The following is a 71,695-nucleotide window of genomic DNA, read 5'->3' on the forward strand; positions in this document are numbered from 1 at the left end:
TTCTACACTATCAGAATCAACGAGATGACCAAGGTACAGAATAAACCCCAGACRCTCTGATGCAGCCAGATTTGTTTTTATACCAACCATGACATGACTGGGAAGGGAACAATTGCTCTGGCAGTGACCACTCCGGAATAAAAACTATCAGATTGCTAAATATGCAAGTTAACTGCACATTTTAATGCTATAAAAGATTGTCATGTGTGGTAGTTGGGATTTTTAATGTGCTTTGATTTTGCTATTTTCAAAATATTTTGCCCCTGTCTCCTGTCTCTGCCTGCACTGAGCTGTCCTACTGAAGTCATCACCATTTGCAAATCTAGTTTTATATACTTCAGATGTTCCAATGATAAAAAGCAGGACTGAATAATGGCACCAGTGTCCACTTTGGATGATTCCCTCTACAATCTCATTGATGTGTGGTCTATTGCTTCCTTCCTTTTTCGTCCATTTTCTTTTTAACACTTTGTCTTAACTCCTTACAACTGGACTTACCTTTGCAAATTATTTCTCTCTTTGACATAGAGTATTGCCAGTGATATTTGAAAAATCAAATTAATGTGTCAGACTTGTCCTAAATCTCATCATTCAAGTCATGTCAAATGTACTCCCTAAGTAATTATGACCATCCTCCCCTACAATTATTGCTATAGAAATGGTCACCCTTAGGAAACCTATAATTTTTTCACTTGACTACAATATTTACACAGCAAAGATTAATAATGAAACCACAGCTGATACTGGCAATAGGACATCAACTCCCACACTGCATTTGCACAAATCTTGTTCTCGGAAAATTCAGTTTGACAATCTCAACAAACATAAAGCTGCATGCCAGATTGGTTTATCAAACCAGGAAAAAACGCCCTTCAACTTATGTTTGGAAGAAGTACTTGACTAGCAGTTTATTAGTGGAAGATATTTTAGGTTGCTGAAGAGGTGAGAGAACTCAAACCTACAAAATATATCCTTGGAATCCCTTATAAATTTGGATTTCGTTCATATAATGACAATACATCAATTATACAGCAATGGAGTAAATATAAAGAAATTTTTAACAGACATGACTTTTGCAAGAAGATAGTGATGGAAGGCTGATATTCAGTTGAGTTATGAAAAGGAACTTTTTAATCCTGAATTCTCAATGGTGAAAAATACTTTCTATCTGCCCATAAACACATAGAATATAATCTTTCACTGACTTTCCTGATATAAGCATGGAGCAATTCCTGTGTATAATAGTGCCTGCTGAAGAAATTAGTATTTCATGTAGCAACTGGCATGAGTCCCTTAGTTCAAAACCTTGAAATAAAAAAAAAGATACAGAGCTAAACATATTTCCTGAGTCTGCAGCTGGCATGTATTTCCTTTCCCTTTCTTGACCTCAGAATGAAGTATGAGGCAATAAAATTCTAAGGGAAAGGGAAGTCAAATAAGAAAACAGAGAATGTGAAAGTATAACACACACAAAGCAAAAGAGAAAAGTCCAAACAAGAGAGAGAATTGAAAGAGAGATTGAAATGACAGCAGGAATGCACTGCAGAGAGAGAAGTAAAAAGCTGTCAGAAATGATTAGGAGGAGCATAAAAAGGAATAGGAAAATTCATTAAAAAGCCAAGTGAAGGGTCATTTTATAGCTAGTTAACTTCTGAAAGAAATTATAATGTTTCTCCTCTTCAAAAATAGTTGTAAAATTCTCTTCTGTTCTATTTTCTTTAATTAAGAAAATCCTTAAGTTCACATTCAAAGTGTGTGTAATTTATCCAACAGCCACTGCTAAGAGACATAATTGAAAACTGCATAATTTAAAGTTTGTTTCAGTTCTGAAATTTATGAGTCTCCTGCTAATAGTTTTGAAACTTTTGCAGTTCTCTTTTTATTTTCTACATTTGACAGATTCATTCCCACTGAATTGTTGGAAAATACCTATTAAAAGTTCTGACAAGTTATTTTATTATTAACTAAATGAATAAGCAAAATAAAWACATTAATAAGTCCTCCTCTCTGAAACGCTGAAAAAAAACGATAATGAGCTCTTCATAAGTTAGACAGGATCCAGAGATTTGAAAAAAAGGTATTAAAACCTCATGCTCCAGTATACAAGACAACTTCTAACAGAGGAAGCCATAGAGTGAAGTCCATTAGACAGCAACTGGATAATAACTGTCTTGTACCTTTCTYTGAAGAACATGGCAAAATACTGTCAAGGAACAGAAACCTGAGCTGAAACTGAGGTTACTTGATGAGACAAAGATGTTACCATTTTTGCAAGACAAGATTTTGAAACCGGAAAAAAAATCCCATAGGAAGTTTAATATGCTGTTAAGCCCTAATTGCTGGTGTTGAAAGCAAATCTAACTACTAGCTAGAGTAGTTTCTGTCTCCTGTCAGTCAGACACAATCCTTATAACCAACAGATTAATCATTTTGCAGAAGTCAAAGGATGCCATGGCACTGAAAATTACAAACTACTTGAGCAAGTAGCATAGAGGCAATAGGGACCAAGTTTGTATATAATTGTTCAGCTATAATTAGCTGTGTGAGTTTTCCTGCCTTTTGTAGAATAAAGAAGTCAACTCCACCTATTTCTAAAGACTGTTTTTGTTCATGTGGTCAGCTACAACTCAGAAATGGTACTGACCACCTCTCAGCTGTTAATCTTTGTCTCAACATTTACTTATTTCTCTGTGAATGACTTATTCCAAGTGCAGAAATGTGTAGAAATAAGTTCGTTTGTCCAGAAGGACCAGCACTTCTCCCATAATCTAAGTCAAAGGAAGGTATTTTTTAAAAAGTTGATGAAATATAAATTGATTTTATAATTTAACAAACTAGAACAAGAACAGTAAAACTCCTTTTGCCCTGAAATTGTTTACCATGGAAAAAGCTCAAGGAGTTCCTGCTTCATTGCCTATGTCGGTACTGGCAGACCCAAGGCAAGGAAAGGCATGTGTTAAGYCTTCATGTTTATTGATAAACAAATTAGCTGAAATTCTCTAGGTTTTTTTTTTTAAATTGCTTCATTTGTCAGGTTCCTCACCTGTTCACCCTAGGATAAAGATCTAATTTGAAGCCATTTTAGAGGTCTGGGGTTTTATATGTACTAATGAAAATGTAACTTGATATAAGTTTTAAAAGGCTTGAATTTTAACAAGCTTTTATTATTATGCAATTAAGAAATCACTGCAGTTGAGCTGGATAAAAATGATCTAAGTAAAAAAGTCAGTCATTTGTCAGTATATCATCATGAATTGGTATAAATTGGAATATATCAAAATACTGTGGTTTGTTTTAAGGAAAAAAACAAGAATATATGTTTGGAAACACCTAAATATTTAGTTCCAAAATTCTCAGTCTAAATAAACACTTTTGACATTTGACATATTATTCTGGCTGAACAAAATCAAAACACTTAAAATGCATGAACTACACCTTCTCTACTATTTCAGCCAATTTATTTATTTTTAAACAAAATTTCAATTTAACATATAGCAGAAATATTCACAAGCCTGTTTGTAGTCAGGAATTTTGAGAGATATTCTTTTAAAGACTCAGAGAACCTATTCATACTTGCTTTTACCTGGCCTAATTTTTTCAGGGATTATTAGTTTACTCTCAAAGTAAGTATTCCTAGTGTTCCTATTTTGTACAATTCTAGTGTCCTTATTCATAGTACAAAGAACAGCACACATAAAAACCAAAGAATGATGATGTGCACATCACATGGTTTTGCTTTGTCTGCTTTGACACTTAAGTGAGGGTTGCCAAAAGAGGTAATACTTAGCATAGGTAAGCAAACCTATTTCCTACCTGGTCACCATGTGCTCCCAAGCTAACTTGAAGACAGATGCCCAAATCCAAAGCTTTGTGAAGTGTGAGAGGTGACCTACACCTGGCAACCTCCTGGGAACTGAAAGGCCAACTCAAGTTGCTCCAGATGGCAGACTGGATTTTAGGAGAAGTTTCTTCACCAAAAGAGTTACCAAGAATTGGAACGGGCTGCCCAGGGAGGAGCCACCATCCCTTCAGGTATTTAAAAGATTTGTAGCTGTGGCGTTTAAGGACTTGGCATAGTGGTGAACTTGGCAGTGTTGGATGAATGGCTGGACTCTGTGATCTCACAGGTCTTTTCCAACCTAAATGATTGCATGAGTCTATGAAAATGAGACAGTTCTTGGCTTCAGCTCCCTCTGGTGGGTAATGCACACTCCAGAGACCAGCAACTACTACTAAAAGTAACCACCAAAACCCAAAAGAACCTGCAGGTTGCTCTATTTTTCTTAAAATGCATAAAAATACACTTGCTGAGCAATGACAGCAACTGAGATCAGAGTTAAAGCTTTAACTTCACACATTTGTGGTGAGAAGTGGAAGATGCAAAGTTCCTGTCAGAACAGAACTCGCTTCAAAATCAAAGGGGGGGGGTTTCAGTCCAGGCAGAAACTGATTTTCAGCACCTAACATTGATTAAAATGAGGAACTAATTAAACACTATTCATTTTTATGAGAACATTCACTTGGATTTCTGTTCTTGACTGATACTTTGGGCTGTCCTGGTTTCAGGTGGGATGGAGTCATTTTGTTTCCTAGTAGCTGGTGTGGTRCTGTGTTTTRGGTTCAGTATGGGAATGATGTTGATAACACACTRGTGTTTGGTTGTTGCTAAGCAGTGCTTACCCCAAGTCAAGGACTTTTCAGTGTCCCAGGCTCTGCCAGGGGAGGAAGCACACAAAAATCTGTGAGGGAACATGGCCAGGACAGCTGACCTGAACTGGCCAAGGGGTATTCAACACAACAGAATGTCAKGCTCAGGACATAAACTGTGGGCAAATTGGCTGCGAACTTTTGATGGCTGGTCAGCGACAGGTTGGGCATTGGGCAGTGGGCAGTGGGCAATTGTACTCTGCACCTCTTGTCTTTCTTGGGATTTGTTACTCTCCTTTTCATTACAATTATTTTTATTATTAGTATTATTATTATTAGTAGTAGTATATTTAATTMTTTTTCAATTCATCAGCTGTTCTTATCTCAACCCATGAGTTTTGGGTTTTTTTGTGATTCTTGTCCCCACCATGGGGAATAGGTGCAGTGATCCAGCTGTGATAATTAATTGCTGGCTGGGATGAAACCAAGGCAGTGGCCTAAAGTTTGATGCCCTTCCTAAAAAGCATTTTGTTGTCAAGATTTAGAGAATATCCATTATTTCACAAATCTCACACCCCAGAGATGCTTTAATTGTTAAAAAGAATTCTGTTTCAGTGAAAAATATACTTTTAAATCTGTGATATCTTACCTACAAAATATGTACACCCACACATCAGCTGAACTAATTGAAAATTAAAGCATATTTTATAATTTATATTCTTGGGCACAAATCTAAGTCTTTCCACAAGAACAATATGCACACTGTATGGCAGTCTCCCAAATACATGGGTTATGATAATGGCAACTTGTGATAATTCTTACGTTAAAATAAAATCAGTAATCTCTTCTCTACAAAATAGTACTTAAATTTTCATTGCCTCATAAAAATACATGGAAATGTTGCAAACATCAGCAATCTAATAGAAGAGGCTTAGAATGGATGGTACTTTTCTGCTCTCACAAGTGGCACCAATAAATCCAACTTTAATTCTTGCATCACCGTGTTTTGTTGTTTTTTTTTTTTTTATTCAGAGGCTTTCTTGTTGGTCTGAATCACATGCTGACAGTTGTTTTGGAAAAAAAAACCCAATGTTTCCATCAGAAAACTAATTGAGTGAGAGAATAATTAGGATAAGAATGGTCACATAAGTTCATATTCTTCAGTGGACTCTCCCTGACCATACTTGCTCAGCCTTAGGACCAATTTAAAAAACTGTGTAGTCTCCTCATTAAATTGCTTATGGAATTACATCACATTTAAAGACAGCTCTGTGGCTGGACATGACCTGGCAATGTGCACTTGCAGCCCAGAAAGCCAAATGTGTCCTGGGCTGCATCCAAAGGAGTGTGGCCAGAAGGGCATGGGAGGGGGATTCTACCCCTCTGCCCTGGTGAGACCCCACCTGGGGTGCTGCATCAGCTCTGGGGTCCCCAGCAAAAGAAAGACATGGACCTATTGGAGTGACTCTAGGGGAGGGCCACAAAAATGCTCAGAGCGCTTTCACCTGTCCTATGAAGAAAGACTGCGACTGATCAGCCTAGAGAAGAGGAAGTTCTGTTRAGACCAGATTTTGGCCTGTCACTATTAAAGGGGACTTTTCATAAAGAGTGGGACACATTTTTTAGCAGGGCCTATTGTCCTAGCACAAGGGGTAATGGTTTTCAGCTTAAAAAAGCATCGATTCACACTAAATATAAGGAAGAAGATTTTATGATGGAGGTCGTGAAATACAGGAATGGACTGCCCAGAGAGATGGTAGATGCCCAAACCCTGGAAACATTCAAGGTAAGACTGGAAGGGGCTCTGTTGAAGATGCCACTTTTCGTTGCAGGCGGGTTGGATTAGATTACCTTTAAAGGTCCATTTCCAAACATTTTGATTCCTTGATAACTAAGCTGTAGGCATGTGTTTTACATCACAACTTTTATTCTGAAAGAAACTGTAGAACTTATAAAGGACATTTCTTTCTAGATAATATTTTTTTCCATTTAAAAAAGGAAATGATCCAACTTTTAGGTACAAATAAGAACTTGATATAAGAAGCTCTTCACTAGATATGTAATTCTAATTGGAATTCTAAGCAATGGATAAAATACCCTAGAAACCTCTCCCAGAATTATTTTAATTAGCTCCTCTCCCCTTATGCTGCCTCATATGTTTGCACTTATATTAAGTAACATAAGGTTTTTATGAGGTGAGGGGCTTACATGCAAGTCATGTATAGTACAGACTGACTTGTTTGTAGACATATAGGACCAAATCCTCCATGTGTTCTCTGCTGGCTAATTAATCTGGAAATTTCTGAATCCTCCTGCTCATGTATCATGAACTGGGGACAGATCACATTTGTATGAATCTGCTTACAACACTCATAGTTCTGTGTTAAGAAGTACTAAGTGACTTTGTTAGCTCTGATACACAACCACTTCAAACCTCAGAAAAACATCTGATTTTCCCTTGTTCTTCATATAAAACCCAGGGAAGATCTATTTGTAAAACCTCATAGAATATGTGGCTTTGCAGTTGAATTATTATTAAGACGGCTCTGAAGTAGTAATTTTATTCTCTGCAGTTAAACAGAATTTCATGGCATGTGTTTTATTTTGTTTGGCCAAACTCTTTCTGGTTCTCTAGTAAAGCCTAAGAGTTGCCTGCAGACAGCAAAAAGATTTACATATGTTTAAGTGGATTACACAGTACACTGAACAGGAAAAGGCATTTAGGGTTATCGAGAAGTAATGTCTGTTTTGCATATTTATTACAGTGGTAACACATTCACTAAAGTATTGCTTGTCCTACTACAAGATTCTAAGGTGTGCCAAAAACAAAGATGTCTTTTAACTTATTTTATTACTGAATCTAATCTATCCCCCCATTTAGGAAATAATGTATTGGTGATCATTCTGACTGAATGCCCTTCTCCTAATTTTGGGTTTCTAGTCTCACCTGACTCAAGAAGCTCAGTGGATACTTCTTCTCTTAAAGCAAGTGGAGCATATTCTTGAAATATGTTACGTAATTTCTGGAATGTGCTCAGCCATTTGCTCTTAGCTTGCTGCCTGTGCTCAGATCTCTGCTGAAAATATCCCTGAAAAATGTGTTACGAACATGACTAAAAGATGGGCCATGAGAACATACTGGAAAATTAAAAGCTGCTCKAATTATAAAATGTGATTAAAGAACACCATTACTTCAGGCAGGTGCAGCTCTAGCCTACCAAACTGCTGCAGTTTGACAGATGGATACATACAGGTTTGAGACTTATTACCTCTGTTTTAACAACTGGGCCCCTGTTACACCATCTCTAAAATGGGGATAAAATCTCATATGCCTATTTGTTGACCRTGTTAACAGCATCAATAATAAAGACCCAGGGAATATTTTCCTTCAGATAATATCTTCCAGTGCTGTCCTTCATATTATAATGACAAAAGCACTGCTGCTCATTTAAATAAAGATACGATTCATTTGCATGATAAAATGTTGAAGGAAACTCTTCAGACTTAGTATTTCTTTCATGAAGTGCTTAGCAATTAGATTTGCATTGTTTAAAGAAGTGAACCACTTTCAAATTAATGAAAAATAATCTCCTTAACAGATTGGAAAGAAATGCATATTTATTCTTTTAATAAACAATTTCTGAACAGAAGGAATTCAGCACTGACCTGGTAGGCTGCAATTTGTAAGTACTTGAAACAAAAGGGACATGAGGAGAGCGGATTTCAGGTTACTCAGGGAACTAGTAAGTAACGTCTCCCAGGAAAATGTTTTTGCAGGTGTTGGGGTCCATCAGTGCTGGTCACTTTTTAAACATCACCTCCTTAAGAAGCAACAATTCCCAAGTGTCAGAAATCAAGCAGACAAGGCAGAAGGCCATTCTGTCTGAACAGGGAACTTCTCTTGGAAATAAGGCAAAAAGGGAAGATCTATGCCCAGTGGAACCAAGATCAGGTGACATGGGAAGAACAAGAGATGCCACTTGCCACTGTAGGGAGAAAATTTGAGTGGCCAAAGTTCAATAGGAGATAAAATTGGATAGAACTGTGGGGGACAATAAAAAGTTTTTGTCAAATATATTAACRGTATTAGGCAGTGTAAAATTAACATTGTGCTGTTACAAGATGAGGATGGTCACCTCACAAACAGGGACAGGGAACAAGGCAGAGATGTTTAACACATTCTTTGCCTCTATCTTCAACAAGCATGACAGACCAAGAGGGTTTCAGTGTCCTGAGCTGGAGGTCCAGGGCTGTGAAAATGTTCAACTCCCATTTGACCCTGAAACTGTGCGGGATCTGCTGCTTCAGCTAGATCCTTACAAATCTATGGGAGGGCTGAAGGGATTAATCTGAGAATCCTCAAGGAGCTGGCTGATATGATTGCAAACCTCTCTCAAAGATTTCTGAGGGTCTTGGGAATCCAGAGAGATCACAGCTGACTGGAAGCTGATGAATTTTGTTCTGATTTTCAAGAAGGGCAAGAAAGTGGACCCCAGAAGCTACAGGCCGGTCAGTCTCACTTCAGTGCCCAGTAAACTCATGGAAAAGATTATTCTGGGAGATACTGACAATCAGCTGGAGGACAATGCAGTCATTAGTCCCAGCCAGCATGGCTTCATGAGAGGGAAGTCCTGCTAGTCGAACCTGATTTGCTTCTATTTCAGCTTCCTTCATTACCTTTTATTGAAGGAGGAAGATGACACATTAAAGAGATCCTGCTCACCTGAAATGTTTGAGTCCAATTCTCTGTTAGAATGAATACCATTTACACTTTCTTTTGATGACTTGCCAGTTTCCAAAAAGTGTTGAGTAACATTTGCCTGATTACCATCTGTCTGCACTGCTTTTTTGGTCAGACCTGTCTCTTTTGATACCCCATGAGATGCAACACATGACAGTTTCTGCTTTTACATTATTTATGTTAGCTTAATTATTCCAATTATATCTTTAAGTAATTATAAGATTATTTTTATAATATTCCTGAGATGATGGGATTGTCAGGCTTTTGCCCTACAAAACCTGAAAACAATGAAAAAGGAACGCATATACAAGGAGACAAATACAAAACTAATCTACATACAGCACAAAGCTAATGGGTTTCTTAGAGTTTGCATCAGTCAAGACTTTTACTATCCCTTCCTCTTTTGCATTCTAGATTTACAATGCGCCCTTTCTTTACATATTAAAACCAGTAATGCATTACTGTACCCTAAAAATATAAACTCAATAGAATTCCAAAATTAAAAACAAATATCTGGAAAACCTTACAACAAATCTTCGACGTCTCATCTCTGGATACTTCTTCAAAATTTCCAGATGCAGTGAAACACAGTGGTGATAATTTCTGACACCACCTGGAAGTCCCCACATCAGGTCCATAAGCTGTAGTTAGTAGTTGTATAACTGAGGATAGTATTCTTCCATTAAGGCATTTCTTTCTGCCTCTGATTCTAGCCCAAATAAGCATAGTGAGAGCAGGTTGTTGTAATTTAAAAAAAAAAAAAAATCATTGCAGTTTTGATAATTTTACTGCATTTGATAGCAGAAACTTTGAATGAGTCAGAGGATACATATTTCCCAAGTAAGACAGATATTCTTACAGAGGATATTCTTTGTACATTCGTACCTGAAGTGGTATATTGTGATGTACCTCATAAAGATTGTGTTTATATGCATATGCACGCAAACCACATTGTGTGCTCACAAGACACACACTTTAACTGGAGATTTGAATACTAATGTGCTGGATTTACACTTGCAAATGTACATTTAAATCCAAATTTTGGGCACTCCCCTTCTTACCAGCAGATAAAATTCTCAACTTGCAGCACTCAAAATATTAAGCTACCCAGAATCTTGCAGAAAAGATGAAGCAACGGTTTAAAGTTGTCTCCACTYCTTCACATAATGGAAATTGCATTTGCTTGATATACAAGAATCTCACAGCTTCAAATCAGAATTTCTACATTTTTCCCTGTGTAGAACCTTTTTCTGGTCAAGGGTTTATCATTAACACTTTAAAAATATTTTATCATCTTTTAAAATACTTTAAGAGATATTTCAACATAGAGAAATAACATATGTTTCTCAGTGATCTTTTTTAGAAGACTAACCAACCATATTCTTAAGGCTCCAGACTCAAGCTGTTCCTTCCTCCTTCGTTCACTCTTCACTTCTACTGTCATTTTTTTTCCCTAAACAGATATCCAAAGAAGTTGAGTGTTTGCTTTTCATATTTAGCATCTTTCCCATTTCCTGATCCTGCAAGACAGTGACCAGCCCTGCTTCCTTTATGTTCATCAGTACAGCACCTTAGAGTAGAGCTTGTGTCTGTGAAACAAAGAGTACTGTGATAAACAAAGAGAGTCWGCCAAATTTTTACCAGAAATTGTAGTAGAGGTCTCAAGTACGTACATTTGAAACGGGAGAAAATAAAGCAGGAGKGACACATTGTAGCTTGTGCATTATATGCAACATAACACACATTATGCCTCACATCTGTAATAAGTTAAGGTAAATACCAGTCAGTAGTTTCTATTTTTTCRCTCCTCCAACCAATAGACCCTTCTGTATAAAAGCTATGAAGAAAAGAGTGATGCCAAATACCTTTTTTGCCCATACTAGGAAGAAAACAAGGGAAGGATATTACCTGTAGGAATGCACCCTGGAAAGAGTTAGAGAATTGTCATCATGCCACGAAATTAGGAAACACAAAGTAACTGTTATCACTCATCTGAACAATTAGTTACTTTATACATATTCACACTAGATAATAAGCTAATGTATCTATTTGCACTTTGAGCATTTTAAACATCGTAAGCAAGTTATAAGCATTTATAACTCACAAATCCACTGCATGGAGATAGACTGAAGCAGGCTAAAGCCACTCAGACCCAGCCACTTTTATTAAAGCAAATTAATTTGCCTTGATATCTGACCATCCTGTTTCAAAGGCCCACTTTGTTCCAGGGACAGTTCTGTTACTTTAGTTGCTTTCACTCAGTGAAAACTTTTTTCTCTTTTCAGCCTTAGGAATATACTAAAACTCAGTTTTCTTAGCGCTTTCCCACTAACAGGACCCTAGGAAGAAAAGCACTAACCATCTGCTTGGAGACTACTAGGAGAAAAAAAAACAACCCACAAACAAAACCAAAAAAATGTAGCCAAGAAAGAAAATCTTCCTGTGAGTTTTCATATAAACATCACATAGGCAGCTTTAATTTTGGCACATCCTTACTTCTGTGTAAGATTATTTCCTTTCCTTTAGCGCTATTTTAATTTTGGAAGTAAATTTCTATACCACATCCTGTACTTTCATAATCTAAAGACATATGGCATGAAGGGGGAAAAGGAAAATCATAATCATGCAATATGCCAGTTAACATGGTAATGGTAATACTCTAGTGCTGATCTTCACAGAAGAATATAAAACTAATAATGCTGGGCAACATTTGTTAACTATCTACAGAAGCCGTGTACTTTTTATCGATGGGGCTGCTACCTTTTCCCTGAGCTATTACAAAATCTCTGTCTTCAAGGTCAATTGAAGCATCATTTTCATTATAAGTAGACATCAAATGGTTCTTTACAGTGGAACAGCAGCTGTTTACATAATAATACTTCCTTCACATTTGTTATACCTGCAGGAAATCACAAGATGCATTACTGACCGAGCCACCTGATTTAAAGTAAGATCCTGCTCTGAAGAGCAAATCCAGGCAAAGCTATGTTTATTGTCTCTCAATGACATTATAACAGATAATTGAGAAAAAGATTCCTTTCTTCCTTCTATATTGTTTCTYGAATGCTATCTTCCAACCTCAGCCTAGGTGAACTTTTCCCTTTCTGATCATTAGCAGTAATACAGATATTGCAGAACAAACTATGCCCTCAGATACACCAACACAACCTCACTCCTCTCCAGTAAGGCTCTGCAGTTACAGCTTGGCTTTCTCTCTCATTGAGAGACCTTATCCAATCTCACAATATAAACAACTTGAACTCTAACCACAGTAAGTTTTCAAATTTCTGCCTTATTTTTAACGTGAATACTTTAAACACAACGTCTGTAGGAACTACAGACATGAATGCTCAGGCACAGTAGCGAGGGATAGCTAYGTAAAACTTCCAGTCTGACACAGGATGCCAGTGCCTGGATATAATGTGGATGCCTGTGTAATTCAACCACTTGGAGTCACTCCTCACTCTGTTCTAAATGAAGGAGAGAGGAGAAATGGTTGATTTTCCAGTGCCTAATCAACATGTTTTGTCCTAAGTTATTTTTGAGAGTACACTAGGCTATCAGAGACTGCTTACATGGGCTCAGAAAGAGAATAAGAGGAAGAGTTAACAGTCAGGCAGACAGAAATTCTTCTCACAATCACAAAGTAGACCCATTCTGAGAGGAAGCCAAATCCATGTTGGTGAAAGAAACCAGAGTGACAGAAACAAAATCTACAAACCCCTCTCCTTCACCGTAGCCCAAACTCATGCCAGATTTTAGCTTGTGTTTTGTTGTATTGTCCTGCAGCAATGAAAATTTATCCCTTATGCTCTTCTAGTTTGTATGATGATGCTTTTCCCCATCCACTTCCTCCTCCAATCCATCTAGAACTTCTACACTTCTGCTAGTTTCCGTTGAATTAACATCTCCTCCCCACTTCATTCTGCTGCTACCTGCAAGAGCTTAGGGTGCCATACTGTTGAAGGAAACAATTTCCAAAGGGAAAGTATTTCTAGCTCAGTTCAGTTCAAGGATTTTCACAGCACAAATTTCACAGTATAACCCAGAATCAATTGTATTGCCTCAGATGAAAGGAGGAGAGTCTCCCTACATTTGCACTTCTACCTTTGGTCCTCTATGAAGAAATGCTGGCTTTTTTCCTACTGGTCTTCTACTCACCAAAGTGTAATTGCTCATCATTTGGGCACACTTTATCCATCCACTCCACATACAACCAGCCAGAGTGGAACTGCAGAAATTTTTAGCCTTGATTTCAGTGTATCCATGCCAGGCTGACCAAGGAGGTGAGCAGGATATGGGAGACACACATTGCTGACAAATCACAGCTGTCACCTTTCTATTCAACATACTTAAAGGCAGTTTGCCTTATTCCCTGGAATTTGACACATTAGAGTGCAATGGAGCATGTTTGGTCACAGTACTGACAGCAYTGGACATCTGTTACCTTTAATTTACTGTCACTAGTATTGACACTTGTCTTCTCAGGTCAAACCAAACTCTACTGCAAAACTCGTGAATTTAAATGGGAAATGTAGCCCTACAGTCAAGAGACTCATCCTACTGAGTAATCGCTCTTTTTCCACTACCAGGAGGTTTTTACCTAAAAAAAAAAGGCAGCAGTGGATTTTGCAAGTCTTTAGAATTCCTTGAGGAGTCATGATCTTTCATTTACAATTGTACAATGGTGCCTTGCTTGATAAGAATCATTAAGTTTTTCCCTCCCCTCAATTATCAGTGCTCAGGCATCTCCATAATATAAAGTACCCAGATTCTTTAAATGATCCTGTTCCAACCATCACATCATATCAGAAAATGGTTAAACAATTTAAACAAATTACCTTTCACAATTTACACAGAAGCAAGAATCTGGTATAAAAATTTCCAATGCAAAATATTTCCTGTGAAAGTAGGCTTCAAAGTAAACACATTTACTAACAGAACCAGAGGAAACTCTCAGATATCTTCATGAGAACATGTGTGACTAGAAGCTGAAAAATCATGCCTTTCACAAGGTTAACAAGTTCCACACAGTAACACTATAAAAAGCATGAGATGTGGTTCTTATTTGTCCTTCCTCCACCCTCCRTAACTAATCTATTCAGATAAATTGTCATAGCAACTTGATTTACASGCCAAGGATACCAGCAAAGACATGTCAATTACCCTTGGAGAACCCGTGAATAGTCCTGCCTGTTCTGATGCTGGCAGAGACTAAAGCTAAATGCCCTTCCCTGCTACAGGTTCACTGTGTACTGCCAGAGCAACTTCTCCCTGCACTGGTTGGATGTCTTGCTCAGACTGCAGCCATGTACCATGAGTTTATGTCAAAGGCAAGACCTCTTTTTACTGCATGAGAGTTGAGTTCAGAAAGAAATCAGACTTTCTGAAATGAACGGTTCTGCAGACTGTGGAGCACACTCTTCCAAAGGGACACTGGACTTGCTGTGTGTATGGAATGCAATGGATACTGTCCTATGCTCCTGGTAAAGTGACTGATCCTCCTATCAATAACAAACACAAATCATGTAAACATACAGCACAAGAGGGAAGACAGAATTCTTCCAGCAATTTTTGAGAAAGCGTTCTTTGTAACAGAGAGTCCTTTGCAATTTCAAACTTGCAAAGTGCAGTAGGCAACACACAATTTAAAACAATGAACACATAAAACAGCAGATAAATAGGCATTTATTAAAGTTCCTCTCAAAACAAACAAAAATAATAAAGGACATTAAGGCATCTTGTATTCAATAACAGTTCATACAGTAAAGATGACTTCTCCTTCTTATACAAGAGAGCAAATAAGGAAAAAAAAGGAAAGAGCTCTCACAAAAAAGTTCTCCCAATACATTTGATGGATTACTGACTTCCACTGTCCCACCACTTAGTCAGCAAATCCCTCCACAGAATGCCTCTTTCTCCAGTGAAACAGCTACAAAATCCCAACACTCATTGAGACATGAGTGCAAGAAAGCACTTTTCCCTCCTCAGACATCCTGCTGCCTGTAAAGATGCACACTGGAGAATGACCAACAGATGGGATATAATGGAGAGTAAAGAAGCTGCGCTCCTGCTGTAACCATTAATTTTGGAGTAGACTAGAATATTCGGCCTTGCTTACCCTAGTATTTACTATTTCAGCCAATCACTAGTGAAAATGAGACCACAAGTTCTAGTCTGTTTTGCAATGCAACAATTTGTATGTTCTCCTTCTAGTTCATACTAGATAAACAAATGACAAAGGTCTATTTCCATGGAATAATTTATTTTGATGAATTAAGCTGTCAAGTGACCAATCACTGTTATAGTGCTTTTTTCTTCAATTGGAGTAAGAACATAAGGAAGTGTTTACAGCATCATTGSATTCATTATAACAGGATTTTACTACAGACTAAATATAAATTAATAGACACTGCAGCACTATTCACTTCACTGGCGCTCTATAACCTTTGTCACATTCTAACCGTCATTTAAGGCAAGTTTGTTGGTTGATTTTTCTGAAGAAGACCACATGGTCTCTAGATAAACTGGTGTGACTAGATTTACAAGTTAGGAAAACAAGCTTTATAAAATGTTTACTTCAACGAATATGAAAGTTATTAAGAGAGAGATGGTGACCCAGAACAGCACTGTATTAAAAGGTGGAGTTTCCTTGTACCAAAGTCCTTTATTCATCATCTTTAGAACCAGTTTTGCTTAACTATAAAAGAGACACAAAAAGAAAGTATTCAAAGTTTAGACTGCCATTCCATTTATTAGGAAACAAGAATATTATTTCCATCTCACATTGAACATTTGTATACTTAATTAACAATACAGACTGATCATGCTACTGTACCAAGAGACTGAAAAGCATCAAAAATTAATTCTTAAGATTCAACACTTACTTCCTGATCATGAAAGTTGAATTTAAAAAAAAGCAAACAACAAATCCCAAAAAAACCTCAGGGCACTGTTTCTATTTAATTTGAAGCCTCTGTCACTAGCTCTTCAAAAAAAAAGATGAAGTATGGAACTTCACTTTATCTTCACACATCTCTGAGAGAATTCCCATATAGAAATTCAGACAATATAAAAATAGACATTAACTTAGTATTTCTCACCTTTTAAAGCTAGGCTTATAATTATTAGAAGTAGCATGCCTATTGTGAAATCTATCTGAAAAGCAGGACACCCACTATAAATAGCCACTTTTAACTCAAAAGGACTCTGCGTAAAACAACCTGTGTCATTTACTTGCTCTTATTTAACAACTGGAACTGGTGTTAGGTCTTACACTGAAAATTACTTACAGTTGTGTAAAATAAAATAGTTTGCTTTCAAAACTGTCAAGCAGTGATTTTATTGAATCAGCAAAGACAAGAAGGTGGAAGACATCAATACCAAGGGAACAAGTAGAAAAGAATTATTCACTGGAGGAGTTGCAGCAGAAAATGAGGCTTGTAGGAGACAGCAAGATGCTCCCACTTGGGACAGCTCCCTTTTTTTCTTACTAATCCACTGCCCTCCAGAACCTGGTAGCACCACTAACTTTATTTTAAATCTTCTTGTCATATGAAGACAGACTATTTGCAGTGCATTTGGTCAGCAAAGCCCTCTACCATAAAATAAAAAATTAATTGCTCAATAAATAAAACAAGAAATACTAAACCAATGAAGTTCAAAAAGCAAAGTCCTTCTAACATCCAGAAGAACTAGCATTTAAAGCTTTTTAGAAATTTGTAAACCAGAATCCAAAATAAGCAACAGTTTTTACTCTTTCTTACAAATCTTTCTAACAGTAAAAAAATGTAACTTGAAAATACTTACATGCTGGACACATACAGAAATTAATCAGACACCATAGTCAAATCCAAACATAGGAAGGAAAGCAGGAAAAAAAATTATCAGATCAGTTTTCTTCAGATTAAAGTATAAATAATTTTTAATTTTCATACACAGCATTTTCATAATACTGTATATAATACAGTCATGTTACCTTAATTACATCCACCCAGTTCCATCCTCGTGGAAGCTCCCCTTTGTTATCTGCAGAAAAAAGTTTTAATTTCAACACACAAKCTAAGAGAAATATTTATCTTCCTTCAAAATCAATGCACAAAATTCTAAATAACCAAACCCCTTAATTTCTCCACTGTAAAGCCATGAGGACAGAAACAGATTTTAATTAATTAAACACAGAGTGTTCCTCAATCAACCTCAAAGTGAAAGGAGAAGACAAAATGGCCTTATAATGTGCCAGGGAAGGTTCACTTTAGATTTCAAAAAACCATTTTTCACTGAAAGAGTAGTTAGGTACTAGAGTAAGTTGCCCAGGGAGGTGATGGAATCATTGCCTCTGGAAGTGTGCAAGAGGTGTCTGGATGTAGCTCTTGGGGATATGGTTTAGGGGTGATTATGGTAGTGCTGGGCAGACGGTTGGATAGATGAACCTGAAGGTCTCTTCCAACCTTGATGATTCTCTGATTATGTGATTCAAAGTACTCTAGTTTAAATAAAAACACCTGATATTTAGTTTAGAAGGTAACTCCAATACGAACTGGGCTGACCAGCAAATTCTGTCATTCTGAATTCTGTCAAAGAACTAATTTTTATGCAGCTTTTCCTTTATAGAGTTAACAATAAGCTTGTCAATTACACATTAGATAAGGCAGATTACATGCAAGAATGCTATCACAGGGTACAACTTATTGCTACAATAGGATAGTATTACCCAGATCGTCACTGAAAACTGAAGTTGAACACAAAAGTCATCAGCAAAATTAACTGAAATAATCAACAACTTTCTATCAAAATCCTATTATTTCATTGAAAGCATTAAACATCTGCAGAACATTTATATTTCTAGAATACAAACTAAATTAGATGTTTTACTTTGGGTTCCCAAAGAAATACCTTCATTTAGAAGTTACATTTTTAATAATAACAATTATATATGAGGGCCCATCAACAAACTGTGTTTTTTGCTGAAAGTGAATTTTTTGAGGTCCCAAATAATTTCCTTCCACAAGTATTTTTTGAAAATTTCACTTTTGTCACAAACTGAATTAAAAAAAGTTAAAGAAAACAGTGACATCATTAAATCTCTACTCTATAGAAAGTTGCTGTGACTAGAACTAACATCTCTGTCAAGAATAATTACTCCAAAACAGATAAAACAGATACTACAGACCTAAAGTAGCTAATCTTATAAACAATTACTAGTGACCCTTACTATAGCAAGATGTCCTTGCTATAAAACATGGATTTTTATACTGCTCAAAGTAAAAATCATTATAGCAAACAAACCTGTTTTATCGGCTAGTTTTCGTTTCTGGGTTTTGGATAACTGCTCCTTTTTCTCTTTTTTCTTACTTGGTGGCACATCAGGAGTTCCAATTGAAATACTATTGCTTACTGAAGTCTGAGAAGGATAAAAGTGATTGTAAATATTTTGCTTATTAGTTCCATCCTCTGTGTGATGTGATTACTGAACCTGACATACTGGAATATTTAACTGTCAGAAAGAAGCAATGCTGTCAGCAGCCTGCAACTTTTCATCAACATACAATCAGGGCTGTAGTTTTAAAAAACATGTGTTAGGGACTGCAATTATATTCTTTTAGAGTTGCAAAGGGCATCTTTTACACTTTTAAAATTAAAAAAAAAATTAAAATCATGGAGTGTGATTGAGTCTGAATGGATTCAGACTTCTCAAACATRGACATCATTGCTTCCTCCTCATAGCAGATCTGCAGCACCGTGATGGCAAATAATGCTCTTACACAACACAAAAGCCACAAATTGACCCAGCCCGACTACGTTGACACTCTGGAGGTGCAYTTATGCAATCCCTGGAAGGCTGCAGTAGACTGCCACCCCTCCAATCCTCAGCAGACATATCTCTGTTTCAGCTTCCTTTAGTTTTGTTTATGCTCAAAGTMTCCCTTTTAATGTTATCCTGTGGGACAGAACAGTAGACTACAAACATTTTGGAATAACAGCAAAATAAAAATCAAATATCATGATTACGACCACTGAGCATTGTAGCACCATACTCTGTGTTCACTTTTAGTCACTAACATGTATACCCAATGAACTGATTTACAACTTTGAGAGAGAGAGAGCTAAGAAGTATTTATAATACAGGGGCTTTTTCTGTTTTAATAGTAAAAAAATGAAAATCTGAATTTATCTACTTACCACAGTGTTAACAGGTTGATTTTCCATGAACACCTCTTTATTGTCTTTGGCATATTCAAAAAGTGTGTATGTCATAGCAGTTCCAAGATTTGCTTCAACTTCTACCATTAACTTATCCAATATACTTTGCTTAATAGCTGAAGATCTAAAGGAAATCATTAAACTCAACTGTAAACTAGACAGATGATAAAAAGCTTATCAAAGAGCCCCTCCTCCACAAGGCCAGGGAGTGAAGTTGTCATAAATACTTACATTGTGTTGTTGAAGAAAGCATCCATCGATATGACTGGTGCTGTTTGTGGATATGTTTCTGGCCAAGAAACTTCTATTAGAAAGGCTTTGGGATCTCCACTTTCACCAATCTAAAGTGAAAAGAAAAACTATAAATCAACAGCTTCCAGCCACTTTCGGAGGATTACAATGTCAATATGGAAGTCTATTACTTCTTTTAGACCATGAAAACTTCTTGAGACAACAAGATAACATTATCAGTTAGAAAATAAAGCTATTATCTAGAAAAAGCATTAACTATTGGATACCAATATTAACATTCAGCCTGCAGTTCTCATTCTAGGAGAAGCAGCAGAAACTGTCAAATCTCTTTTTACGGTTGGGGTTTTTTTAAACTTCATTGTTTAACAAATTACTTTGTAACATCTGCAAGCCAAATATTACACAATCACACATGAGAACAGATAATATTAAGCCTTTTTTTCCCCCATGCATCTAAACAGAGAGCAATATGAAAACAAGCCACAAGACAGGGTTGAAATACAGATGATAATAAACTAGTAACCTAAGACAGCAAAAATTATGGGTAAGAATGTAAATATTTACATCTCAGACCTACAGGTATTTTATTTCCCTGTAAGAACGAACGAACAAGTAGTTAAAGATTTAAGTGGTCTGTAGAATGAGTCCAGATAAAAAAAAATTAGAGCATCAAAAAGGTACACATTAATACAAATAATGAGGCATATAAAACCAATTTAGCAACCTAAAGTACATATGTAATCCCTCCAAGTATGCTACATTTAATAAAAAATACACAATTTTGTTTTTACATTTAAAACTAGTCCAGGTGCTACCAAAGGCATACTACAGACATAAAATCAGAACCAACTGCTCCACACAAGAATGTGGAAGAGTATCACAACAAGGTTTCTAAAACCACCCAAAAAGTCTCCCTTATTTGCCTCATTATAAAAATCATCGAATTATGTAGAATGAAGTGTGTCCACAAAAGAAGTCCTAATGAAGGTAAGGTTATGGTACTCCAAAATAAAATAAAAAAAAGAAAAAAATTGCTTTGTTATTTATAATGTCTGTTTCAGCAGAGTGGAAACAGTTTGAACTGACATTCAAAAACACTTGTTTAGGGGTGAAATAAATAAGACTTTAACTCAAGAATCTGCAACATTTTTCAAGGCAGCATCTACAGTTCACTTCCCACTGCTACCAAGAGCAGAAGTGGCAGCAAGATTCACAGGATACCCTCAGGAAAGCACTGTCTTGTGGGCAGAACAAATCCTGCAAAGCTGTATGACTATGCTCCTGCTTGTCAGGGAGAACTAGAAGTTGGGCAGCCCTACTTTAAATTATGCTGCTACATTTTAGCAATATTTGAGGGGAAAAAACTTTAATACAAATTTTAAAGCACACTGATTACAAAACAGCCATTGCTTTATATGTGAGACAAGTGCAAGATATGAGGGTCAGAAAATGCAATGCAAATTCCTTCTATTTTCTCATGCACTTACTTGCATTAAGACTTGTCATAATACAAACTTTTCTTCAAGGGAAATATGTATTACTGTCTTTGTACGACACTAAGTTTTACTGTATTTAAACTGAGTTATCTTTRTTTTTGACAATTAATTTTTTCCATTAAAAATTAGCAATGACTCAAACTAGTGAAATGTAAAATGAGATACTTTAGGCTCGTAGACAAACCATATTTCCCCTTTTAAGGAAATTAGATTTATTAAGAATGATCCTACCAGTGAAGAAAGGCTGCTCTTATATGCCTGGGGCTCCAAGTGCTATTAACTAAATTGACCTGTATCTCATTACAGTCAGTGACACTATTTTTAACTTATTTGAGAAGTCACAAAAAGGAGATTTTAGATGCTTCCTCCCTGTAACAGGCATATGATATTTTCAGAAGTCTCCTTTCTGTCCCATGGCCTAAGCCCTAAGCCCTAAGCTTTTGATAGTAACATTCTCTGGCCACCAAAATATCGGCTTCAGTCTGTGCACAGAACTTTCAGGCCCTTAAATATGAGAGAGCTGGTGAGAATTGAATGCCAGAATCTCAAGGTACAAGTTGTGTACCTTGAGCTCAGCACTCCCTGTATGTTTCTCCTGACCAGTCTGCATCAGTGCACACATCCAAAGCATGTTGTGGATTTTCTCTTCAGCAGATAAACAAGACGTATCAAGCAGTCTTTGGACAAGAGACTGGAGTCTTGTAACTGAGCAGTAAAGGTTTCAAGTTTTACATAGAAACCTCTCTATAAATCTCTCCATTTCTGACCAGCTAGGGTAAGTATTACATAGCAGGCTGGCTTCTTCAGAAGTTTGACAGATGTGCAAGCAGGATGCCTGGCTGAGGGATAACTGGCCTGTGGTGCCAAGCAATAGTACAAGAGGCAATGGGCAGAAACTGACGGACAGGAAGCTTCTCCTAAATATGAGTAGGACTTCCTTACTGTGCAGTTATCAAGCACTGGAACAGATTGTCCAGAGGGGCTTTGGACTCTCCCCCACCAGAACCGACTGGACACAACCCTGTGCCATGTGCTCTAGGATGACTCTGCTTGAGCAGAGAGACTGAACCCCCTGCAGTCCTTCCAACCTCATCCATTCTGTGATTCTGTACTAAACGCACGCGGGAAGCAGGTTCGTACACATGACACACWGTCCTATAAAGCGTCGTTGCACCAAAAATCCTGAAACAACGCCCTATGGATCTATCCTTTACTGCACATCGGCCTACCCTTTTAGAAACCCCTAGTATGGCAACTACAAGGCAGCAAAGTAACTTCAAGGGGCAACTTCGCCTTACCCTGTACTGGAAGGACACCGGGCTGAGTTCCCTGAAGCACAGGTCTCCCTCGTAGATGGAGCGCAGCGCTTCCAGCTCCATCTGCAGCCAGGGCGAGAGCAGGGGTTATCGACCGTAGCCACAGCACGACGCTCGCACCTGCCGCGGTCCCTTCGCGAAGCCATGCCTGGCCCCGCCACCGCCCAGCTCCCTCCTCCCGCCCCTCGCCCGATCCAGCGGCCTCTGCTTCCCTCCCGCCCCGCACCACACGGGCTGCCTCCTCTCACCACACGACTCTATCCCGCCCTCCCAGCCCCGATCCCGCTCTCCCTCAGGCGGTGGGGCCGGTAACTCACCTCCTGGTCTTCGTTGGCCGCCATGGCCGGACCTCCCCGCTCCCACCCCAGCTTCCAGGCCCGCTCCCTCCGGCCCGGCCGGGCCTGCCTGGCGCGGCCCCGCCGGACTCGTAGGGACGCGCCTTCCCGAGGGCAGCGCGGGGCAGCCGTGGTCACCGCCCCCTCCCCCGCCATTGGCCAGCTGCGCGTCGCCCCGCCCTTCCTCCTGTCGCTCACTGGCTCCTTCGCGGTGACGTCTCCGCGCGGGCTCTTCTGACTGGTCCGAGGGTGCAGCGGAGGCGCCGATTGGCCGCTTCCGCCGCCCTTCCGACGCTGCCCGGCGCTCGCTTCCGCCGCGCCGCCTCCCGTGACCCGTGGCCGTTCCCAGCTGGCGCTTCCCAGCTCTGTCCCGCCGCAGTGAGCGGCGCTGCGGGGAGCACGGGGCCGGGACAGCGGGGCTCTTCTGTGGCCGGCCTGGACCGCCCTCCCGCCGCCGTCCTGCCGCATCGCTGGCCGCCGTCCTGGGCGCAGGATGACCCCTCCGACTCACTGGGACTTCCCGGTGGAGCTATGCTGCCGGCCCATGGCGTTCGTGACGCTCACCGGCCTGGACGTGGTGTACAACGCCGTTCACCGCGCCGTGTGGGACGCCTTCTGCGCCAACCGCAGAGCCGACCGGGTCCCCATCTCCTTCAAAGTGCTGCCTGGCGACCACGAGTACCCCAAATGCAGGACGAAGGTAGCGAGCGGCGCCGGCCCCGGCTGCGCCCCGTCCTGGCGGGGTCCCAGGCTGCTGCCCCAGCAGCCCCAGCCGGGCCCGGGAGCGGGGATGCGGGAGTTGGCGGCTCCCTGCGGGGAAGGGCCGTGCGCCAGTTTGCCTGGTGTGCAGCCGGCTGAACGCCGTGATATGCCGAACCTGAGCTGCCTCTTCTCCTGCCGCTGGAGGGGACGTGCGGGAGCTTCAGGGAAATTGTGAGGGCGAAGGGGAAGCCGAGGGCTGTGGGTGCGTAGGAAACCGGGGTGCCTTAGGTGGTGCACCAGAAGCAGAGAAAACCTGTATGGTTTCCTTTTTAAAATACTTGCTAAACTTCTGCGTAGCATTAAGGTACTTTATAAAATTTGAGCTTTAATTAAACCCAAAGTTTAACTTTGGAGAAACGAGATAMTTGGAATTACTGTATTCTGAAAAAAGAACCTAATCTATGGAGGTTCTATTTTCCAAATGTTTCACTCAGAGTGAAACACAGTGCAAGGAATATCTCCGCTATTCTCTCTGCTTTGCAACGGCATGTTAAAAAGCAACGTCAATGAGTTTAACTGTCGGAAAAGTACATATTTCCAGAGGTCAAGAATCTAAACTGGTGTGTCCTTGCTCTGAGAGCCCTGTTTTAAATTGAACCTGATATTTCATGGCAGCGTATAAGACATGCTCCTGAATTTCACCCTCTTCTCCAGTCTTCCTGAAATCTGTTGTTCTTTGCTGCTGATACCTCAGACATCAGGCCCTGATGCTACCTATTGAGGGATATGTCTTACTAGGAAGCAAAGGCTTGAGAGGGAGAATGTTAAAAGATGACAGACATATTCTCAAGTGACAAGAATGTAGAAGCAATTCCCTTTTTCMTGTTACAAATGTTTGTAAATAGATTTTGTAGCTTGCCTCAACATCTTCAATATTTTCAGAGGACATCCTATGAGTGGTATATTCCAAAAGGAATTCTGAAGACTGGTTGGATGAACAAACACCTGAATTTGGTTCCAGCACTTGTGGTGGTATTCTATGAACTAGACTGGGATGAGCCACAGTGGAAGGAAAAACAGTTGGAGTGCGCTACTCGAGTTGAAATTGTCAGGTAGATTTTTTTCACTTGGTTCACAATGTACTGCAAGCTAATTTTACTGTGAATTGCAGAATCTGTTTGCATTCTAGAACATGTAATTTTTTCTCTTAAGCACAGCTTAGTTCTAGTTAAGGGGAACTTGGACTTTGCTTTTTAATACACAACTCACAGCAAAAGCTTTAAAAATTTATTTAGTTTATTTGTAGAAGTTATTTAAGTAAAAACAGTCCCTGAAATTTTACTTGCTAAACTCAGCACAATTATTCTGTCCCAAAAGAGGGAAGACAGCATTTCTGAATAATGGAGTGTGTTGTTGTGTTTGGCTTTTTCTCCTATGTCACATTCTTCCAGTGCCTCTATCTAGAAATCTTATTTTGTTCTGAGTAGTCAGAAATAAGAAGTGAAACCTTGACACTGTGCCATGTKGTCTTTATTTTAGGCAGAGTTTGCAGGGAAGAAATACCAAAGTTGCTGTGGTTTTGATTCAGAAAAAAACACCGTTGCCTCCAGGTACTTGAAAACTCTGTGCACAGTTGTGGAGTTCTTATTTTTCAGAAGGCCAAGTGGGCTGACTTTGGTTTGTCACGTTATGTGTGGTTCTTCATCTAATGTCATCTACATTCATTACATGCACTGTGACTGCAGGAAGGTGTAAGGGTGAAAAGAGCACTTGGGACAGTTGACCCTAAACATTTGAAACTTTTATCCCTGACTTCTCTCTCTTAAGTCCAAGTGCAATTTTTGATACGCAGTATCAAAGATGGTTTATAGACTAATACATCTGACCTGCCTTCTTGTAATCAAGTTGCATTTTAAACATTGCTTGAGATTAGGAAAAGCATTGAGAATTAGAGGAAGGGTATTTGGTACCTACACAGGTCTTTCATCTTGACTTGGCTTTCATCAGTAAAATTTTGGAGCCCTGTGGAACGGTGAAATATGATACACTTTAATGTTACATTTCTGTAGAGCTGCATTCTTTCTAGTGTCTGCAAAACCATTCTTTGTTTTTTTGTCTACCTGCCATAGGTGTTTGTCTTTTCTGGATGCTATTGTATTTCTCAAGACACAGGATATTTAATTCTGTGAGAGATTAAAAACTTACATCATACTTGTAATTTTTTGCTGAAAATTTCTATAAAGTTTCTGCAATGTATTCTGTTGAATGAAGCATGTAGTACTCTGAAAGAAGTAAGAAAGAATGTGCTCTTGGTTTTATCTTTATTAGATTTTTCAATACAGTTTAGACCTTTAGGTCTACCTAAGGTTTATAACCCAACCTTTAAGCTTTTAGAGTTCATATGACATTGCAGCACCACATACCACTTACTTGTGCTTTCCTTGACTTCACTAGGGGAAGATGTTATTGCATCAGAGAGGGCAGCAGCTTTATGTAATGCTTGTGACCTTTCTGGAAAATCACTTTTTGTACTCCCACACACTGATCATCTTGTTGGTTATATTATAAGGTAAGTGACTGTAAATCCCTGGTTTGCTCTCTTTGCTGACTGTGGATTGGCTTACATGACACTAGGCCTGCTGGCAGCAGATGGTATACACTTGTCTCAAAGGGGAAAAAGTATCTGCACACAAGAGTTAGCAGAGCTCTCTGAAGGACCTTTAAACTAGACTTTAAGTGGGATAGAACCAGTTTCAGTAAGCCTGGGRTGAGCATGCTGGTGTTGGAGTATTGGTGGTCTAGTGAGGGCCTTCATTTTGGCTCAGCGGAGGTAGTGGATGGAAATCCATGCTGTGCTGTGTCCAGTTCTGGGTGCCTCGGTGCAAGAAAGACACTGAGGTGCTGGACTGTGCCCCGAGAAGGGTAACAGAGCTGGTGAAGGGTCTCGAATAAAAGCCTWGTGAGGAGCAGCTGGGGGAGCTGGGGGTCTTTAGCCTGGAGAAAAGGAGGCTCAGGGAAGACCTTATTGCTCTTTCCAGCACCTGAAAGAAGGCTGTAGTAGAGTACAGGTTGGTCTTTTCTCCCAAGTAACAAGCCATAGGGCAATAAGAAATGGCTTAATTTGCATCAGGGGAGATTTRGATTGGATATTAGGAAAAATTTCTTCACCAGAGAGGTTATCAAACATTTGTACAGGCTGCCTAGGGAAGTAGTTGAGTCACCATTCCTGAATGTGTATTTATAAGACTTGTAGATGCTGTGCTCAGGGATATGGGTTAGTGGTGGACTTGGCAACAGGCTGATAATTCCTTTTGATGATCTTAATGGTCTTTTCCAATCTAAATGATTCCACAAGTCTAATGAAGATGTTGAGAGAAGCCATAGGTTGAGATGATTGCCATGTGGCACAATCATTGTAGACCAGTGAATGTTTTACTGCTTCAGGTTATTCTGATGAATTCCACACAATTTAATTTCTCTGTGAGGTTGAGTAATGACAGTGATGTTGCTTTTGTAGAAGTATTATTAGATATCCCAAGGTGTTCCCTTTCTCATGTCAGGTAGAGGTAAAGTGGCTTTTCTACTTCTACAGTGGTGCTGGCCCTGCTGGTTCTAAACCCTACAAATSTGTTGTTAGGTTTAACTTTAGCAGGCTTTTGGTTCCACAACCGCTTCCCACCCCTTCCTGGCTGTGTAGATCTGTAGTTCTCTCTATTTATGCTAAGTGGCATCTATCTGATGGCAAATATTATGTCTTCGTCATTTTATATGGTTCTTGTGCTTTCTGTTTTAATATTTACACGGACTACAATTTCAAATAAATTAGGAAGGCCTTTCAAAAACAGGCTAAGTAACAGTCTTGTGTAGATCTAAAAAGAAGGGTTCAAACTAAATCATGGTTTACTATAATTTTAAGTTACAATTTTTCCATGTATTCTCAGGGAGAGAAGGGCTCACTTCTCTCTCACAATTTTTCTCTCATCCTCATGTTTGTATATAAACAGTATAATTCTAAACATAAATTAATGCTGTTATTGTATCCATGCTGCTCAGAAACTGTCACTGGAATTGATCAAAATAAAGTAACCATTATAACAAGCATTCTAGCTTGTCATATTTTTTCCAGTGCTAAATTGGGAATATAATAACAGAACCAGTACTTCAGCCTTTATTTCCTCCATGTGTTAGTGCTGTTGCATATATTCCACTCATGGATTCTGATCTTGTTCTAGTTGATTTTACTCCTTACAGTTTGATCATACAGCGTATGGTTCTTGGATCCTCCTCAGTCTCATATTGCATTTGGTGTTCTTGTCCTCTTTGTCTTCTCCCCATGTGAGTTGCCTTGGGCTATTTATCTTGCAGACACAAATTCCACTGTTAACCTCTGCAGCCCAGGTAGCTGTTAATGTTTGGACAGAATGATGAAACCTACTCTCATAATTCTGTTTATACACTCATAATTCTATTTACTGCTATTTTTCCTTTCCTACTCCTGCCCTCACAGTCAGCAAATAAGATGCTTTTCAGGCATATTCTGTGAGCCTCAGCRAAGTTCGTTTACTTAGGGGCATCTCTCCATTTTTCTATTGCCTTGCAAAATCAGAGTAGCTTATCCTCAGACTTTGTGAAATTAAATACTAGACTTTGTTGTATGAGAAGTTAGTATATAAAGCTCTCAAACTTACTTGTTCTACTTCTTACTACCCTTTTGTGAAGTTTTTCTTCTGTAGACTCTTACCCTCTGCGCTAACTTTAGAGTTTAGCAATACCACAAGGTTCTTTGCCAGCACTAAAATAAACATGATTAAAAGTAACTTATTTTGAAGAACATCAGAATATGTTTGTATGTGGGAGAAACTTTGTGAAACTTATGAGCAACTTTGTTGCAGGTTGGAAAATGCTTTCTATGAGCATGCACAGACTTACTATTACACAGAAATAAGAAGAGTTAAATCTCAYAAGGAGTTCTTGAACAAAACGACTCATCAGGTAATGCTACCTTCTKTTTGAAATCCTGTGCAAGTTATATTGCATATTTAAACATGAAAATAAGGGTTTGTTGTTTAAATCTTTTTATTCCCTCCTTCCAACTTGAGTCATTGTCTCTCAGTATAGAAAGTAAATCTAGTTTTATTTTCTAGAATTTAAACTTAATTTTGATTGGTTTTGTTCTTACGTTTGTCTTCCTCTCATCTTCCATAGAAGAGCTGTAGCCCAAAATTAAGTTCTCAGGTTAAAAAAAAGAAAAACTTCTCCTTTATCTGCATGGTTTAAACCTGTTTGACAGTAGTATCTTAAGTTGTGGGATGTGCTTCTCTTAGATATTCTGTGCTCAAAATTGCACATGATTTTGGTTTTTAACTTTTGTATTTCAAATCCACTCAGACAGATTACGGTCTGTTGTGATTGCCAGCTTCCCTCTCTTGGAACCTGGAATCCAAGTGGTGAGCTCCAAACCACAGTCGACTCTATTGGTGTAGAGATTTTGGGGTGTTACAAAGCCTCTCCCTTGTTCCAGGCTTTGAATAGATTCAGTCTGTTGAGAGATCACTTCTCATGATGGCAGAGAGAACTATTAGGAAACAGTTGCACTGTCATTTTTTCAAGTCAAGTGCTGTATTATGTTAACCTCTGAAGTTACCACCTGTATCTCTTTGTAGGTAACAAGGTATGTTCGGATGTTTGTGAATGATGTACGCTGGTTGTGTTTTGCAGCTTTTGTTTGTTAGGCACCAGTTCAAAATAGCCTTCTTCAGTGAGCTGAAACAGGATACACAGAATGCTCTCAAGTAAGACTCATGTAATCTTTCCCGACCCTCTCTACCCCAAATTACTGCTAAGCTATAAACTGACATATTATTTAAACATGACTTTAAGGGGAAAGTTCTTCACTGGGAAAAAATGCTCTGATTGGAAGGCTGTTTTTGCTGTCAGCAGTTATGTTCTAGAACTTTATTATTTCGTGTGATTTAACTTTATTCCTCCTTAGGAATTACAGAACTGCGTATAATCTTGTGCATGAATTGAGGGCTCATGAAACAAACATACTGGAAATCAAAACCATGGCAGGATTTATAAATTATAAGGTAATAACTGTACTTCTTAATCTTTGACAACTGTTATTTAAAAGAAAAACGTTGAAGCACCTTTAATGGGGAAAGTTTCTGAAGTTCCATTTTATATTGCTTTTACAGAGATGAATTAGAAARAGTTATCATTGCAAGTCTGAGAATAACTGGTATTACAAAGACTTCTGATTTCCACACAAAACAAAGATCCTTAGCTGAAGTTTGGGATTATCTTGAAAGATTTGAGTTCATTTGAGATGCAGTCTTCTGAAGGACTAGCTTTCACATTGTGCAGGGAGAATGAGCACCAGCACTGCTTGTTCCTTGAATGCTTTTGTCTTCTTGCAAAGCTTAGGCCAGTTCTGTTCAGTTACTGCTTGTTCGGGGCAAGAAAGTAACTCTCTTAAGAGTCAGTTCATAGTTTTGTTGTATTTTGGGGGCTTTTAGATAAAGCTAAACTATCCCACCATTTATAAGAATTCTGGAGTTCTATCAAATTCCATTTGCACACTGCAGGCTTCAAAATAATAATCCTTCTAGAGGCTCTGAAATTCCCTTTATATTTGGCAGTGAGTTWTGCACTTTTCCACTGATGTTTTGGGGAAGAAGGGGAAGATAAATAGCATTAGATGAAATAGAGGACCACGTGGTTTCAGGTGTTGTACATTGTTGTGTACATCTACTTTACTCCCTCTGTTTTTATGCAGTTTTTGTTCTTCAGAAATATGTAAAAGTAATTGGGGGTGTGTTTTGAGTGCTAAACCTTAGCAGCCTAAGAGTGGTTTTTCCATCTTGTTTTTATTTTTTCCTAGATCTGTCGCCTGTGTTTTCAGCATAATACTCCATTGGATGCTATTGCACAGTTCAGGAAGCATATTGACCTATGCAAGAAAAAAATAGGAAGTGCAGAACTGGCTTTTGAGCATGCTGCCTGGATGTCTAAACAGTATGTTTTTGCTTAGTAGTGTTTCTAGCTTAGTTTTAGATTAACAGTGAACTTCAAAAGATTTACTTATCTAGACCAAGTACAAATTCTTAGTTCCGTATCTAAGAGATAGACAAGAACATAAAATACAGTGTTGTTCTGTTTTGTGTTGATCATTGTCTACTTTTCTCATTGAATGAACAGAGTATGACACAAATGCAGCCGTAAAATTTAGATGCAAAAGTTCAGAGAAATATAATCTGTCTTGAGAGTAGTAAGAAGTTTTAATTGTAGGGTACCTTTCAGTTCAAATTGCTATTCTGTACATAATATTGGTTATGAATGTTTTTGTAATAGGTTTCAGGCCTTTGGTGACCTGTTTGATGAGGCAATTAAGCTGGGATTGACAGCAATTCAAACTCAGAATCCAGGTTTCTATTACCAGCAGGCAGCCTACTATGCACAGGAACGGAAACAACTAGCAAGTATGCTTTGTAACCATGATGTAAGTTGGGAGGGGAAAAATGCTTTGTAATTAACTAGGTAGTGAGTTAGCTACTGTAGTTTTAAATGGAAGTGAAACAGTCTGTGTATGTGTAAATGAAATCCAACTAAAGTATATGTATCTTTCTGATGATTGTTAACATTTCATGTATTTGTTATGTATGGAAAAAGTTACCTCAGAACAAATGCATTAATATTTATTTTATTACAAATAATTGACATATTTATTTATTTCTTTAAGTATGCTTTCTACATCACTGGGTATTTGAAAACTTACTTCATTTTTCCAGTATATTTATATTTGTACTGTATCTGGTGACTTACAGGAAGCAGAGAAATAAGAGTATGGGTGGGGGGGTATTGTTTTTGTGGTTTTTTGACACTTGCCTGGCAGAAAATGAAACATGAAGCCTTTTAATTACTATATTTGCTGAATTTACAGTCCTCTGTGACGTATCCCAGTCCAGATCCCCTGGAAACACAAACTGGAGTGCTTGACTTCTATGGGCAAAGGCCATGGCGACAAGGAATATTAAGTATGTGTCTGTGTCTTGTATCTGTGGGGTTTGGGCAAACCTATTTAGCAGCTAATTCTGCCAGCTGACTTAGTGGGCATGTAAACCCTTTTTTGCTGCAATGGATGCAGGGCTGAGGCCTTGCTTTCTTGTTAGTTGGAGTTATGACTTGAACAGGTGTCAGCTGGAAGCACAGGGAATGTGCCTGATCTCTCTAATAAATAGAAAAAGGAACCTCAGGTTTTGGAAGTCTTCAGCAAACTTGCATAGGTATACAGCAGCTCTGCTGCTGTCTTGTTTCTATTGCTGCCTAAGCTACCTGTAATCACCTTGATGCAGGAATCTGACTGCAGTAAAATATGATCCTGGTAAGAGAAATCAGGGAACTGGATACAGCAGAAGTAATGATGTCTGTGAATGCAGTTGTTACAAATTGATCCTGCCATCTGTATTGTATCTTGTCAACGGCACACAGGAATTCAGGACTTTTTTTGTTGTTTTGCTGAAAAAGTTTTTTTGATTTCTGAAATGTATTGAGAAGATGCAATGACTAGAATTGAGAATAGAAAAGAATTTGTGATTTTCCTATTAAGGAGGACTTTTTCTCAGAATTGCAGACTCTGCATTGTAACAACTTTGAACTATATATGAATATACCTACAGTTTTGAGATCTTCATAGTTGTCTGTGGTATTACTTCCCTTTCTCCCTTTCCATTTGRTCTCCTGTATTCTCTTCGTATCCTTTGGTCTTTGCCACTTTTTAGATTGCCCTCTTCGAAAGTTTTTATTTCATTTACTGTAGATACAGTACTGTCTAACCTCTTTTATCATTGAGTTTTACTGTTTTAAAATTACTTAGAATCTGCTGCTGAGGTTAAACATCTTAAAGTGGAGAAAAACTTTACATGTTTAATATATTTAAGTTTGCAGGTTTTTTAATTCCAGCAAGAGTTTATAGTTTTATAAAGCCCTATGCAGTTTTTAATGTGTTGGCTTTCTCTACTGCTACAGAAATATAAGCTTGAATTCTTACTTGAGATCAGACTGGGGAAGGGCTGCAAATTTGTCTTAACACACACTCTTTAAATGTCAGATGCAGTATGAGGACTAGCTGGTTTTACTGTAATTTGCTTGTTGGGGGTAGATTCTTTTAAACCAGGGGAAAGATAGCTGTGTTCTAGAATTTCCCTTCTGGGGAGATGTATTTGCCTATGAGGTGAAAGAATGTGTGAGTGTGTTCGAATTGAAGCTTGCGTTGCACATTGCTCACAGAATTCTGGACAGAATTCCAGTTTCATGGGCTTTTTCATTGTCTTATGCAGGCTTTGATCTTTCTGATCCTGAAAAGGAGAAGATGGGTATTTTATCCCTACAGTTGAAAGAGAAAAATGTCCTTCACTCGGTAAGTTATATTCTTTAAAAAAAAAAAAAAAATCTGTTTTTTTTAAATGACCCTAATGTTTGCATATATAATGATATCAGTAATGGTTTTATCTGCTAGGAGCTAATAATCACTTTGTTGAGTAATGCTGTCGCACAGTTCAAGAAATACAAATGTCCAAGAATGAAAAGTCATTTGAGTGAGTATAGATAACCAGATGCATTTTTTAAATTTAATTTTGCAAAGGCTTTCAGTAGTGATCTGCAATATTTTTTTTTTTATCAGTGGTTCAAATGGGAGAAGAATATTACTATGCTAAAGATTATGCCAAAGCTTTGAAGTGAGTATCATTCGTGATTGCTTCTTTTACACGCTATTGTCTCACTAAGACTCCATGTCTTATTGCTGTGGAACAATGTTGGMAGCTTGTGTAAGGTGCTCCTTATATCTGGATGTGATCAAAGCACAATCTATCGAGTCTATGAGCCTCACTTATGTTAAAGAAAGCAAAATAGATGAGTCAGTTATTAGGGCAGAAAAACTTACTGCTCTGAGCTGTTGCAGAAATTTGCCATATCGGGCAAATAATATTTATTTCTAGCTCACTGATKGAGTGCTGCCTGTCTGTCTCTCTTGTTTGAAGTAAGAGAGATGTATTTATTGTTGGTAGTAGCTGACTAGACTTTACGTGTAAGAAAAGATAGAATAATCAGGCTTCACACRAATTGATCTACTCATCCTAGGCTATGAACAGGCATTTTTTGTTTATGTTAGGTAGATTTTTCTAAGTAGGCAGAAATTTCTGTCTTAAATAGTTGAGAAGAGTTAAAAAAAAACTTTCTCTGCTTTACTAGTAACAACAAAGAATGGTCAGTATTAGGAACACATTAAGGTGTGTGGTTTTGCGTGATAAAGATGGATGTATGTGTTGTGGATCTTTGAGACCCTTGAAGGGAGCAGGATCTAGGAGATAGGAGAGAAAAGAAATGTCTTGCCTTAAGGAACATTAAATTCAGTTTGGAAGGAGACTTTGTTGTGGGGGTTTGGTTTGTTTTTCTAAATATTTACTGCATATTCAATAGTAAGGCATATTTTTAATGCAATCTTGGACTGAAGTGCTTCTGTCCAGTAGCTGTTGTGCTAGTTCTCTGTGAGGTTAATGGGTTTTCTTGTTCTCTTACGAAAATTTTTCTAGCTTGAAATGGAAAATTCAGGGAATAAATGTGCTTCTTTATTATAATTTCATGCTGTTKTCAATGAATCATTGCCATGTTAAAACAGTAGACTTGACTTTAATTTAGCATCTGTGTTAGTGAAGATGGATTTTGTATTAATGATGCCAAATAAATTCAAGCTTCTAAAAAGTACCGATGAGCATAACTTCTTTTCTCTCAATTTTGCTGTGTTGCAGGCTCTTGGACTATGTTATGTGTGAATATCGCAGTGAAGGGTGGTGGACCCTCCTCACTTCCMTATTGACAACAGCACTCAAATGTTCATATCTGATGGCCCAGCTGAAAGATTATATAACATACTCTTTAGAGCTACTGGGTAGAGGTATTCTTTTAAGAAATACACTCAGCCAATGTGGAAAAATTTAAGTACATGTATTTTGAAATATGACAAATCGTTGTCAGATGCAGTGCTTACAATACTTCAAATTGTTTGAGCACAAAATAACTGTTCTTGTGCTGGGTTTTTACTACCTTCTGTAGTWTGCTGGGAGTTGTTTTCTCTCTCTTCTATTACAAAATTCATCACATTCAAATAGACTGTGTCAGGATATCTGAGACACAGAGCTTCATTTGAGACTGTTCAAATAATGCAACAGGAAGTTCCTGAGCTTTGGGATGGGAAAGAACAAGAAAGTGTAAGCATTGTTCTTCTGGGGCTTTGCTCCAGTAAATTGCAAAATGCTTGTCTAATAAAAAAAAAAATTCTACTTGGTTCCAGTGAAAGTGAGAGGAAACATTTAAAATGGGAATGTCCTTCGTTGCTGGGAAATTGTTGTTAGAATTTTTTTTTTCCCTGGAGTACGTTATTTGAAAAATGCAATCTGGAGGAAAGATTTAAGTCAAAAAAAAAGTAGAAACCCTTGTTTCTGTCTTGTAATCTTTGTTTTGTTCTGTTTATCAGCATCCACTCTGAAAGAAGATCAGAAATCTCGAATAGAAAAAAATCTCATAAAAGTTCTAATGGTAAGTAGCAGAACTCCTGTTACCTGTGAAATAGTTCTGAGAGTGGTTAGTGTCTGGTAACCTTCTTTCACTGTTCTTTGCAATATTTTGCCTGCATGCAGAATGAAAGCCCTGATCCTGAACCTGACTGTGATACTGCTGCAGTGAAAGCATCACAAAAGTTGTGGGCTGACCGTGTTTCCTTGGCAGGCAGTAATATTTTTACAATAGAAGTCCAAGATTTTATACCATTTGGTAAGTAAGAAAGGAAATTTACATCAAATCATAGCTTTTTATGCAGTTATACCTTGAAAATATATCTTCTAATTAGGAAGAAAATTAGGAAGGGTGTATTAAAGCCAGCAGCAGTGTTCCAGGGCTGCTCTGTTCTTTGTCTAAATCAGCAGGATAAGCAATAGTAAAAGGTCAGTGGTCTCTCATACCTGATATAGATTACTAAAGAATTCCCTGCTTTTTGAAAGCCTTCTGCCACTCYGCTGTGCTTCGAAGTCGGATTCTGAGGAAAAAGGGCAGAATGTGTGCCGAGTAATACTCACCATTGAAAGGGGGCATGAGTGACATCCAAGTGTACAGGACTGTCTGTTTTCTGCTGGACATCTGCATGTCCTCTCCTCCGCAAAAGTTTTGGCTGAGTGGTTTTCTTTGACAGTCTTAGTAGCCAAACTTTTCCCACTTGCAAAACAGAGTTGTAAAGAGTATACACAAAACAATTCTTGCCAATTATTTCAAGAGTGTGCTTCTGGAATTTAATGTTGTAGTTTAGGTTTAACACCTCCTTCTTGTTTATTTTTTCTTTTTATTTTTTTTCTTTTTCAATTACAGTACAGTGCAAAGCAAAGTTTCTGGCTCCTAGTTTTCATGTTGATGTTCCTGTGCAGTTTGATGTATACTTGAGAGCTGATTGTCCTCATCCTATCAGGTTTTCTAAGCTCTGCATCAGTTTCAATAATCAGGTAACTGTGTTATACCTATCTCTGACCTAGTGATAGAAACTTATAATAAGAATAGAATAATATTTTAGTATTTTTTTAATGTAAAAAAAATTGAAAAGGCTTTTTCCAAAAATCATGTTAATACTTGATGTGAAAGATGTTTGGGTTTTTATGCATTATGTACAACGTTTGATGAGTATATCAATACTACAATAAGACTCTGAAATGTAGTTGGATCAATTAATCTGTTATAGCTGTTTTTTTTTCTATGAAGCTTGCTATAGTTTCAGAAAGATCATTTTAATGTCTTATTTCTTGTGATTCATGAAGTAACATTAATATAATGGATATCTTGTGTCAAAGAATTGCATTGTAATTACTTGCTGGTCTAACTTTGATATTGTGAGAAGTGCAAAGAACCCATGCAGTTTGATCTAGTAACACAGAGCCTTAGTATTTGCTATATTGTCATTACTCTCTAAAGATGTCTTCAGTCTGAATGTATCAGCTTTTTTTCCTCACTCCYCCATGGTAGGATTACAACCAGTACTGTGTTGTAGAAGAAGCCTATCAGAAAAGTGATATCCTAGAACAGTCATCACAAGGAACAATGTGCTTAGTGCCTGGCAAAACAAGAAAGTTCTCTTTCAAGTTTGTTGCAAAAACTGAAGATGTAGGAAAGAAGATTGAGGTTTGTCTCTTTGTTTTGTGCCTTTCTTACTGTTACATACAATGAACTCAAACTATCATGTGCCTCTAATTTGGCACCAGTTAAAAAGTCAAGGCAGTTCTGAACGTTTGAATTCTTGAAACTGAGTATCAAAAGTGAGAGTAAAACTTTGGACAATGACAAAACACAAAAAATCACAACAAAYGAAGTATTGCTTCAACAAATATTTAGACTATTAAAAAAAAATGTGAAATACATTAAATAAAACAAGCAAGAGATGGTATAGTACTATGGGAGGGTAGGAAACTGCAACCTATCACACTGCTTACACCTGAACATGGATACTTTCTCCACTGCTGGGTATAGTACTATGGGAGGGTAGGAAACTGCAACCTATCAYACTGCTTACACCTGAACATGGATACTTTCTCCACTGCTGTTTCATGAAATGAAATCCTGGGGTAGTGACATCCTCAGTATGCAAARCTGTCGGAAGCTTTTTGATGGTACACGTATTTATTATGCCTGTATATGTTGGAAAACTATGTCTTCTGACCACCTGTTGTAGGAATAAAGTCACCAATAGGTGTGTGTTTAAATTTGTGTCTGTCAGATCACTTCTGTGGATTTGATCCTGGGAAGTGAATCTGGCCGCTGTGTGATTCTGAACTGGCGAGGAGGAGGGGGAGATGCTGCTTCCTCTCAAGAAGCATTGCAGGCAGCACGATCCTTCAAGCGAAGACCTAAGCTTCCAGACAATGAAGTGCACTGGGACACTTTGACTATTCAGGCCAGCACTATGTGAGTAATAGCTCGAAAGTATATAATTATGTATCGCTGTGGATCTCCTGTGAACTCCTGATGACCACTTAAGAAAATAGAAGGCTTGTTTGGGCTTCTTTGATATATACAAGCTGTTAAATATGTCTTTGCTTAACTGGGGATAAGATAGATACTATCCAGTTCTTTAGGACTCTTGATACTCCACATAGGTAGAAACACAGAAAAGGCTTCCATTGATTTCCGAGCATACCAAGTACATTTTAGTTTTCCTCTTCAACTAACTTTGCCAGGCAGACTTTTCCCAGATTTTGTTYGCAAACTAGGAGGTGTTACTGTTCTTGTATAAAAGACATCACACAAGAATCCCTAAGAAACTAAATTGGAAATTTATTATTAATAATAAATAATGTAATAATTTGATTTCAGTTGGTGCAGGGGCTTTTTCTCTTTTGTGACAGAACATCTGAACCATTAATGCTTATTACTGGAGTTCCAAATTGTTTTTTTTTAAATTGAGTTGTTCCCATCATTTGAGTTGTTTTTAAGGAGTCTCACATCTCTTAGTTTAATAGGCCACCAGTTGTGGGAACTCTCTAACACAATATGGTGTTTTAGCCTCCTTTAAGCTAGGCTTGAAAGTGTTTTATTTGAGAAACATAAAATAACTGAGTGTTTTCTCTTCAAGGGTTATTTCTAGAGTGCCGAACATTTCTGTTCAGCTCCGTCATGAACCTCCTGCCCTGACTAATGAAATGTATTGTTTGATTGTGACAATTGAGTCACATGAGGAGACAGTGGCCAAAGATGTCAAGCTTACAGCAGGTTTGAAGCCAGGTATTTGGAGTTATTTTCTTTTAATCCAGCAGTCTCATAATTGACTCGTTGTTCTTGATGCAATGCAGAGAAATAAAGTGCTTTCCTGCAGTAATCAAAAACCAAACCAAAGTGAAAGTTTGGAATGATGAAATACCAGTGGTAAGAACAAAGCTAACAGACCCATTCAGTTACGGTTATTTTAACCATTGCTTGTCTGTGGTGTTTACGTGGGTATTTTGAAAATATAAGTCTTTGCAAGTYTGAAAGAAAATATGGAAGCTTTTGTGTTCCTTTCTAACTTTTTATTCAATTTCCTTCTAACTAAATTTTTCTTTTCCCTGAAGAGAGATCTTTTTCTTGCTGAGCTGAAAGCACTAGACAGTGCTAGATAAATGTTTTCTAAGTGTAAACTTTGTGGGTTTTCTCTCATACCTGTCCCACTCTTTTTGTTTTCCCTGCCCTGGACAACACGGTTTGGTTTTTAAATCACTTAACATTTAGGGAACAATGGAGAGCTGAGTCAGTAATTCTTAGAATGCAAAGGAAGAAAATGCAAATATTGTATGTCCAAGTTCTAGCTATCTGTATGTAGATACTGCTGACAGCTTTCAGTATGTGAAGCCCAAATGTTATACTCAGTGCACCTCTTTGTAGCAGTTATCCTAAAAGACAAAAATACTTTTAAGCCACTAGCATATAGGATGCCATATGTTCTGTGTATTCTGAAATAGAACCACGTTTCCTATAAAYTTCTATGGTTAATTAAAGTCAGTAAAGTATTCTTGAAACTTGTTTAATTGGATATTTAGGCTTGGTTCCTAAATGAGTTTTTAATAGATAGTCTTTGTTTTTCCTGGGTTTTTTTTCCCTTGCTCAGTCTTAACTCTTTAACATGGGATATGCAGGGTCAGTGTGGGCTTGCTGATTGTCTTAAAAGRACAATTGAAATCTGGCATTTCATTTATAGGGAAGGTGATGTATTTTCCACAGTTGCAACTCTTTGGCAAGATGTGGTTTATTTTGCTTTGAAAATTATCCCACATAATTACTGTAAAGCCATTATTCTAGTTAAGCTCTGACTGAAGAATTTTGTCATTTAGCATCTATACATTTCTTTTTATTTATTTTCAACACTGACTTGGAAGGAAAGTTTTAAAAATATGTGAAATCATTAAACCATGCCCTTGAGAACAGAAGAATCACAGAACTGTGAAACTCTCATTTTACTTTATTATAGAGGATTAAGAAAAACTTGGATCACATAATCATCTATTACAGATATGGTAGGGAGCATGTAAATATTATTTCTGATTTTTGAGATTTATTTTTTCCTAAATAGATGAAAGAATAAACTTGCAAGGGTGCAAACACTCCAGCTTAAAAAATTTGAGGGGGTGTCAAATCTACCCTCTGCTGGTACTTTTGAAAGTTTCTCTCAACAAAATGAACAATGCTAATTCATCATGCATTGCTTTTTGAGATTAATTTTTTATTATTTTTGGTTATTGTTTTCATGCTTTAGTGATGTAAGTGTGTGTACATATCAAYATGTTTTTTAATCCTAGGGCAAGATGCCAACCTGACTCAGAAAACTCAGGTGACTCTTCATGGAACAGATGCATGTGATGACTCTTTTCCTGCACTGCTTCCTGATATCCCTGTAGGAGACTTGCAACCAGGGGAAAAGGTCAAGACTTAAAACCTTACTTCTATAGCAGGCTTAAGAAACTAGGGAGCAACTAATAAAAAACTCTTGTAGATGGACTTCAGTTTACTTTCAGATATCTGAACCAGTAAATTAAATACTTATGGCATATTTYATCTACTATTTGCATGTAGTTTACTATTCCTTTAACTAGATCCCCTTTTGGACTAAATTGGGAGATAGGGTGTATTCTGGGATTGATGATACGGCTGGGAGATATGAAATAAGGAGGCAAATTCCAACTGCTAATGAAATGCACTGCTCAGGGGGCAGTAGATAATAGTCAGCTAGTGTGATTCAACATGGTAGAGGATCAAATATGCAGGTTTTGCCGCAAACTGAAGTTGTGACTTGTAAATTAGAAGTCGGTTATATTATATATTACACAGTTATGGTTCTTATTTTGTACTGTCATGTATTACATGTTATGGGGGTTTTGTTTTGTATTGTTAATTAACAGACAAGCATCTGCAACAAGCAACTCCAGTGAAACAGCTGGAGTTGTGCTGCTCTGGTTATTCAGGGCTGGTTATCCAGTTGTGCTATTCTGGTTATTCTGCATTATTCAGATCATGCATTGAAGGAGATTCCTTATGGTCAAAATAATTCCCATTCTACTATTGCCCTGTTGGATTAAATTAGATGATTTACAAGTTGTGGACACCTCTAGGCCTAATTCATGTAGTTTAGGTATAGCTTGGCTCATACAGTCTCCTTTATTTTGCAGCTGGAAAAACCAATATACATCCGTTGTGGAACAGTTGGTGCAAGAATGTTTCTGTTTTACATTTCTTACTTAATTAACACTGTTGTTGAGGGCAAAGAAATCCTCTGCAGATGTCACCGGGTAGGTTTTAAAGATGCACCATTTGCATCTTTATCCAGATAAATTTGTGAAATACAAGAAATATTCTAAAAGCTGTAATTCTGAGTATCTTAGAAACCTGTCCAGGAGATAGAATAAATGCTAGATCAGCAGTATGGTAGCCCTTTTTAGCATGAGCAGTTCCATAATTATTAGCAGAAGCMAAGTTTTCTATATTTATTCTTAAATATCTTTAAAGATATGTTCTTCCTTGTGAAGGACTTGGTTAAAATGATGATTAAAAGTAACTTTACATTAGTAATCTTTGACATCAATATCCAGGTCTAAAGCTGAATATAACTTCTTTTTCCTTCTTCCCATCCCTTTTGTTACCTCTACAGGATGAAACTGTAACCATAGACACAGTATTTCCTTTTGACGTTGCTGTCAAATTTGTCTCCACAAAGGTATGTGTTTGAGAAATTGTTTTTGGTTTGGAATCACAGCATTTTGGAGTCACACCCTGTTTAGTTAGAAATAGTCAGAGCTTGTGTCTGTCTTGACAGCTGGAGCACTTGGACAGAGTATTTGCAGATATACCATTTTTACTGATGACAGACATCCTGAGTGCCTCTCCTTGGCCTATCACTATCGTAACAAGCCAGTTACAGCTGTCAGCTTCCATGACCCCAGTAGATCAACTGGAATCTTATGTGGGGAATGGTAAGTGTTATTAGAATATGCTCTCAATCAGGAGGATACCTTTTGCGTAAATTTGGAATAATAAAGGGGGACATTTTAAATAGTTTGCTTATTCACCTGTAAATAGAAGAAAGCTGTTTAATACTCCAGTTGCTTGCGAGAAGACAACTTGGACCACAGCATGCTTTAAAATGTAGTTCTGCTTCACTAGATCAACTAAAAAGTGCTTCTGAAATGCAACTTCTTAGATATCAGTGTGAAAAGATACTCAATATTTCCAGTGTTACTGGGCTATATATACTTTCTGGAATGCAAACACTACCATATGATAGAGGCAGTATCCAAAGGCCAGTCATCCATGTTCGTGATTGCAGTCACAATACTGAAAAATGGGAAGGTTATACAGGGAAAATTAGTAGTAAGCTTCTTTTTTTTTTATATTACCACAGTTTAATAATTTATTACTTAAATTTTAATTATCTTAAAGATCTCACCCATTAAAACTGCAGCATGTTAGCTTTAAAGTTAAATAAACAGAGTACTTAAAAGTAGAGCTGATCCAAAATCTTCCAACAAAACATTGTCTTTGCATTTGTGGAGTCAGAGATGTGAAGTATGTGTTCTATCAAAACTTTGAACCCTCTGATTTTAGTCTGGGCTGCCTGACTATGGGGCAGCTGTCTACTCATAMTCGAGGACTTGCAAGGCTTTAGTTCTTCTGTAGATTCAAGGGTTACCTGGCAAAAAGCAATTATTTTCCAGGTCCTTTAGTCTTCAGACTATGATATTTCATCTTTAGCTCTGGCACCTTGTGCTTTGTGGTTTCTGGTTGATGCTCCTAAAGAGCTAAGTGCCAGGATATATGAACCCCATAGATATCAACCATTCAGCTTTCTATCTTTTGGTTGATGTTTTTTTTTTTTTAAATATTCGTGATAAATTTTGGAAGACAGAAGCCTATTTTCTTAGTATTTTTTTAAACCACTCTCTACATAAAAAGGTACTTTTTTTTTTTTTTTTAGTTCGTTTGAGTGGAGAAAAAAGAAAAGAAGAAAAAGTGAAAGCTCAGTTTCACTAAAAAGCCAGTAGATTTTTCTTGTATTCCTTCTCTTCCCCAGCTCTCATGTATTTGAGAGTAGAGGGGATGTCCCCATGTTCATTTCAGTTTTCAAGCATCAGACATCTTATGCTGATGTCTTGAAATTTGCTGTAGAAGTGTAGAATTTGAATTGGCATTATTTTGCTTTTTGTGTGTGTTTATGCATGAACTTTAAATTTGCAATGACTCATTCTATGTGTACATTAAAGACATTTCTGAACAGCATTATAACTAATATATATTTGTATATGTCACCCTTTCATGTATTGAAATACTTCACAATCTRTTGGAGCAAATACATTATGTAGGTATACTTTTGCAAAGGCCTTTCTGGCTGAATGTTTGTGTCATATTGCAYTTCTACACTTGGTGGCTTAGGCTGTTATTATGCTTTGATTTTTAAACAAAATCTTGCTGATAGTTGTTTTACAGACAGGTGAGAGTGCCAGTGAATGCTTTTGCCTTCGATGTCCTCCAGTTACTAATGCTAGTGGAGTGGCAACTGGGTGTTATATCATTTCCTGGAAGAGGTAAGCATCTCTTGACCTTGATGGGGAGAGGAAGTAAGTTGATTTGTTTTTAGGAATGATAGTGAGTTGTTGGGTTAGGGGTTTTTTGGGAGTGGAAAGAAGTACAAAAAAAAACCAAACAAAAAAGTTTTGTGTCTTCCTATAGCAAGCACTCTGTAGACCTTGGACTTACTAATTCCTTCTTAGTTTGTGTACTTACTTGATACTTTATGTTGTATAATATTTAACATGGTCTGCATTTCACTTTTTCCTGCAGAAGTTCTCCTGTGGAAAGTGTACCTGTTGTTAACACAATCATCACTCTACCACATGTGATTGTAGAGAGCATTCCCCTCCATGTTAATGCAGGTAATATTAATTTGGCAACATACATGTCCCAATTAGAATTTTTAGGACTGCCAAAATTTTTACAGCACTCAGAGCTTCTATTTACTGTAGCAAAAGACAGAAAAGTGGTGCTGGATATTGTGGGGGTAGAGAGAGAAGCATCCCATCACTTAGACTGCCTCAAGGCTTGCCCTHCTTTCCCCACTTTAAGGGAAGAGGTGGTAGGTAGTTACACAGGTGTGTTCTCCTAAAAGCTGTCAGTGGATTAACTTGTATGATGTGGCAGCACAGAAGCTGGAGTTACCTCTGCTGATGCTGTCTTCCAGGTAGGTTTCTCTAGATGCTTATGGCAACAGTTGTTCCATCCACCCACACTCTGGGTGCATCCCAGGAGAAGAAACAGACTGGAGTGTTGGAGAACGTTCTTGTGCAAGTGAAGTGCTAGAAGAGAAACAGTTCACCTGCCAACAAGCATAGTGGGATTGAAATGCCCACCAAACACACATAATTCCAATGCTTTCCTCAGTTTGGTTTCATTTGTACTGAGATTCTTCCACTATCTTATCCTGTTACACTTCGAAGGAGCTTGTTGGCAGTATCTGACTAGGTTTTGATAAGCTGAATATAGGTAGCAGCAATGAAAGTGACTTCCTGGTTAGTATTCCTGAGCAGTTTTAGCGGCTGGGAGGTTTGTGACTAGATGTTGAAGAAGTGGTACTGAGAAATTGTGATGAAATTGCATTCTGTTGTTTAATCTGTTTCTAAAAAGACTTGTCAGAAGTACTTTAGATGCCTAGTTCTTGTATCTGTTTTTCTTAACTTTTCACTGCTTTTTGCAATAGACTTTTTTTTGAGTGGAACTTGAAAATGTGTTCTGTATTTGAGATTACTTACTTTCTTTCCAAAGATCTGCCATCATTTGGTCGAGTCCGAGAGTCCTTACCTGTCAGGTATCACCTGCAAAATAAGACCAATTTAGTCCAGGATGTGGAGGTGTCAGTGGAACCCAGTGATGCCTTCATGTTCTCTGGCCTTAAACAGGTACAGAATTGTCACATCTACTGATCCTGCTGGTTTATCTGGTAGTGAAGAATACATTGATTAGACTTATACTGATGTACAGAGGGGACAAATTCATTGTATCTTAAATGTTAAAAGTATGGTAAATTCTGTCCGGAAGAATACATGGATGCAGACTCCATTTTAAAAATGGCAAGTTGGAAGCCTGAATGGGAGCTGTTTGTCATATTGTTTATAGGTAACATGGTGTTTCAATATAGAAGYAATGGTTTAACTAGAATCAGAAATTAGTTGCATTCTTTCCAGCTTCAGAAAGTAACCACTGTATAAACAGAAAGTAAACAGAGCTTTTGGACACAGAACTTACCTATGTTTACCTGTGGTTTTCCTTTCTTTAAGATCCGGCTAAGAATCCTTCCTGGCACGCAGCAGGAAATGTTATATAACTTCTATCCTCTGATGGCTGGGTATCAGCAGTTACCTTCTCTTCATGTTAACCTGATGCGATTCCCAAACTTCACCAATCAGTTGCTCAGACGTTTCATACCGACAAACATTTTTGTAAAGGTAAGGCTGTAAGAAGTGACTTGTGTTTAAAGGCTCCCCTTGGGGCTGCTAAGTTTCTGGGACAACCATCCCAGCTCTGCTCAAAGCCAAGTGTCTCTAGGCAGACTAAAATGTCCAGCTTGTAACAGAGTTAATTGCTTTGAAAAAATCTTTAGGATATCTGTTTCAGTGCAATATGYGTTTGGTTACCACTAGATGAACAAGCTGAATGTGCTTGTCTTGTCCCCGTTGTTCTGTTCCATGTCTCACTCTGTAAAATGTTTTAAAGTTGCCTCTATTTTGAGCATAGTAGAGTGAGCTAAAAAAATCATATACTTCTAATACCATAATTTGTAGCACTTCCAAAAAATGAAGTGTTTCAGCAACCCATATGACTAGATTTGGAGACACTGTAGCATCACATACCTCCCTAAATAACTCCTAAAAACACATTCTGTCAGTGAATCACTCAGTCTAGATTTCTTTTTCCTAAGTAGTATAACTCTGAAGACAGTTCAATCATGCCATGAAAAACAGGTCTTTTGACTTCTTAAGAATAATTTTAAGTCCATTTGCCCAAAACAGTGCTTTCTCATTCCACTGCTGCTGTCTTCAGAATATTTTGTTCACTTTTTATTCAGACTTTTAACAAGCAAGGAGCCCAAAGACTTTGTTTATATGATTGGAGATGGACTTTTTCAGATATCTGTAATCAGTTTCTAGGAAACAGGCCTATCATTGTTTGAATTTTGTTTTAACCAATGGAGATGGAAAGAACGTACTTTTTGAGTATGCTGTCAGTCACTGGCTCTTCCAGATGGATTCTCAAGGTGTCCTCCTCAGTAAATAGAAGAGGCATTTTTCCTCAAAAGCATGGTGTTCACAAAACTCTTGTGGAGTTTCTCTAAAGCTTCAGAATTCTTTGCTTTTACTTTGGRGTTGTCAGAACCTCAGAAAATCTTATTGTAAGGATGCTTTTTGTTACTCAAAACTTTTTCCTTGCTCTTTACCATCACTAGTGATGTTGCTTAAAATTTCTCCAAGAAACTGTCAGTCTCATTCCTGTTTATGCGATAATGATCAGAGCTGTGATCAGCTAGGCCTTGTGCTAAGCTGTCCAGATGTGTATGGAGAAGGCATTTAACAGGGCAGTTGAGAAGCTGAGTGAGTACTCCACCAAATACTCACTGGGCCAAACTGAAATTTCAGTTGGATATCCTCTGTGTTTGTGCCACCACTGGAGACCTGTAGAAGTAAGGATAAGCTTAATGCTACACTTGGGTACAAGAGCTACATTGACAACATAGTGTATTGCAAAGTTATTTCCTAGTAGTCTCTCTTTTYTATTTGGATGTGGGGTTTTTGTTGTAGCTTGGTTTTTTTGAGGGAAGTTTGTTTGGGTGTCTTGTTTTGTTTGTTTTTTAATTCTCTGTCTTTATTTTCTTAAAGCCTCAGGGTCGTCAAGCAGATGACAACTCGATTGCAGCTGCATAACTTTGAGACCTGTACCTCTGCACTTAAAGAAAATRGGATGTTGCACAGAATATGTAAAGTTCACTTTGGAAACGTGGCTTTGATTGAACCATAAATTTTATTTTGAAATTACAACTTTTAGCAGAACTAATGTTTAAAAAAAAAGCTAGTGTTTCATAGACTTTCTCTGAGGAATAAACATGGGGAAATCTTGGTGCTTTATTTAATGGGAACATTCTTTTGAAGTTAATTTTGAATGTCAAACTCTTAAAAGTATTATTGAGGCATATTAAATGTCTTGAGTAACTAAGTGAAGAAATGCTAATCCATTTGACCAAAACTGAAAGATGTTTTCACAATTAACAGCTTAAGTATGAAGTTTGTATTTACTATTAGAGATTTACAACATTGAAAATTATCATTTTTTATAGAAGTTTGTGCTGTGCCACTTGTGTTGAAGACAGAGCAGGTTGTGCAGTAGCACTGTAAATTACAAATGGTTACATCGTACTGTTGCAGTTGAGCAGCTTACTAGTCCTTTAAACCATAACTCTGAAAAGGCACTATTTCTCTTGGGTAAGCCATACATCTGATTTTGAATTCAGCAGCTAGTCTAATGAACAGAGATTCATTCGTACCACTTGGACTATCCAACCTGGAGCTGATGTGGTTTGGGATTATTTTTACACACGGTTTCCTGATTAAAGACATGTCTTGATAGTCTCCTGCTGTGTGAATTTAAAAAATAGGCATCCTACTCTTGTACAGCTCTGAATGAACTGGTGTTTAAAGTACAGTAAATTATGTATATATAAAAAATTGCATTGTGAAAACTTGCGTTGTTTAACTTTCTAAATAATTACATTTTGATTGCTTGGGAAATACCTTATTTATTGTCAAAGTGAAGTTCTAATAAACAGCTTGTGACAGAGTACTTCTGAAACTGTCCTTAACTGCATTGCTTTTACAGTTGTCTCATAACTGATCTAGCTTGTGGACTGATGCATTCATCTATGACACTGAAGTCCAAAATAACAGCTGTGATACTTGAAGGAAAGCATGAGTGAAGTCCTGAAAAAATGTGTGACCATATCTAGTTTTTCCATGGAGTGCAGATGTAGTTGTGTTGTGAGAGTTTTTAATGTAAAGAAAAAACTCTCACAAATGAAGAACCTTCCTCATTCTTTGCTTAAATGTACCGAACTAAGTGTCAGTCATAGAATAGATATCTCTCTCTCTCTCCTTTTTTTTTTTTTTTTTTTTTTAGACTGGAAAATGTATTCCTTTGCCAGATATTTTTTTTTTTAAAGTAGCCACTCAGGTTGGAGCAATGCTGGCATCTCTGTTACTGCTTCTTAAAAGGCATGTTGATGCAAGTAAGGTAAGTGTTCAGTGGAGAATTGGGTGCCTTCCCCACCCCCAAAACAGTCTAACAGTGATTTGTATTCCTTTGAGTAAGGAGAGAGCATAAAATACTTTCATGGATAAGTTAAAGTCTTAAGTGAATTGTGTAAATTCATTCCTATTTAAAATGGCGTGTAGTAAAAATAATGTGGAAATGCAGAAATGCAGAAATATCCCACACCATGGAAAAAAACTTGCACTTTGCCATAGTTGCGATTTCTGTTCTTTCATTTGCAAAGGGAATCTTTTCTTGTTTTGTATGATTTTACTATAGCTGTAAACACTACAAAGCAAATATTTTTGTCTTAATTGTCTCTAAAGTGCTCAGCACACCTTTTATGTTATGTAAATGACTGATATAAATGAAAACATGCAGCAAGCAGGAACCACCTTGTTAAAAATGCTCAAGAAGTGATTAATGATGACTATCTTTCTGACTCATAGGACTCTTAATGCTGAGGGGAATGTTTGTGATTCATAACTCAAATCCCTTTGGAAGTCTTAAGGAGATATATTCACATATATTTTACTGTAAGTGCAATTTTTTTATTATTTACTGTGTTTTGATGAGCACCATTCAAACTTCAATGTATACTACATAAATGTAGTCTATTTTAATTGGAACAAATTAAATATCAAAGAAAAGAGAAGCTACTTATAGGCTAGTTTAAAAATAGCTTTCAGGGAAAAAACATGCTACTGAACTGGAGACTTAGCCCTAGCACTTTTGTTTCCTCCCCTTTTTTGTTTCTTGGTGCATGAGAGGGGAAGAACCTGCCACATCTCAGTGCTTGGGAGGGGAAGAACATTTCCCRTCATCTCTGCTCTGACCTACAGTAAAGGCTGGAGTGGAAAAAGTACTCTATTCCTTCTTCATTGCTTCTAGCCACTAAACTCTAGTTAAAAGAGGTTAAGGAAAAGTAGAGGTTTAAAAGGAAAATTTTAATTTCAGAATAATTTTTAGGGTCTTGCCCAAAGTGTTCTCAGATTGTTGATTTACAGAGGGTTTTAGAGGTTCTATGAGCTCCTAATGAACAAGTTGTTTCTCTTCACGCTTTCTCTACCTTCACATAGAAGATTCCAAGTCCTTGGGTAAGAATACTTCTGCTTAAACTGTCCTTCAGGTTTGAGGTTATTGTGTCCCAAGTATGAAGAAGGAAAAAAAAAAAAAATCTCAAAAGCGCTCATTCTTTAAACCTTCTCTGCTGTTCCATTTTCTAAAAACAATGAATTCCTGCTCCTTCGTGTCTTTTAGGGAAGAAGTTAGGCTCAAGGAGAGCAACACTGAACATGAATATCTCACTCCAAACTACGTTTCCAGTCCTCCTTCAGGTATGGTTTTGAAAGAGAATTCTAGGCCTAAGAGCAGCTGTGTTCTAAGATCAGGTATGTTAGTTACCTGGTCAACTGAAGTGGAGGATAGGGAACTGTGCAGGACTTGTGACTATGTTCTGCTTTCTCAGATTCAGGATGATCACACAGAGTGCTTTGCATCTCTGAACTTTCCATGTGTCAGGTGTGCCCTGACAGACACTTGGCTCAATGGGCTACTGAGGCAGCTCTTACTTGTCCAGTAGCTTTGTGCCATTGCCCTGCCACACTGAGTTGTAAAATAGTTCATGATTCTAACACTTCTTACCTCACCAGGAGTACAGTTGTTGGGTAGTTATGAGTTGTGTTGTCAGTAAAAAACTGTATATCCCGATTAATCAATGTACTTAAAGAAAGTTCAGAAAATATATTATGTGTAAAATAATTTCAGAGAGTAGGGGTTTTAGAGCTCCCTGCAGGGATGTTTTGAGTACTGTAGTCTGATAGAACTATATAACGGGAAAAGGAGTTTCATCTGCTTTGAGGTTTCTGCTGGATTAAACCCTAGAGATTAAGAAACCTAGTAGAAGTGTTAAATGCCACCCTAGAACCTGTTTAATGCTGCTAAATTTAAGGGTTAGCATGTAGCTGGGCTGCAACCCGTCTGCTTGTAAAAAAACGCAGAGGTGAATTCAGATAATGTAGGTGGAGACTCATCCCAAGTTATGCAAACTGGTCAAAACTTATCCCAGCTGTTCTGCTCTGTTTCTGGATATCAGCAACTTCTCTCTACTGGCAAGAATGTCAACCATGCAGAATGTGACTCCCTGCCCTTTCCCTTGCTGCCAGTGATGGCTCAACAGGTGCAAACTCACTGTTTTTCAAGAAGATTGTTTGAAGGTTTCCTTCACACTCGGGCAGTGGCCTTCCTGCTTGCTCACTTGCCTGTGCAAACAAGTTCTGGCTTGCAGAGGGCACTGGGACCTTCTGTTTGATCTTCTTATGCTATTGTATTTCTTGATACATTTTTTTTTCTTCAAAAAGTTCTGCAGATTTCCCCTGGAATGAGCTCTAATTTCTGCAGTTAATCAGGGAAGTAACTGGTTTCTGCCTTTCCTGGGCCCCAGAACTCTATGGCTGAGATGTCCCTGGCACCTTAGACAAAACCCTTACTTTGATTCTATAGCAGATTGTATTGGAACCTCCTGTGAGATTGTGCTGTGAATTTCTATGATTAAAGCCTGCTCTGAGATAGCTCTCTCAGATTAGAAGAGAATACTGTTTGGCATTGGCCCACATGGGAACATGCATATGCACTCTTTTGCTGTAGAAATACCTAGATATGGTGCAGGACTCAGAGAAGCTTCTGGTCTTCATACAGTTCTGAGACTTACCCTCATTTACCCCGAAGAYGGTTGTTGATTCTGTGGCTGGGCAGTGCAGTAGGCAGAGGTGGGGGGACAGCAGCCTTTGTGAAGCTCAGTTTTAATTTCGGGGTACATAAGGAACATATGTTACAAATAATAGTGACCCAGATTTTAGGAAAGTAAAACTGCATATCTCAGCACATCTTTTTCTGCTAAAGAGAGGGCAAGTGTTGGAGAAATAAACCTATGCATGTATGTATTTAGATAGAAGTTTAAAATACCCCAAAGGTTTATTCAGACAATATAAATTCCCTCACCTGAACAAAATGTAAATATTTTGTTCTAGTTTTTCTCAAGAAAATTATGTCAATTTCCCTGCCAGATCTCTATATAATTTGCTGAGGAACATATTACTGTGCAAAGGCAATCAAGTTTGTATGGCCAGGCTTGTAGGATGTGCTGTTATCAATGCAAAACTATGTTAACTATGTATGCTGGTTACCATCATCTCAACTTGCCAGTGGGATGGGAAGATCTGAGAGCAGAAATTTATCCCTGGAAAGTAAATTAAAATATGTAGCCGACACTCTTTTGCCTGCTTTTAGGAGTTGTTAAGAAGTATTTGATTCCATTGGGACATTCAAAACTGACCTTAAGGCTGAAATTTCAGTTAATCTTTCTAAAGGGCTAACTGTTCCTCCTCCAACAGTATTTTTACTTTAGGTCATGCACATACTTTCTCCATGTAAATAATTTTGCATACAGAAGTTTAACTTTTCTATCTTATCTGCATTCTTTAGTGATTACTGTGGGATTATTAATATTTTAAAGTAGRTAAGGATAAATTTTGAACTCGTAATTATTTTTTATATTTGATTTTTTTTGTGCTAACCAGTATTTAAACTACTCATTTCCTAAACTGTTTTAATAAATAATTAGATGAAACATGTTGAATGCAGGTGGTTCTCATTATGCAACTTTTATATATGCATACATGTACATGTACTCATACCTATGTATGCCAGTGCATAAATAAATTCCAGTAAAAGAAAAATGCAGGTACAATTCCATCTATTTCAGTTCTCTGTTCTGCACAGAAGACATTCCAATATCCTGCAGCATGGGATGAAGTTAGCCTGATTTTTCCTTGTCATTTGATTTCATGATGTCATAATAGAAATCTTCTTGCCACCTGTTTTTGTGAGCAGTAGAGATCAGGGGTGGCTGTCTTGCACCCTCAGCCAGGAGCATTTCAAGTGGCTGCTCYAGCCATAAAATGTGAACAAAACCAGGGAGCTGCTTCGCAGCACTCAGTGCTTCATCCCTCCAGAGTCACCAGCTGTAACCCAGGCATAAGCACATATGTATACATAGAGATATATGGATATATACATCCTCTATTTTGTAATTGACATCAAGGAATCCCACCTCAATGTTTCTTGGAAGCTTGGTACTGGTACATATGTGCTCAATAATGGATTGCTCTCAAAATTGTCCACAAGTGACTAAGAAAACACCTGTAATAATGAATTACATATATGATAATCACAGAGGGAAGGAAAATAGAAATTTACTTAAAGACATTTAAATGCTCCCTGTTTAGTTTTTCCATACAATGGTTTCTCTGTGGCTCATTAAGAAGTTAAAAAGCAAAATAAAGATTTTTTAGTCTTGTTTTCAAGCATCAGCCTTTTTCTAGCAAGAAAAATGCCAATTCTTTTCTATCTGCTACAAAATTATCTGTTTATATTTACCTGGCTAGGAGGCTGCAGAGAGGCCACAAAGTTATCCTTAGTAAAATCTCACTCTCTCTCAGGTCACTGCTTCTCCACTAAAGACTTTTATATAGGTAACAAAGCAATTGCTTGTGTTAATTTATGACCTCGAAGATACGCATCACTTAGACTGGATTTGGACTTGAGAAACTTTTAGTTCAAGTACTCCTATAACCCAGGAACAAAAGCAATGCTGATAAGAATGATTCATGAATTCAGTGAAGGAGGCTTTTAGGTAGTGAGACAGGAATGCTCTTATCCCCTCAGCCAGTTATTACTGTGTTCACCAGCTAATTTTAACAGAAATGTTTTTCTGATTCCTGGGTTAGTTACATTTTCCTTAGAGGTTGCGATTTTTGCAGGAGCAACCTGCTATTGCTCCACTGACTGGAAAGGAGCTGTGCCCGTTTTCACCTGGGGGGGATCTGGCACGATGTTCTTTTTGTTGTGGTTGCTCCATGAGATGGCATGTGCACTGCTGAGCAGAGAACATGGGATTTATCAGGAATTTTATTGCCAGAAGAAAGCCAGCATTAGTTATGTGCACGATCAGTCATGAGCTATGCATGATGAGCAGAGGGCATAGTATTTTCTGGAGGGAAATAGAGATGCACAACTATGATTAAGCTTTGTGTTTGTTACTGTAATGCAAATCATTGTGGTGAACTTTGGCTTGTGATTGCTGTCCTATTTCTAGGTAAATTAATTTGATGTTTTATTACTTTATCCATGTGAGGAGATCTACAGATGCTGGCTGTTTGAACTCTGCTGCATGACTTCACTGGAAATAACCTGCCTTCTTAGGTTGTAAAACCAGTSACTGTCCCTGCAAATCAGGATCTCTTGGAGTTTCCTCTACTCCATCCCCACAGGCTAGAAGGAAGATGGTTTGGTTGAAAGATTAATGCAGGGAAAAACTGAATGCTGGGGTCTGTAGTGGTTAAATAGCATGAAAGAAAAAAACGCAACAGGCCATAGAAAGGAGGRCTGGGCAAGGGATCGTGAGGAACTGTAGACCAGGAATAGTGACAACTCTCRACTGAAGTTTTGCTGCCCACTTTGGAGCCTGAAGAAGTCTTGCTTTGGTCTGTGATCCTCAAGAAGAGGAATGATCCAGCCATCCCCTCTTTGTTTTGCCCGGGTGCCGCTTCCTTCCTCCCCTTTTTAGCCTCTGGCCCTGGAGAAGAGGAAGTTATAGGAATGGAAGCCAGACTCCTAGGACTACCTAAACTAGCACTGGTGGAGCAGTAGGTCTGCTAGGCCATTTTCAAATGAACTTCTTCCATCCTTGGTTTTCAGAGCCAGTTGGGTGCTCCTGTTGATGTTCTGCTGTCAGCTGTACTCTTTTGTGCTGTAAGGTTTCCCCCAAAGCTGCCCACAGCTAAGGATGTGGGGCAAGACACAGGACTCTGTGCTAGATCCCCACAGATGCACACAGGCTCCATGCACATTGCTCCACATGTAAAAAAAAAAAAAAAAAACCTTTTTGGTTTTTGAAAATAATAGCTGCTGAGGCTCAAATCAGCAACAAACCAAACTATTCCCGCTTCCCTCTATACAGCACCATCCAGCGGCACCTGCTGAAGTGGGATTGCCACAGCACCCAGCCAGTCAAAGCAGGGTTACCACCAGCTCTGTTCTTCACACGGGTCTTTCTAGGTACACTGTCTCAAGTGTTTTGTGCGATGAGTTAGTGTGAGCTAAAAAGGAAGCAAGGAAACCCTAACATTTCTTCCTCCTTCCCCCCTAACAATGCCTGGGTTTCTGTGAGCTTCCTGGAAACCATCCAGCCTTTGAAAGCAGCAGTAGGTTGGACTCAAAAAGGGTCACAGGGTCAAGTATGGGTTGACCACAGTTGGTTGCTGCAGCATCTCTGAATGTGCCCTTTCAGTGTGTGGAAGCAGGAGTACAAAAGGTTGCTGTCGGGTTCTGTAATTTGCAGCATTTCCTATGGCAAAGAGAAGGAAAAGCCTAAGGAGTTTATTTCTAAATTTACCATGTACCCTGACAAAGCTCTTTCCATAAAACCTATGGGAAAAAGTACTTATTCCCACATCTTCCCTAAAAAGAAATTATCTGATTCTTGGCTACTAACATGTAACTCTCTTCTGCACAAATATGAAGCAGTGATGTGTCCATTTTTAAAAACAAATAGGGAACCTCATTTCAAAACCAAGATAGAACTAGTTTATATGAGTCATTTTTATTTCCTTAGSAGGAAATTATATTTTCTTCTGGATCTGACATTTGCCAGTGGAGTGGGCTCAGATTTAGTTGCTGAAATGTACATTGCCAATGTACAATGAAATAACAGAACAGCTTAGACTGTTACCTGATCTGTCTTACGGTCCCACTATTGAACTATTGAGTTTTTGATGATCTTTCCTTTCTGAGCTCAGCCTTCTTAACCTGGTGGGAGTGGGATCTTGCCCCAGAGCCATAGCACTGCTGCTGTGATCGAGGCAAGCCCCCGCTCTCTTTGTCCACAGAGGATCTCAGCYGCATTCTGGGGATAGCGGAGAAACACACAGTGGTGTTGCATAGAAACCCCTAGGGAAAACCTGAAAATGGAGGGAAGGGAGAGGAGAGGGGAGAGGGGAAAGGAGAGAGGAGAGAGGACAGCCACTGCCCATGATGCCTGAGGTGTTTAAAATAGTAAGCCGGTAATGGCTAATAGAAGAACAAAAGCTGAACTTTCTGGTTTAGGCTGGTATTAGGTCCATGGATAATCTTCAAAGAGGAGCTACAAAATTTAAAAGGAATTAGGCTCTGTGAAATGTGAAATCTGGCACATCTGGTTTACAAAGGAGTTTGTTGTTTTTTTCCTGGATGCTGCCTTGTTTTCATTTTTTTCTCGGAGTGCCAAAGGCAATTCTCTCTGTCAAATGTAGACTCTTGACCTTCTAGTTGGGATGACAAGAGAGTTATCCCAGGGTGTGTCCACACCTGTCAGACAATATTAGACACGAGACATAGCTGTCTGTATTCTTTAGCTAAAATGGTTTCACAAATAGTTCATAAATGCCAGTCTTCACTGAGAAGAGAGGTGCCTGTATTATCTCGGTGCACTCAATATTGAGATTGATGACAACTGGGGTCATTGGTTAAACTGTCTAATCCTGACAAGCCAAGGCAAAGAGAAAAGGCAGGAAAGTAGCAGGGTAGCTGCTGAAAATTACCTGCAGGAGARATCAGCCCTGAGAGCAGGGAGGGCTGGTGAGGAAACCGGTAGGTCTTCGCTGTGACTCACCCTTCAGATCCCGCTGCTCGGAGACACTGCCTCACAGACGTGGCTGTACTTGAGGATCTACACTTGGGACATTGGGCTGGTTTACCTCGGCTCCCRTAAAATAAAAGGAGAGCTTGCAACTGTAATTACAGCTATTATAAAAAGTCTAATACAACACAGCAGTGTTCAGGAGACAGCAGCCAAACTGCCATTTATGCAAAAGGCTTAGCTGTAATGAAGGGCTATTAAACCAGGAATACATTCTCTTACATCCACCCCACCACCCCTTTCACCAATTCCTTGTTGCCAAAGGGGATCAGGCAGTGAACATCTAGCCCAACAGCCTTCATATTTGTCTCTGCTGTGAGCAAAACAAGAATAATGGGGCAGTGAAGAAGCTAGCCAATGGTTGGCTGACACCGTAGCCTGGATGTGCGCCAGTCTTGGCACTCACCTGACGGGCACAAAACCAGTGCTAGAAGAGCTATGGCTGGTCCTGTTTGAGCAGGTGCCTGTTACCTCTGTCTCTGTGCACACGAGCATTCACTGGGCTGTTCCACTGCTCTTCACCAGTTAAAAGAGCAAAAGGGAATGTTTCATACTACAATGTAAGAGGTCTGTTTTTAAAAGTAATAGTTGCTTATTGTAGGCATCTCTAAGGTGCCTGTTACTTTTATATTTGTAAACCAAGCATGGCTTTGATTGAACTAGCTCATCAAGGGCAAGCAACTTAAGTGAAGTGAAAAGAGATTATTGAATAGAGCAAACTGGGTAAGAAATTTCTGTAGAAAGGAAAAAGAGTAAAATAAACCCATGATGGTAATTTATTTCTCAGGCTTACTTTGTTCTTTTCCAGAGGCTTCTGTATCAAGTGAGGAAACACCAGAAATTGGTATTCTGATCAAGAAAAGGCATAGATGAGTTAAAAGCATGCTGGTAGGTTGGCAGTGGCTGGAGAAGCAGAAAGAAGACCAGAGAATTAAAACCCAGGGTAGGCATGTTATCCAACATTCTTTGTCACCTCCAGCCTTTCCCTACCTGCAAAGGATGTAGAGACAGGTTAGTCCCCTTTCCTAGAGGCATTTTCCTATTCTTGATTGCAGAAATCCTCTTGCTGCAAAGCTCTGTATGTTGGAAAGGCATGCCCTTGGTTTCGGGGGGCCCTGAGGGAGGCTGTAAGCCTTGGGTCACTTTTTCTGAACTGAGTCATGGTCGGTTGATCAGTGCACAAAAAGTGGAAGTGGAAGTCACAGGCTGGGTACAGAGAGCAAGCCCATCATTCGGTCTCTGAAGCAAGAAAGTTGTGGCRCAGATGGAGCCTCCTTATATCTTGATGTGTTGTATCTCTGTGCTGCGGATTAATAAGGGTGTCTGCCTGTCTGAAAAGCAAGACAAAAATCTCAAAAAGCAGCAACACCAGTTGTTTTGCCTTTACCCAGTCAGAAAAGAGAAGCTGACATCCAAAAATTGGCAAGACAAATGACTGCAAGAGCTTTCCCATCCTGTGACCTGGGAAAGCTTCCGCAGATTTGTGTCACCAAGGGATTCTCAGAGAAGCCAACATGYACCAGCTTGTCCTTCAAGCTCCCCATGCCAGCTACCCCCATGCCAGTGGGCCCTAGGGAAGGTTTCTCACCTCTGCCTGCAGGGATGGACTGTATGATTCCCACTAATACAGTTTTTTATTACTCCAGTTTGAGTTAGAGATGTGGTATTCCTACTTTTTCAAGCCCAGATCAGAGATGCTCTAGACCAGTAATATCTAGTTGTCACCCACAGCTCTGCTGCCAGGGCAGAGCAAAAACTGCTTACAAAGCCAGTTCCCAGCTCTGGTTCTCTCACCCTGTGTGCTGACCAGCCTGTCTGCAGAGTGCCTTGTGGCTCAGAATCCTCCATTTAATTATTTTTTTTTGTAAACCCCAGGTGGGTATAGTAATAGGAGCCCCTGATTAAATTCTTCTGCAAGGTAGAAGAGTTCATTTAATTGTTCATTTAGAAGTGGTCAGCTCTGCCTACCTTGCTTTCTTGCTTAGGCAAAAGATGCACTTCCCAAAAGAAAGTGTGGAATCACAGGTCATCATTCTCTCATTTCGGCTCCCAGTCTAATGGGGTCCCTAGAGGAAAATTTAGCCAATATGGATTGTCGCTCTTGGCTGTGCATGTTACATTATAAAGGATTTCCCTTTACCTCATTTTGCCTATGTATGTCATTTACATTTGCATACTCTTAAGGGGATAGGTATCTCACTGGAATTTTGTCCTCGAGTGCAGTTTTGCACTGTCCCCAGCACCTATAGAACTTGCTTTACACTACATGAGAAGGGAGTAGGAAAGCATTCTATTCAAAGCAGAGAAATTCCAGATTAAAATGCCAAGGCTGGGGGAGGACTTCTGATCTCCTTGGTCTGCCTTCAGGGTAATTAATTCAGCAATACAAGATCTGCCAGGGATCAACCATACGCCTTTTCTAGGCTGGCTCAAGAGTCAGTAGAGCCCCCAAGCTTCAGGCCATGGACTGTAAAAGGAAATATTAAAACGGTAGAGAAATAGATTTTATTGCTATTTCTTCCAGAGCGCTCATGAAAATTAATGGCCATTTCATTCACAATCTCTTTCCATTACTGGTAGGGGAATTATAAAAGTAAACCCTAGTTCTTTTTGCATGTCAGTGCCTGAACTGCCTCAATGCGTTTTCAATAGTTCTTGCAAGGCAATGTGACAAGCAGATATTTTTGAAGGCAAACTGGTGTGTCATTTCCATAATTAAAATTGCATGTTGCTGGCAAGTATTGAGTCCTTTATGGCTTCAGTAGAGTACAATTGCTGAGTGTGAAATAAATCGTATCTTGGTCAAATACATCATCTAAGCCCCAGGCTTAGTGTCTGACTGTAATCTGGCCAAAAGCAATCATCAATACCATAGCAGCTAATAGACAAGTGTAGGTTAGAAGACAGATAAAAAAATATCTCCAGAAAATATATTTAGAAAGTCAAGATATGAACATACCTTCTCTTGCTTCTAATACTTTACAGTCAAGAATTTCCCTTGCAGTGAATCTGTTCTGGCCCCTTTTACCCACACTGCCGTGGTAAGCTGTACACCATTTTTTGTCCTTAAAAACATCTGTAAGATTTTTTTCCCCGTTTGCAAATTCATACATAAATAAAATTAAAGCATTTTGCAATCCAGGTCTTTTAGTGCTGTCTTGTTTACATGTCTAAACAAAGGCACCTGAGTTTGGATGTGAGAAACCTGTCTTCTGTATTGTGCGCGCTCTGTGAGTAAAGTGGGAACTTGTTTTCAGCGTCTGCTGGGAGTGATTTTCCTCCTAGTCAGTTGTAACTTCCCTGGTATGTGTAGGCTATTGTTAAGCAGACAAGGGCTAATAGTCTACCTACCAGCTCACCTATCCAAACAGCACTCACCTAGTTGCAASGGTTTAATACTCTTGCCAAAGATTTTCCTGAAGAGGAGCTTATGCACACCTGCCCATAACCTGGGATCTCCTCTCCTCCCTTGGGTCGCATCCTGCCCCCAGGATCCTACTTGATGCCAACATGTCTGAGTCAGGTAAAAGCACAGAGCTTAAAAATGATGCAGTCAGCTGTTTCTCGCTCTGTTTATTAGTTGGGTGTTTAGTTTGGACCCAGCTCATCACTCTTCACATGGGAACCTCCCATTGACTTCACTCAGAACACTGTCTGAGCAAGGATTTCTGAGCAAGGCTTCTTGATGGAGGATGGCAGAACAGGACTGAGCACAGAAGTACTTGGCACCTAACAGTGCAGAGACTATCAAACTGCCATTCCTGATTTTTAATAGCAGGTCTCAAGGGACTTCACAAACGTGAGAAGTTATTATTATCCCTATATTACAAATACTGGTTACCAAAACAAAAGGGTGAATCTAAATGAGGTGGTGTTTTAGGGCAAATAAATGCCATCATGTGATGCAAATTAGGTGAATGTAGAGCTATATTTACCTACAAAGGATGCCCCATTTCTGGAAAGAGTTTTAAGGAACAGCTACTAGTATGCCCCTTCCACCGTCTTGCTCTCCTTARGTGCAAGTCCCCATCACTGTTCAAGATCTGTATGTCTTGGAGCATTCACTCTTCTAAATTTGCTCCTKATTTTTCTCACGGTATGACAAGATGAGCAGCATCCAGCCTGTGTGTTACCACCACACCTGCTGCTGGTCCTTCTCCTGCACACCTGCAACAGCAAAGCCAGACCCAGTTGACCTTGACTCCATGCCCAGGAAAGTCTAGCCAAGCTCATGTAGGTCGTGAATGGGGCAGGAAGAGGGCATAACACTTCTCAAAATTTATTGAGGTCTGCGAGCTCTGGTCTTGTTAGGACTGCAGTCAGTGCCATTTCTGATGACGACAGTCACAGTGAGCTGTGTGACTGCACCCACCAGTGTGAGTCTCAAGCTTTAGTCAGCCTTTCACATGAGAATACATGCAGGTATGTTCAAAAAATGCATTGCCAGAAACATTCTGTAGCTGGCCATTTTGTGCCAAACACACTTCAACCACCTGAAAGCCCACATAGTGATAAGAGCAGCTTCTTCCCATAAGTCAGACAACTGGGCTGGGAAGTACCCAGGACTGTCTTGACAGGTGACAGCACTGTCAAGGTTGGACAGTGGGACAGAAGGTATAATTTCTTGTGTAAAAGGACTGGAGAGATTTTAATACAATTTTCTGATAGGAAATAGTCTTTCAAAACCTGTCCTGGAAGACACTCACTTACTTACTGCCTGAGTACTGCATCTGAAGCAGATCACTTCCTGACATATTATGTAGGCTGTGAAATTGTGTAACTTGTCTTATTATGTACAAGTCAGGGATGCACAAGCACTATATATTCTACCTCTGCCTTGTTTTTCCATTCTGTGGCCTTGAATGAATTCTTGGGTAATACTCTTTTCCCAGGGAGTTTTTAATGAGGCCATGTTTGCAGCAGACAGAAATGCCCCCCTGAACTATGGGTCAGTGCAGACAACCAGGGAACACAGCTCTGTCAGGTTTGTTTGGCTTTCTGCTCCTACCCAGAATGCGCAATGCCATTTGTTGCAGACCTCCTGCACCACTGATGCATTTCAAAGGGACATAGCAAAATCTTCAGGGATTCTGTCCTGCTAGCAAGATAAGCTTCTGCCTTTCCAAACACTTCAGAGGCACTTAGGAGTTCCACTTCACCCTCTTAATTTGGCCGTAAGAAGATTGTAGGCTGTCTTCTCGCTTATATTTCTACTGGGAAATACCAGATGGGCTTTAGTCTGGCTTTGGATGTTGATTGCTTGGAAGAAGTCCCTTGAAGTGAGTGAATGAAAAGGAAAGAGATGCTACTCAACACCAAACCAAYAGGCAACAAAATGTAAATAAAAAACCAAACACCCCAAATTCTGAGGATAAAAAATGTTTGACTTAGTAAAGAGATGGGAAAAAGGGGAGTAATGCATGATGAACAGTTTACTCAGTACATATTTGTTCTCCACAGCCTATCCCCTGGCCATTGAAACAACAGGCATTTCTTAACCAGGCCCTGGAGATCTTGCTTAGGCAATCCTGGCACTGGCATGTATGGAGACAGCACCCAGCTCCTAGCACACAGTGTATTTTGCATTGTGCCACAGCTTCATCTGACAAGTTTTGGACAAATTATTGCATGCTCCCTTTCATTGCCTTGTCATCACACTTGCATGTGACATTACATGTGTGCAAGCTGCAGAGGGGCAGTGTGCTGAAAATGGGAGGGAGGGCCAGCCTGCAAGAACAGAGGCCTGGAGTGAAGGAAAAGGTGTTGAAAGCGGGGTGGGAGAGKATTAGCAGATTGAGGACTAGCCTTTACAGGAGAACAAGCCAGGGGTAGGGAAGATGTTGACAGCCTACAAATATTACTATAAGGAAAAGGAAAATGGCTGCGTGGCATATTTTGCCACACTAATTGCTTCAGAAATCAGTATTGAAGGGAAAAAAAACTCAGCTAATGGAGAGAGCAACACTGATGCTGTGACCTAAGGCTGATGGGCACGCTGCATGGAACATGCRTTTATGCCAGAAGCAGCAGAGGAATCACAGATTTGGCTAGCACTTGGGATTGAGGGGCTGTAGACAAAGTGTGGGGCTCCACATCTAAGCATTTAGGATGTATCTGGTGCAAAAAACCTAAAAACAGTCGGAAGGCTTAACTTGGCTCCTTTGTTCTTGCAGGTAGGAATACAAATGAAAACTCTTCTAAGCCCTGAAGTTACCTGGTGACTCTGATCAGCAGTTAAGATGTCAATGTGATGTGCTCCACAGAAAGGCAACACAAAAGGTGAGCCCTGCCCAGAGAACTGAAATGCAAGTATGATGGGCAAGATAAAAGGCTGATATAATGCAGAGAGGAGGAAGGCACAAGGTAAGAATAACGTGAATATGACAAGATCATGATAGTAGTTTCAACACACTGAGACTAGCTCTTTCAACAGACAACCAGTGCTTGGTTGAACTTTGGGAAGCAGTTTGGAGGACAATGAGGATGCTGGGGGGTCCTCTTGCAAAGCTTTGTAAAAGAGCTCCTTTGAAATCCTGACAGCAGCAACATTAAAATTTTTCCTGTCTGTAGTGAGGGGTCTCTTGACATCTTTTTATGCTGGAGACTTGGGAAGGGATAGAGCCTTGCAAACTGAGTACTGACAYGCTCTGCTCCTGCCTCAAAATGACTCACAGTGTTTCTGGATAATGTATTTAACCTCTGATTTCCCCTTGTGAAAAAGGGGGTTTCATACAAGTTGTTTCCTTGTAAAACTCTTTGGGTGCTGGTAAATTTGACCTTTCTCAGTACAGTGACAGCACTGGATGAAACCCATAGAAGGAATTGGATGAAGCCAGCTGAAAAGTGGCACGGGATTTGAATGAGGTTAGAACCAAAAGGGTGATAGTTTAAGGGGGGGCAAATATGTCAAGGAATGTTGATGTGACTGAACCCAGAAGCAACAGGTAGAACATTGTGGTTTGTGCACAGCAAGGAGTGTGGTGTCTGCAGCAGTTCTCCTACTGCTGCCTGGTGGCACCTCAGGGCAGGCACTGCCAGCAAGGACTCCTCCAGTTCTACTTGCACCTTGCTCAATTTTGCTGAGCTCTCCCTTGAGCCTCATGGTCAGCTGATGATCCACAACAYACAGGAAGCAAAATATCAAATTGCTGGAAAAAAAAGCTGCAGAAGTTAGCAGTGAACCTTACACTTGCTCCTTTGCCTTCACATTTCATTATCACCAAGACACAAAGTGACACAGGATTACAGTGAGTGAAGAGAAATGCTGCTCACTGGGTATGTTACCTACAGATGTGTAGCCACTGGAGGAAGCAAAACCGTAAGAAATTATGAGACTTTCTGGGATAATCTGGGTGTGGCTGGGGAATGCCCCTGTGCTTCACTCGTGGATGGGAAGGGTGAAGGTCTCCCGAAGGCAGGGTGGGGAGATGGTGTCGGGAAGTCTACACCAGCGRCCGGGAAACTGACCGGGCTCGTTCCCTTTCTCGGGATGGTGCTCCCGTGCAGGGACAGGGAAGCGTGAGRCGGGGAAGGTGGGTAGCAGTGGGTGCAGACTTCCCGGCCGGGACACAGCTGCCGCCGTCCACTGCGGGACGGGCAGCGGCGGGATCACGTACCCGCCTCGCCCGCGGCACCGGACCGCGCCGGGGGTGTGCCGGGGGCGGAGCGGGCCGGGCCGGGCCGCGGTGGGGGCGGAGCGGCGCGGAGCGCGGACAGCCGTCGCGGAAGGCAGCGCGGCCGCGGGRAGGCATGTCCGTGCCCGTGTCCGTGCCCATGTCCATGCCCATGCCCGGCAGCGAGCAGTGAGCGGCCATGCCGCGCAGGGCGGAGAGGTGCCTGCAGATTGCCCCGCACTCCCTGGCCATCGTCCTGGACGCCGCGGCCGGGGGGCGGCCGGACGGCGGCGGGGCCGGCGGCGCCGGAGCCGGTGCATGTGAGGGGCCGGCGGCGGAGCTGGGCCGCCACCGCATCGGCTACGAGATCTTCGCGGACTTCAAGAGGGAGAACATGCAGCACTTCTGGGACCGGCGAGCCACGGCGGCGGTGGCCGAGACCTTTTTCCTGGGCTGGATCGACGAGCAGGTGCTGCTGGTGCAGGGCAAGGAGGAGCACCTGGAGGTGCTGCGGCAGGGCTGGGCGCGCCGCTCCCTCAAACCCCCCAGCGGCTTCCACATCAAGTGCCTGGGTAGGTGCCGGCGGGCCGGGCCGGGGACCTGAGGGGCTGCCCCGGGGCACCCGCCGCAGGTTCCCGGCGGGGTCAGGGAGCGGGGGCGGAATGGGGGCCCTCCTCGCAGCAGGATTTTAGCCCCCAAAAGCGGGTGTGCGCGAAAGGGGTGAGCCGGGACGGGAGCGGTGGCAGCACAGGGTTGCGGCTGAGTTCTGGGGTTCTCCGGGAGACTGCCGGCCACGGCTGTAGGGTCGGTTGAAGAGGTGCGTCCCTCCGTTCCCTGCACTGGGCGAAGTTAAAAGCTTAAACTGGAAGTGTTGGCATATTCCCCCTGAAGATGAAATGCCCGCTGGCCTCCGGCGCGCTTCGCCCGCGGCTCTGCTCTCGGCTCGGGAGTTAAAAGTTCGGTTTAGTATTTCCAGGTGTGCTGAAACAATATTTCGTTTTATATTCGGATCTATTTGCTAGATCAAACTTGTGTCACAGTGTTGCTGTGAAGGTGTCTTCCACCGCGAGAAGTAGTAGTAGGAGATGAGTAGCACACGGTTGTTTGCGGGGCAAGGCAGGTGGCGTTTGGGAACTGTAAACGGCAATTCTGTTATGCCGTTGTGGGCTGAAGATTCAAGTTACAGTGTTATTCCCTAAGGGAATCCCATCAGTGTGCMGTGGCTGAGGACATAACACACCTCATCGTGAATTTTCTTCAGGAAACGAAAAAATCCTGGCATGGACAGCAAAAATATTTCAGCACTTATTATGAAACGAATTTTTTAAAAAATTAGCCGAGTAAGGTTCTTGAAAAGCAGGGAACAGGAATATTCGAGGTTTTCCAGTTCCCTGTTTTTAATCTGGCTTTTGAATGTTTTTATCTGCCTTTGTCCTTTTGACAAGTTACGCAGTTATAATTTCTAGTTATTTGCAGTCTTGTCTCTTGCAGAGTTGTCAGACACTTGTCCGTCACTCACTATTTCTCCATCAGACTTACTTGAATATTACCGTTTATTCTGTGCTGAGGGGGAAAGTCAAGACAAGCTGCTCAGTTAAAAATGAATGGATGAACCTTTTTTCCTCATTTTAGAAAATTTTCTTCTGAACCTCAGATGACAAAACAGTGTTGCAGAGTAGGTGGTTAATCCTGTCCTGGTAACAGAAAAGTTTTGAGTGCTCCACCACTATTTGAAGAAGGGCAAGAATTTGGGCAGTGGTTAATGCCAGCTTCTCAGCCTAGCTCATGTGGGCTTTTTGGCTGCGGTTGGACAGAGGATAAAGAGCTTTTGAATTGGTCCTGTCACCTGATGGAGGGCAAAGGTCAGTGTTTGATTTTTGGGGTGCTCCTGGACCTTGTCCATTGGGTGATGTTCCTCAGCCTGTTGCCTGGGAGGGCTGTAGAAAAGTGCAKTCTGACCTTGACTTTACTAAAGCTACACAAGGAATGCAAACAGGTCTTTGTGGGCTGTCTTGAAATATGGAAACAAAACCTTTGCTAGAAGCTCATGTTAATAAGTAAGCTCACTGGTGTGCAAACAATATGCATTCCTTGGGGGGTTATCTTTGCTGCAAATTAAAAAAAAGAGTGGAGCCAGAGTTTTTATTTGACTTTTAAATAGCAAGTGCCTCTCAATATTTGATTAAAGACTATGAAAGAAGATCAGGGATCTGTTGGAGTCTTGCCTGTTGTGTAATACCTTTGCTGTGATAAATATGATGGGAAGAACTGACTGTTTTTATTTTTTTCCACTCCATTTTTTTCCACTCACAGACTGATAATTCAGGTCTTGTATCTAAGTCGATTCAACTTGTGCTTACTGTAAAGTTAGGTAAAGAGTTATCAAAGTAATGGGCTTGGCCTGTGGGCATGAGCATCTGCTTAAATGCATGTAATTGTATTTTCAACATAATTAGGTAYCCAATGTGTAAATGGCTGTGAGTTATTGAGGAACTCTCTCACACTTTATTATCTACTTTGTTTCATTAAAGCAGCGAAAAGTGCACAGACAAAAAGTCCCAATGATTTTCAGCTTTTAGAAAAAAATGGTTGGTATCTTGGGCTGATAAGAAAACCTGCCTGCTGGGAGTTGCAGTCCCAGTAATATTTTACTCCTGTTAATAAATAATTGGTGGAGTCAAGGACAAAAAGTGGCACAGTATTTTTGATGAAGGTGAAGCTGCTGTTTTCTGTTCCTCTGATCCAGCTGGTGATTCTCACCCCATGCTGTGGTGAGAATAGGGGTTGCCATGGCTGGGCAATGGGGGCATGCATGGGGGTCTGACCCAGGGGTTCTTTCTCTGCACCCCAGRGCCATTGGAATACCTGGACAATGCTGTGATGTCTTGTTGGGTTGGTTATTGTCTTATTTCTTGGCTGGCTGGCTGTTTGCAGAAAGGTGGGGGCCTTTCTCTCCCCTGGAGTCCMGCTGGGATGGAATAGCTCAATGACCAGCTGCCTGCCCCAAAGTGGTGTTGGAGAGCATCCCAAGTCCTGCTGCTGTCCCTCTAGCATGGGATAAGGGACAGAAAGGTCTCCTCAGCTGCACAACCTCTATGCACAGGTGGCAGAGAGCCTTGGACAACAYTTCTCCAAATTGTTAAGTGCTAACATGACCTAGAAACCACAACTGCAGCCTGACTTTTAAACCTCTGCTGATGTTGCTGGTGTTTCTTGTTCATTGTAGTCCAGGGTCTTGTCTGGGTTGATGGGTTGTGATGGTTGTGGAGATAATAACTGGAGGGGTGAGGAAGAGGGAATACTAAACCTCTAATGTGCATAGCATGTTTTCTGCTGCTGGGATTGTAAAATGTAAACCAGTAGAGACTTGCTGCTGAATAGTGTTTCCACATATAAGTCACCCTGGCTTGATAATGCAAAGTTCATGAAAGTATAATYTGTAGTTTACAGGGACTGGACAGTCATAGTGTGCTTGGTTCAGGTGTACCTGAGCCACAAAGTGAATGGATTAAAATCCACATGAGATTCTAGTGTCCAAAGATTTGAATTATAAAATCAGACCTACAATTAAATACAGCAGCAATATGAAGCACATGAGAAACTTGCTTACAGCACTGACATCTTAGGGCTGGAGGGTACAGGGTATGAAGTGATTCATGTGTGGCTTTTAAACTTACTCCTCTGGCAGTTTTCTTAACTAAATGGTTACACCATAAAAGCTTGCTCAGTCACCAATTTTGCAGTGATCAAAGTTATTCGGATATTAGGAAATTTTTGGGTGTATCAAGGTTTTTAACTTGGCTGAAGGGAAGCTTTGGGAAACATAAGCAGTCTGAATAAACAAAATCCCCAAACCAGCACCTGCTTAATACGTTGATTTAGGGGGTCAAGGAAATCTTATGCAAATCTATAAGTCCAGTGTTGAAATTCATTGTCTTCGGAAGCTCTCTTGTAACTTTGCTAGGCTTTTGCAACTTAAGTCTTTAATAAGCGTTAGTATTTTAATAAGATTTCTTTTTTTTGACACACCTTCCATTTGCACTCACTAATATTTGTAATCCTGGGAGCTGATTTTTTTTAGCCCTTTCAGCTCTTCTATGCAAGGTGCTGTCAGTGTAGCAGGATGCTCCACCTCATTTTCATGTCTTCATTGCCTCTTGTGTTCCCAGATGAGACTTCCTTCTGTATGTCTTGCACTTGATTTCTGTGTCATGGACAATGGACATCTTTGAGAGGTTTTCATATGCTTTGGGGAAGGGCCATGCCCTTTTGTAAAGATTGCTTGAAAAGAAGTGACCAAACTTTATAATAACCCTTTGGTCATGCCCAGAGCAATTTCTCCAATTAGAAGCTGATGTCTGGATGGAGTTTTCAAGAAATGTATGTGCAATTATTAAACTAACTAGCAGTAGTTATAATTCAGCGAAGCCGCCGGGGCTGGGCTGTTGTGCATTGTTCCTGCTTGGCCAGGCGTAGGGGGAGAAACTCTTTTTGCCGCTCTGGGAGTTGGAGCTAAGTGCTCCCTTTCTTTTCTCTCCCTGCCATATCCTCTCATGCCACCAAAAAATTAAATTAACACCCCACCAGTTTAGGTTCAGTAATTTTCACAATAAGTTTTTCAGTCATTAGTGGATGATTATGGTGAAGTGTAGACTGTTGGACACTACTGTTATTTATCTACAGACCTGTTATAAAACATGAATTCCTCTTTTTTTTCTCCCAATTATCTCTTTTATATAATGAAAATTTCTTTTCAGTGAGGGAGCATTAGGTTTCATAGTGATAAAACCTCTGATAACTTTACCACACACTCAACTACACTTTTTGTATGCCTCATGTATTACCATGAGAACTTAAGTGGATTTAAACTACAATTTTTTTCTCCTTCCCTACCACTCCAACCTAGATTCAGTTAGATATTCACTAAGCACATTTTATATCTGTGAGATGGCTATTTCAGCCTGAAAAAAAAAAGGGTAAACTTAATCTTAGGGCCAGGCTGAAGTGCTTATGAATTTACTCCCAGCTTTGAGTAAAGAGCTTCTCTGCTCACAAGTGTTGGGTTGGGCCTTTGATGTAATTTGTAAAAGCAGCTTTCAGAGGCTGAGGAGACAGAGACAATGAGTATGGACTGCATATAAAGTGCCTGATATCTCAGTATGTGGTTTGTGCTTGTGTTGTGGGAGTGAAGTCTTGGAGCCAGAATTACTTTCTGTTCTTTAAGTAAACTGTGGATAGTCTACAAGGCTAGTGTTAGCTGTCAAAAATGTATTGTGAAAATAAAAAAACACAAAGAAAGAAAGATATGGCCTGTTTAATTTCAATTTTTTCACTCAAAACAGCTTCTCTTGAACAAGCAAAGTCAAATACACAGATCTGTGGTATTCATTGTGCAACTCAGGGGAAGGATTTATAAGGTTAATAGCCAGCTAGTACTGTCTCCCCACCTCTTTTCTCCCCACAAAGGGCACCATTGTATAGGAAAGCATCTTTTCCGGTGGCAAATAAGTCATCCAGCCTTGCAAGTGAAGTATAAAAAGCAATGCTGWAAGGGAACTGTGGTGGCCGAGAGCAGCCCTTGGCTGTGGGGCTTTGATAAAGCAAATGGTCTCTCACTTTCCCCATCTCTTTTTTTTGTGTATGAGGGTCTGGTCTTTAATGAAATGCTTCTCGTTCCCTTCCTCAAAGGGCCCTTGTCTTTGCCAGGGAGCAGCACAGTGGGTGAGCACTGAATGAAGCCCTTGTCAGGTATTATTCACAGTGCTTGAATGGGCTTCTGGGCTGCCAGCATCATGTGCCACCAGACCAGTCACTAAATCACCTTTGCATCTGTCCTCTTCTTTTTTACATTTTTGGTTTTAAAAAGACTGCGGTGAATGAGGTGTGCAGGGGTCATGTAATCCTGGAGCTGCCAGTCACAGCCACCTCCATACTGCCCACTCAATTTTGTCATTTTGTGGCATGAAAACTCAGTTGTGTCTCCCCTTTTGTCRTGTCTTTGTAATTCGCTAGTGAGAGGCATGTTGTTAAATATTTTACTTACTAAATTGTAATGATTTTAGTTGCCACAATTTAATATTTTGCTTTAAATTAGTTTTGATTCATAGAATGGTTTGGATTGGAAGGGACCTTAAGACTAATCTCTTTCTAACCCCTATTCTGTGGGTGGGGAACCTTCCACTAGACCAGGTTGGTCAGAGCTCTATCCAACCTGGCTTTAAGTGCTTCATGGATGGGACACCTACAGCTTCTTTTGACGACCTGTCCCAGTGCCTCATCACCTTCACAGTAAAGAATTTTGTCCTAGTATCTACTCTAAATGTACTCTTTCTTAGTTTAAGACCATTTCCCTTGCCCTATCACTCCATGCCCTTGTGATAAATCTCTTTCCAGCTCTCTTGGAGGCCTCCTTTAAGTACTGAAAGGTATTAGAAGGCTTTTCCAGGCTCTTCTCAGTCTGTCTCCATGAGACAGGTGCTCCAGCCCTTGAGCCTGGAGAAATGTGCCTTTAGAGCACAGAGAAGGGCTCTAGGAAGGGTCAGCTGTGTCTGAAAACACTCTTGTGCCTGAGCTTGACTGGCAGGTTCTTGTTTCAGCTCTTTAGTAAAGGGAATGATAGCAAAGTTGCTTCTCCCACTCTCTCTGGTGCTGTTTCCCTGGGCCGTGATTTTGGGTAGTAAACCTGTYTTTTTTCCTGCAGGCCAGGAGAATCCCAGCTTGTGCCCCAGCAGGATGTGCCAAAGCATTACTACATTCTTGTCTGTATTTGAGACATCCTTTTGGAGAATGTAGCAGAAAAGGTGCAACCCAGCTGGATTGGGTGTCCTCCAAAACTCCTGGCATAAAATGCTGCCACTGAGCAACATCACTCCTTCCCTTGGCTATGGCAAACATGACAGGCAGGCTTCTCTTTACTCTTAGTACCCAAGGAAAGCCTGAAGTGTTCAGAGAAAATAAAAACTGCAACCAGATGGTGGTTTCCCCTGCAGAAGCTCTGGCTGTGAAATATGAGGATGGAAGGAACTTCTTAATAGTTTTCTGCAATAACAGAAATTTAACAGGGTTCTGACAATTCAAGCCATCTCCAAAGTTTGTTTCTTTGTTTTAAATACAAAAGCACAAATGTTTTTATTATTTTCTAATGAGTTGAATGCTGGGAATGTTTTTGCAGTCTCTGGTTTCTGATATTGAAACTGCTCCCTGGGTGGGCCAAATCTGGATAGATTATTGAGGTTATTACATTCTTGGAATAAAATCCCTTCACCTAATATGTAAACATCCTTTCGTCTGTCCACTGTACTTAATCCCTCCATTTGTGACCTAGGATTTCACCTGAGACATGTGATGAGAAATATCTGAATGTAAAGAATGTATAAACACATATATTTTTAAGAACCAAAATGTTTTCCTGCTGATATTTAAGAAGGTCTTCACAGCTCCTTTTTTAATTGGTCTCCTGTTCTGAGCCACAGTAGCAGCTGAGCACATGTTCAAAGGTCAATAACTACCCAGGGAATCTGAATAGTGGTTCTTCTAGTTGCATTTTTTTTTCTGCAACAGAAAAGCAATGGTGTAATATTACCATCAGCACTTACTTTTGTTTTTCTTATGAAAGCAAGTTACCATTGTATGCACTAAATTAATGCACAGAGTAATGATTTCTATAGTGTATTTTCTGGGACTGGATATACTTCTAATCCATGTAATATGAGACTTTGTTGTTCTTCTTCCACATAGGAACAGGATGGGATACCAAAATAACAGAAGTTAGAGTAAAACCCAGCAGCCTTGTAGCTTAACCTTGAATTCCATGATCAGATAATTAATAAAGGCACGTGCACATGTGTCAAGGGTTGCTCTTTTAGAAGTGCAAAGCAATTCACTGAAACTCTGGGAAATAACTCCAAACTTGGTCTTTTACAAAATGTCTATATTGTGACTGTGGAAAATGCTTCTATCTGAAGAGGTTGGTTTGGGTATCTTCCAGAAGCTTTAGTTTTAAAGCAATTTTTGCTAATTGTTAGTACTTCAGAGGGTACATATGGTGCTCACGCATGTCTTCAGAGGAGGATGAGGACCCACTGTTAGCCCTACTATGGGGAATCTCACTGAGATACCGGAATGGGATCTTGGATGGTGACCCCATGGCTTTCACAATAATATGGCCTAAAACAGTGTCCAGCAGACTGGGCTGACCATGGGGCAGGCTGATTCCTCCTTTTGGCACCAGCAGAAGGGCAATAAAGGTATGTG

General features: G+C 39.7%; 3 protein-coding genes across 5 annotated transcripts in view; 2 read left to right on the forward strand and 1 right to left on the reverse strand.

Moving 5' to 3' along the window:
* Positions 1-15,060: 15,060 nt before the first annotated feature.
* Positions 15,061-23,109, reverse strand: RWDD4 (RWD domain containing 4). Its single transcript, XM_057370176.1, has 8 exons — positions 22,973-23,109; positions 22,638-22,718; positions 19,823-19,932; positions 19,571-19,715; positions 18,677-18,791; positions 17,367-17,416; positions 17,198-17,200; positions 15,061-16,088 (listed from the first exon to the last, which is right to left on the reverse strand). Exons 1-8 carry the CDS (start codon positions 22,994-22,996, stop codon positions 16,056-16,058), a joined length of 561 nt encoding a protein of 186 aa, XP_057226159.1. The 5' UTR covers positions 22,997-23,109; the 3' UTR covers positions 15,061-16,055.
* A 193-nt stretch (positions 23,110-23,302) lies between these two features.
* On the forward strand, positions 23,303-47,929 carry TRAPPC11 (trafficking protein particle complex subunit 11). The gene is made up of 29 exons (XM_057370178.1): positions 23,303-23,690; positions 24,635-24,804; positions 25,232-25,302; positions 26,147-26,261; positions 28,585-28,684; positions 29,411-29,484; positions 29,685-29,781; positions 30,576-30,709; positions 31,046-31,193; positions 31,635-31,728; positions 33,031-33,110; positions 33,210-33,288; positions 33,375-33,429; positions 34,501-34,646; positions 35,226-35,287; positions 35,389-35,521; positions 36,110-36,240; positions 36,755-36,910; positions 37,503-37,690; positions 38,358-38,506; positions 40,054-40,175; positions 40,921-41,040; positions 41,400-41,465; positions 41,565-41,721; positions 43,221-43,329; positions 43,586-43,677; positions 44,564-44,697; positions 45,076-45,243; positions 46,672-47,929. Exons 1-29 carry the CDS (start codon positions 23,484-23,486, stop codon positions 46,714-46,716), a joined length of 3,402 nt encoding a protein of 1,133 aa, XP_057226161.1. The 5' UTR covers positions 23,303-23,483; the 3' UTR covers positions 46,717-47,929.
* Positions 47,930-63,551: 15,622 nt separating this feature from the next.
* STOX2 (storkhead box 2) overlaps positions 63,552-71,695 on the forward strand; it is a 142,720-nt gene continuing 134,576 nt past the window's right edge. For 2 of the 3 annotated variants that reach the window (XM_057370179.1, XM_057370181.1), the window contains exon 1: positions 63,552-64,014. In XM_057370179.1, coding sequence (XP_057226162.1) covers positions 63,642-64,014 — 373 coding nt within the window. In that variant the 5' untranslated portion in view covers positions 63,552-63,641. The remainder of the gene's footprint in view (positions 64,015-71,695) is intronic. The other variant, XM_057370191.1, reaches the window with a different exon arrangement.

The sequence above is a fragment of the Malurus melanocephalus genome, unplaced genomic scaffold (assembly GCF_030028575.1).
Source record: "Malurus melanocephalus ecotype Western Australia unplaced genomic scaffold, MMel_1.1 scaffold_121, whole genome shotgun sequence".
NCBI lineage: Eukaryota > Metazoa > Chordata > Aves > Passeriformes > Maluridae > Malurus > Malurus melanocephalus.

Excerpts from the sequence above, each read along its gene's own strand:
- RWDD4 (XM_057370176.1), bottom strand. The coding sequence starts at position 22,996 with ATGGCGGCCAACGAAGACCAGGAG. Across the intron at positions 22,719-22,972 it reads CGGCCAACGAAGACCAGGAG|ATGGAGCTGGAAGCGCTGCG; the intron begins GTGAGTTACCGG and ends CCCTGGCTGCAG. Across the intron at positions 18,792-19,570 it reads ATCAACCTGTTAACACTGTG|ACTTCAGTAAGCAATAGTAT; the intron begins GTAAGTAGATAA and ends TATCCTTCTCAG.